This window comes from Thermobia domestica, chromosome 6, assembly GCF_964235325.1.
Source record: "Thermobia domestica chromosome 6, izTheDome1.hap1.1, whole genome shotgun sequence".
Lineage (NCBI taxonomy): Eukaryota > Metazoa > Arthropoda > Insecta > Zygentoma > Lepismatidae > Thermobia > Thermobia domestica.
The window spans coordinates 19052939-19125027 of record NC_137459.1 but is presented as its reverse complement, the minus strand read 5'-3'; the positions used below and the strand labels follow the sequence as shown (position 1 = coordinate 19125027).

The following is a 72089-nucleotide window of genomic DNA, read 5'->3' as shown; positions in this document are numbered from 1 at the left end:
CAAGAATCTCTAGTCAAGCTGCAGGAAAGCTTTCCAGGACGAATCATTTCACGTGGTACTAACTTCCCATACCTGTACCATCCCCCTGATCTTACACCACCTGATGTCTTCTTGTGAGGAATATTAAAGGAGAATGTGTTCAACTGTGAAGATTCACCAAGAACTGTGCCTGCATTACGTGAGCAAATCATCTCCTTTTGCAGAAGTCTGCAGCAACCTTTGATTCAGGATATGTTTGAGAATCTGCGTGAACGAGATGAACACCGTCTACAACAAGGCGGTGCATACTTTGAACACTTACATTACGCATACCGTGGTAAATCAACACGCTAATAGTGTATGTATGTATGTAGTGTGTATGTTAATTTCTTTTGAGGAGAAATAAACTCATAAATGACAATAATGTAATTTTGTTCATCTTTTCATTTCAGTACGTACTGTATATTTTGGCACATATTGTATTTACCATGTTCGTACACTTTCCGGAGGAGAAAAATCTCAAGACCTACTTGATGAATCATCATCAAATTAGTCAGGATGTTCATGAGGAAGGAATCAAATCTCTTCTTACACTTTCGTTGTTTAAGAATACAGAGGGCTAGTACTTACTTAAGTTGCTCTTGTCAATTTACTTAATAAAATGTGAAGTACGATATATAGTATTTAAACTGAAAAAGATAGTATCCTATTAGTTATATAACCTTACGTCAAAGAGTGTTAGAAACAACCAGGAAAACTAACATTGATATACAAATATTCAGATCATGTCTTGCCCCTCCACTTTTAACGTCCAATAGCCGCCACTGCCAGTGAACAACTGTCCTAGGTGGTTCTGAAGCCTTTACAACTCGTTCCACTTTGTGTGGTGCGTGGGAAGGGATGTATGTAAGAATATAACATGGTAATAGATTTTTCTGGAATCGTTAAGCATATTATTTCGAAGTAGTCCCGGAAATTACTAAACAGACTGTATATAGTGTACGTTAAGCAAAGATATGGACCTAAACGAAATACTTTCTTTAAGGCATGGGCATCTTGAAGTCTAATCCAACGGTTGTTGTAATGTAAAGAAAAATAAAACTGTAATGTCGCGTAGTACATTAGTTATGCTGTTCTTGTTAAGAGGCGATTTATTCGGAACTCAATACCAACTCATATAGAGTTTTCATAACGAATTGTTTAGAATATCCAAAATATCTCTCTGTATTCGCTAATAACAAGTAGCCATAAAGAGCAGTAAGAACTACGGGATCATTCCGTACCAACCTTCGCAAAATTTCAAGAACCGCAACGAAACGCAAAACCTAGAACAATGTATTATAAGTGCTATACCGATTACCGCAAAATAAAGCGCACATTTTGTGTTGCGTTAACGCACACTCATACAAAATGCAACTCCTAGTGATTATTTTATGCATTTAGAAATGATTACAACAGCTGAAAGCTGAAGAGGAATCAAAATGTAGATTTCTAGAAGTCGTGTGTATATATAGTCTCAGAAAAGCTCTGGTTGAAATCGGAAGCTGCTGCAACCGATTGCCTAATAGTTATCTATTGGACAGTCGGGAGCTTACGTAATTAAGGTAATTAGGAAATATCTCCTAAGCAAGAATGTACTTCAGAGTCAGGGTCATCGACTGCCGGGGTTAAGAGGCAAAGTACTTTCTGGGAGATATTCTCATTCACTGATGACTTTCTTTAATAATAATAATATGCAAATATAGTAGGGCTACCTGGGATTTTAAAGTGATTTGCATACGATGCCGTACCACAAACGATCTTTCTAATGGGGCGTTTACACTTGGTCGATTTAGTCGCACGGCTAAATCGACTCGTCGCATTTGCGACTAAATCGAAGCAACTAGGCCGAATCAGATCGATGGATGTGTTCAATTGTTCAATTGACCACATAAAATGGAACGTCTTTCAATTCAGTTGCCAGTCGATTAGTCGCCTTCGATCAACAAGCGATTAAGTTGAAGTCCCGTTTACACGGTCGATTAAGTTGAAAGTGATGTCAATTCAACTGAATCGAACGCAAATCGACTAAGTGTAAACGCCCCATAACAGACATATAAAGAACGGATTGAACGTTATCTGTTTCCAAAGCTAGTATTATATAAGATCTTTTTTCTTCTCATGCAGCTACTATATAAATATGAGCATACTATTTATTTATAATATTAGGGTTGCCAGACGTCCCGGTTTTCAATGAAGGAATTAACTGTCCTGGGGAAAGGCTTTCGGGACGCCCAGGGCCAGATTTAGCATTTTGGCGCCCCTAGGCCCAATAATTTTTTCCGCCCCCTAGTCTGGTTAAAGTTACTCTCCTAAAATCTTTATTAAAAATTATATCAGGCCTAGGCCCTATATGCTAATTGCTTAAACACCACTCCACGATGCAATTTTATCATTGCAAGTTTTTTGACGAATTTACTTGGTTCTGGGCTTAACAAAATACCGTTAATGTATTAACAAAAGATTGGTGAATAACTTTGGTTTTGTTCAATTTAGCCATTTGGTCAAATAAATAAAAAAAAAAACTCTGTAATACATTATAAAATCGTTTTAATCTCAGAAACACAGCTTACATGAAGTATTTTGATAACGTGACACAAAAACTATGTTTTAAAGTAAAACTAGATATTTTGTATGTACAAAGAGTAAATTGTACTAGTATAAAAAATGACATTTTTCCGTTCGATTAAAAGATTGCCTATCTAAAATTAAAAATAATACAAACAAGTATGTAAAAGCTATGAAAATGTATAATAGAAATAAAAATGGTACTTACGACATAAATTGAAATTAAGGAAAATGTATAACCCCTATTAATACTAAACATCGAGTGACTTACATGAAGTGTCTTTATAAGTTTAGCTTAATACTAGCGCAAATAGAAGAAGTAAATTGTTCCCATTATTTTAATCATATTCATATAAGCACTGCTGCACATTCCTTTTTTCTTATAGGGACTTCCTTCTTCCTTTTTGCCTATAGGGGCCTACCGGGCGGCCCTGGGGACGCCTGTTAGTCGCGGTTTTACTTCTTCAGACTGAAGAAATCAACCTGCAAGAACTAGTATGTCTCACTGAAAACGGAAGGCTTTCGGAAGATTTAGACCCCTATGTAGCTAAATAATTTTACTAAACAAACAAGCAGTTTGAAAATCACATCCATTCTTTCGTCCTATAGGGTTGTTTCGCTTTTAGAGAGAGAGAAAAAAATTATATATATTCTAGAGGAGCATATGGCAATAATTTCTCGAATATCACTTTTAATAGAAATGAACGTCTTTTTCTTGGTGACGGAATTTAACTACTAGTTATTTTATACTTCAAATGTATTTTTTCTTTCTTTTCTTTGTTTCTTTTTTTTTTTTTTTTTGGTTGCAATTGGCGCAATATATTGGACCCATTAAACACAACAATTCGGAATAAGGGATGCCTATGTTACCTTTTCACATTCTTTATACATCTCTTGTGGGGCTTCATTTATGTTAACTGTGTATAGAATAAAGTGGAAAATAGTGAGTATTAACCTGGAAGAGAGGGCACTTAATTGATTCTGACCAAATGAGTAGGTACCCTGACCTTAGGCCTATATATATAGCCTGAGATTGATGTCCCGGTTTTTCGTTTACTAAATCTGGTAACCCTATATATATATATATATATATATATATATATATATATATATATATATATATATATATACAGATGGTGATCAGAAAAATGAAAAAACCTGAACGAAATTACAAATTTACCAGATTAATATGGTGTCGGGCGACCTTTCGCCTTCAGAACAGCCTTGATGCGACGTGGGATGGAGGCATAGAGGTCGTGAATGGTAGCAAGTGGAATTTTACACCATTCCTCGTGCAGGGCATCGGCCAGTTCTGTGAGAGAGGATGGAGGTGGAAATCGTCGCCGGAGTCGTTTTTCCAAGACGGACCACAGATGTTCAATTATGTTGATATCTGGGGATTGGGCGGGCCAGGGGAGGTGTTGAACTTCATCCCGATGTTCCTCAAACCACGCTGCAACAACGCCAGCTGTATGAATGGGTGCATTATCATCCTGGAAGATGGCGTCATTGTCCGGGAACAACATCCGGACCATAGGATGCAAGTGGTCTCCTAAAATTGCGACATAATCGTTGGCAGTGATTCGTCCACTAAGTGTGACCACAGGACCCAATGAAAACCATGATATGGCGGCCCACAGCATCACCGAGCCGCCGCCATGTTTCACAGTTGGGCGGAGACACTGCAGATCATAAGCTTCTTTGGGCGTTCTCCACACATAAACACGGCCCGTGGTTGGGAATAGGGTGAAGGATGACTCATCCGACCATTTCACATGTTTCCAGTCCTCAACGGTCCAAGTTGCATGGTCGCGGCACCATTTGGGGCGTGCGAAAGCGTTATGGTTCCTGATGAGCGGTTTGGCCCGTGCAACACGACCCCGTAAGTTCATGTCATGTATTTCGCGGCGGACTGTGATTGTCGAAACAGGGTGGGGGAGGTGCTGATTGAGTTCCTCCGTCACTTGCTCCGCAGTGGCACGACGGTTCTGCGTGACAATGCGCTTTAATACCCGGCGTGACCTGTCACTCATGATTTTCTTCCGCCCACTGTCCCGCTTCCCCGATGTGGTTTTCCCGTGTGTTGTGTAGGCCGTCATCACCTTCCACACTGTCCCACGCGACACACCTAACACAGTAGCCACTGCCTTCACACTCACTCCACATAACCGCGCACCAACAATTTGCCCTCTTTGAAACTCTGAGAGGTCTCCCATTTTACACTGCCTCCGTCTGCTGCACCCACTGGACACTCCTGTTCCACTGCGCCTGACGTAGTATGGAGACCGACCTAACACACCACTACCAGCGGTCCGGCGCTGCGGGCACCAAGACACCACTGCCAACCCATACATCTGACGTGTTGCCAACTACAGGTGTTTCCATTTTTCTGATCACCATCTGTATATATACTAAACTTGAAAATCACTATGTTTGTGACTCTAAACTTAGGGGAAGGGGAGGGAGAAATATGTAAAAAAAATAACTAAAATGACTGCCTTTGTGACTTCATCACTCTTGAACCAATCTCAATCAAATTTTCAACATACATGAGTATAGGGACAGGGATTACTTTATTCTATTCAATTTGACGATGCAACGCAGGGAATGAGGAGGAGGAGGGAAGTTTAAAAATGATCAAAAATGACAGATATTAGTGTTGAATTCATAGTTTTCGGGGTCGATGAGAGAAATAGTGATACTTCTGATGCTGTTTCAATCCAAGTTCACCCTGATAGTTGGGGAGGGGGATGGTACAACGTAGGGGAGGTGGATAAACATTTAAAAATGATCGAAAATTACTAATATTAGTGTCGAATCTATAGTGTTAGGAGTACCTGAGATTAATAATGACAATTCTGATGGCGTGTGCCGCAGCACAGAGGAGAGGGAGGGGAGCTCTATATATAATAATAATCGAAAATGACGAATATTAGTGTCTAATCCATAGTTTTTGGGATCATTCAGATGAACAGTGACATTTTCGATCTGGTTTAAATCCAAAATCAGCCCCGCCACTTGGAGGGGGGGGGGAGAGATACATAAAAATGATCGAAAATTGCCACTATCAGTGTCGAATTTACAGTTTTCTGGGTCACTTAGGTGAACAGTGATACTTTCGATCCCGTTTAAATTCAAATTTAACCCCGCAACGTGGGGGAGGGGAGGAAAAGATAGGGTGGTTGTGCCAGTCTTCGACCACGCACTGGTTGCCGACCACTTTTCACTTTACAACCATGTATTAGGCTTATTTTCCGATAAAAAAAGCATGCTTTTCCGTTATAATTGAATAGCAGCTTATTCTGAACCAATCACAAAGATACTGTCAAAATATATTCCACATACATTCGGTAATAGCCAATCAAATGTATGCCTACGGAAGACGCACTGAGTTTTCGACAACTTTAATCTGTTGCAAATGGGAACGACAGCGCCCTGTTTGTCATACTTTTCCATAGTTTTATCTCACCAGGTAAGAAATGCACATATTAGTCTGTTGCATGGAACTGTCGACCACATTTTAGTAAATAAATTTTAGTGATAAATGTAAGGTTTGAGGAATAAATCGATAAAATGTAGTGGTCGGACACTGACTTATGAAATATTCTTTGTTAACTAGTGTTCGACCACAGGGTGGTCGAGCACTGAAAAATTGTAGAAATGTCAATAACGACTAACTTTCGATTCCTCTGCATGAAATTAGTTCCTAGTTACCAATTTTGAAGTTATAATGGAATACAAAAACATTTACTAGTGTTCGACTACTACTTTTCGTGATACATTTGTACTGGTCGAGGACTAACTTTTTTGTTTCCAATGTCTGACCATGATTTGTGTTTGTATTTTCTCGCAGAATTTCTTGATTCAAGTATTAATTCAGTGATCGATTTACATTTGTATAATCATCTGCTGAGTCTTACCGTTAGTACGTGAATATTTACAGAATGGCCGTGGCTCAGTTGTAATAGTGAAGAGGCAATCCATTGATGGTTCGAAACCCTCTCAAGAGCAAGGGCATTTTTAATTGTCCTCGATATTTCTGTGTTCGTGTCTCTGTCATGATTGGATTACCTCAAATTGGCGCGAGGAGCATTCACGCTCAATGTTTCTGTTGAGAAGAACTTTTAAAAAAATGGTAGAGCGTTGGCTTAGCATTCGGAAGGTCCTCGGTTCGATTCCAGCGGTCGATCATCCTGACTGAGTTCCTTTGGGTTTTTCCTTAGTCACACCAGGCAAATGCTGGGATGGTACCTACAAATAGTCCCTGGCCGTCTATTTTCCGACATCCTCTCCCACACCCTATCCCGACCGGAACCGTAGATGCCTAAAGGTCATAAAATTCAAATTCAAGTCAACTGAATATTCATGCAGTTTCCCAACATTTTCATGGAAAATTAACGGCACTGTTAGGGTATGACATTTCATTATAATAATAAATTTATTATATTTGGTCTAATTTGTTTAGTACTGAACTACACTATTCTCGCTTCGCCGTGGAACTGCATTCAAATATTGTTAGCGGAATAGCTATTATCAGCTTACGTCTGGAATACATTTGTTTTTCCTTGCATGTCCTTAAGAATTTTTGTTTCTTTCAGAGATTATGAGAGAGTAGGCCTAAGCTTAAACTGCCAGCTTATTCAAACGAGGATCTACAAAAAGCTCTAGAGGCTTGTCGCAAAGAGTGCTCCATACTAAAGGCATCAGTAATCTATGGAGTTCCTCGGGTAACGCTGATGGATAAATTTGATGGTCATAGTCCCAAAGAGCAAAAAATGGGTCCAGAACCATACCTAACACAGAAAGAAGAAGAGGGATTAGAAAACTGGCTCCTTAATATGAGTAAAAGGGCTTTCTACAGAAGAAACACGATCTTCTAAACAGTGTTAAAAAATTGTTGATTCAGAAAAATGTAAAACGCCGTTCAAAGACAATCGAGCTGGTGAAACCTGGTACTACACTTACTTGAGGAGACACTCACAAATCGTGTCCCGAAACTTTGAACAAGGCGCGATACGCTGTAACCGAGGGAAACATTCGCTTGTGATTTTAGGACCTCGAGAAATACTTGAAAGAAACGGGACAATCTGATATTCTAAATGATTCTGAGCGAATATTTAATGCTGATGAATCCACCTTTCAACTGTGTCCCAAATCAAGAAAAGCGTTGGGGACCAAAGCGTGGAAAAGTATGTACGAGGTGAAGGGCAACGAGAAAGAAACATTAACACTGCTTTGCACTTTTTCCGCAGCAGGAGAAATTGTATCCCCGATGGTCGTATACCTGTATGCAAGAAATCTTCCAAAGGACGTCATCAGTGGAGTTTCTTCAGAGTTTTTCATAGGCAGGTCAAGTCAGATAGTGGCTGGATGCGAAGTGAAACACTCTACGAATGGATAGCAAACCGCTTTCTAAAATGGGTGGAGGATGATCCCTCTATTAAAAAAAACAGACCTTCTGCTAATCGAAAGCCACAAGACTCACTTGGCAATGGAAGTCAGCGAATTTTACTCCAGCCATGTTATAGTACTGGTACTCTGTTGCTTTCCACCAAACAGCACACATATTCTTCAACCCTGCGACGTATCAGTGTTCAAATCGTTAAAAATGTTCAAATCCTTAAAAAGTGAATGGAAGAAGACAGTTCGAGAGTTCTACATGGAAACTGAGTAAAATGTTACACGTGTTACTTTTGCACCACTAATTAAAAAAGTGATATACAAGGTAGCAACACAATTAGTAATTAAAAACGAATTTAGAAGATGGAGTTTATACCCCTTCAACCCAGAGAAGACGAAGGCTGTTTGGTACTGCGAATGCTAAATGAATTTGGTGGTTCCTTTCTTGACACATCTATCACAAAATTACTTATTCTCAGCGACTATTGTGCGAAACTGCGAAGTGATACCTGAAAAACTAATGATGTAACATCTACAGATGCTATCAGTTTGGTAAAGTTATGCTTTAGCCTTCATACTGTAATTAAAAGCACATTAACCGAGTAGTGGCCGATGACTAAACAGTAGGCGGTCGAACATTAACGAAAAGTGGTCGAACACTAAAATAAATCAGTCATTGGTGTTTCTCCGACTAATATTACATAAATGGTATAAATTATCTAAGTTTTGGATAAAATATAGATAAAATATAGCTTTAGGAACACATGTGAGCTAGTTGTATCCTCCTAAGTTGTTCCACTCAGTGAACAGCGATTAAGGACCATACGAAAATGAGTTAGGTGGTCGAGGACTGGTACATTTACCCTATTTAAAAATGATCGAAAATGACTTATATTAGTGCTGATTATTATAATGGATTTACCATATCCTTCTAAAATTTTTGCCATACCACATTACACTAATATTTCATTAAAACTACACAACTCCACTTACTTATAATTTGCATTCCTATCTGGAGTAAAATCTGCATGTATGTAGGCACAATTCACACCTTAAAGTTAGAAATATTTTCACTCATATTATAACAGAGAGGACTTTATCTTCCATACTATTTTATATATTTACTTCACTTTCACTTTCACTATCGTTGTACACGTTCACTTCTGCTTACTCTTATCATGATCAACTTCCATTTTTTTCCTGTTTTATATTTATATAAATCTATTTACTGTATAATGTTACTGGTTGGATTTCCGTATTGCGACAGACTTAGGCGTACCGACTCGAGATTCAAGTCCCACTCGGAGCACTTAGTGCAGACCCTGGTCAGTTTTGTCCTTCTGCCTTGTACGCCCAGTCCGACAAGAAATGGGCATGAACATGTCATCCGGACATCCGAATCAAACCTAGTCTATTCGATAAACATAACAAAAATATGTTCATGCTCAAAAAATTAGGTGCCATGGACAACGCAGTAAGTTCTTGAGGGCCATTAACCTGTTATTTTAAAGAAAATCGTGGATTCGCAGTGAAATAGCTATTGCATGAACACTGTTCATTAGAAAGTCATGGCTTATAGTTCATTCTCTTCAGCATGACGCAGGCTTTCTAGAGGTGTTATGTATTGGCATCCATATCGTACCTGAGCAGAGAAAATCGGGATAATTTCAGGAAAATTTCATTCAAAAATCCATCCCATCATTTTGACCTCCCTCTGGAGTATCCCCGGGTAAAACCAGATAATGCAAATGTATCTCGAAACATACTATAGATGTTAGAAAATGGTGTACCAAGTTTCTTTTTGATAGATGGAATACGTATGAGGGGAAAGGTTGTATATACAAAACCGAACCTATGACCTGACCTATAAAGAGAACATAATATAAAAAATATAAATGCAGTACTATTTATCCTGATACAGTATCAAGCTTTGTGCCATATTCTCTTTGGAATGAAGCAAGCGTTTTAAACAGGAACTATGTTACAGTTTTACTGGGATAAACCCACGTTATCCACCAACACCCCTACCCATGCCCTTTTGTTCTCTATTCCGTTCTTACGGTGTCATACTATATCTTCTCCCTTTTTAAGGATATACCTTCTATCCGCATACCTCCTAGTATTTTTCAAGGTACATTTTAATTGAAGACTACAGGGCAAAAAGGAGGTAAGTCAAGATATGGTCGAAAATGAGTTAACAGCAGAATAATGTAGCCTGAAAGGTGTAGTTTGCATGCACTAAATCTCACGGTAAAAAGGAAATTAGTCACTAAGAAATTTAATGCTAAAGACTTCGCCTACAGGGGAAGAAGTAGGTAAGTCAGTGGAAAAAAGCTCAATTGTGTAAAATCATAAACAACTGACTTACCTCCCTTTTCCCCTGTAGTCTTCAATTGTGTTCTCTTACCAGTTCGCAACTTACCAGGGAGATGAGAGAGACTTCCCTCTCTGAAAAATTGGATGTCTCCCATAGGTTTTGAATTTCCCCATGTTAAATTTCTCGGATGTGCACTTTATCACTCCTGTAAAATGTCCTTTAATTCGCACACTGACTCCTATTGCAGGGTCGCTTTAGAGGAAGCACAACTTACAATAGAGCTATTTTAGAAGACATTTTGGCAACTTATCCCCAATTTCCCTCTCCATATATCAAGGAACAATATGCGTGATAACTATTGAAACGCTTGCTTGATTCTGCAGAGAATGTAGTACAATTCTTGATATCAGGATAAATAGTATTGCGTTTATTTTTTTATGTTATGCTCTCTTTATAGGTCAGGTCATAGGTTCGGTTTTGTATGTACAGAACGTATTGGTATACAACCCTTTCCTTCATATTTACTCCGTTTATCAAAAAGAAACTTGGTACACTCATTTCTTAACCCCTATAGTATTTCTCAAGATACATTTGGACTGTGGGTTTTTATCCGGGGCCACTCCAGAGTGGTCAAAGTTGATGCGAGGTAATTTGGAGGGAATGTTTCCCGACATTATCCCAATTTTCCATGTTCAAACACGTTATGAATGCCAATACATAGCACCTCTTTTTCCATGTTCAAACACAAAAGTAACGAACCAAATCCTCTCCCGATATATCCGGAGTTCGTATCCGGATTTACTCGGGAATATATTCTATATCAAGTCCAAACATACAGTTTCTTTCTGGGACAAACGAAATGCAGACGTTCCTAGAGGAGTCTTCCGGTCCAGAAAGATCCAGCCACTCTTCTGTTCATTCAGCTACACTCTTATAAATGTCATTCCTATTTCGATGTTTCTTCGTTTTGTTTATAATTTTAATCATTTGTCCTAGTATATTGTTCTCTTCTTAATTCTGATTAGTCCTTTGTTATTTTGCTTAATATCCTATATTCCTCCTCATTAGCTATAATTTCGTTTATTTCTTTCCTTTTTAGTTGATCTTTTCCCACTAGCCGTTCTTCCAATAATGGACACCAAAATATGTGATGTTGTATTGTGTCTATTTCTTCGCATTGACATCTTGGATGCTCTAGTTGTCCCATTTTACATAATGCGTGACTGTGCATAGTCCTGACTGGTAGGAATCAGCAGTAAGATGAAGTCTATAGTAAAGTTTGAAATAATGCAAGTCAACGTGATGCAGCCAAGGATCGGGTTCAGCGCAAGAGCTACTGTGTTTTACTAAATTAGTCTCACAACTGTTGCCTTAATGTTTGCTTTGCGCAGCTCCCAGGATTGGAGAAGGATGTGCTTTGAAGACCATGCGTGTGCTGATTTTGTCTGTTCGCGGTTTTCATCCATGCGCTGTTTTCTTTTACGCTGTATTCGCATGTCCTGTTTTTGTTTGTGCGCGGTTTTGTCCATGCCCTGTTTTTGTCCACACTTTATTGGCATGTCCTTTTTTGTTTGTGCGTGGTTTTTGTCCATGTCCTGTTTTTGTCCACGCTGTATTTGCATGCGCTGATTTTGTCCACCATGTATTTGCATGCGCTGTTTTTTCCCGCGCTGTATTTGCATGCGCTGTTTACCATTCTAGGAGGGGGTAGAGGGAGTTCAAAATTTCGTCCAAAAATACTGTAGCACACGAATCTCTTGCGCCAGATAGATGAAACTTGGTATAAGAACACTGCTGACACCTATGTACACATCTCCATAGGCACGCTGCAGTCTGCTGCCAATTGCAGAAGCAGATTGGCCCTCTTTAACAAAGAATTCAAACACAGCACGGTGTCGAAACGAAACATCGCTGCACGCCATTTTGGAAATCCTGCCTGTGGTTACGTTCTAGCAAAAAACAGCGTCAACGTCTGGAAAGAAAGAAAGAAATGTTTGTGGATTGAGATTATATACTTGGTTTTACTTACAACTAAAGATTACGGTTGTGAAAACATGTTGCTCATAGAGTAATTATATAGTATAAGAGGTTTCAGCTGCTCTTCCGCTGAAACTGTGGAGACCGTGGCACCACCACTCAAGGAAGTTGAGTACTACGGACTATTAAAAACAGGAACTATTGAAAACTCTTTATATCATTCATTGTCAAACGTTATGACATATCTGTTGTACGTATCAACAAATCAAAACAATTTTGCAGGACAATATAGTTTAAATTGCGCGGTCGGAACCAATTCAAAATAGAAAAGCAAAGAAAAACACTCATGGGTTTTAAGTTAAACTACGTATGGAACAAATTTGATCTAAAGTATCAGCAATAAGACATAAAAATTAAAATTTAAAAGTTATGAAATTATTGCCACTCTCCCGGGCTTCTTAACGGGTTACCTAACTTATGAAAACGTTTCAATAAAAATCACTTTTCACAATAACTGCACAAATAGTTGTTCAAGAATAGTACAAATAAAGTGAAGATAATAAATACAATAAATAACATGAACTGCAAGTTCTGTACATTCTTCCCAAAATATCATACTTGGACAAAATAAACTCACAATAAATGTTCAAAGGATCGTCCAGGACTTGCGATGCACATGCGAATGCGTACCGGGACATTGTTGACTGCTCTTAACACTTCATTTGGACTTAGTGCACGGCAGAAATTACGGATCCTCTCTATCGTGTCCTCTCTTGTAGTAGGACGCTCTTGGTAAACCAGCTCCTTGACACGTCCCCAAAAGAAAATATCGAGCGGATTCAGGTCCAGAGAACGAGCTGGCCAGGAAACCGGGCCTCCTCTTAAGATACACCTGTTTCTGGAAATAAACGTTCAACAGTTTGTCTGGCAACTCTTGCAAAATAAGCAGGGCAACCGTCTTGTTGTAGCCACATCTTTTTACGAGTTGCTAGTGAGACATCTTCCAAGAACTCACAAAGAACGTGTGACAAAAATTAGCGTACTCTACCTCTGTCAAAGTACCTTCGAAGAAATAGGGACCGATTATTTGGACTCCCACTACACCACACCAGACGTTAAGTATCCAGATATGTTGGTTGTCAACTTCAAGTACCAGGTGAGGATTCACGCTGAACCAGTAGTGAGCGTTGTGTATGTTGACATCTCCATTACTCTTGAAGGTTGCCTTATACGTCCAGAGAATGTTCTGGTGAAAACAGGGGTTCCTGGCGTTCATCCACTGACAAAACTCCAGACGGTTATGGAAATCTTGTTCTCGGAGTTCCTGATGCAGGTGAACATGGTAAGGATGCAACGAGTTATTATGCAGAATCCTCCTAAAAGTCATGTGGCTCATAGCAGCATCCGTGGCTAATTGTCTAGTCAATATTTGGGGATCCATATGGACTGCAGCAAGGATGTCGGGAGACCGATTATACTAAACACGGCGTTTGATCTGTTGACGTTTGTTGTGATGAGGTTGAACATGTCCAGTTCTCTGCAAACGAAGTGCCAAGTGCCGAAATATTTTTCTCTACTGCCGAACACAATCGGGAAACCGTTCATCATATTTTTTCTTTGATGTGTTTACGTGCACTACCAGCCGAGAAAAATGGGTGGGACGGGTGGTCTTGATAGCAGAAATTCAATCACAAATAACACTCGTAGATGCCAAACTAGCGAAGACGCGAACTAGATGCCAGACGCGAACTTTAGCGAAAATTCTTTCCTATAAAAGTTGTTTCTTTTTCAATAATACTTCCAAAGAAATTGAAATTGATACCACTTCATCACTCATGAAACACCCGACCGATCTCGATCAAATGTTCAACATAGATGAGTTTTTAGCCTGGGATGAATTTTATCATTTTACTTTGACAGTGCAACTGAGGGAGGAGGTCAAGGAGGAAAGACATTCATAAATAACCGATAATGACCGATATTAATCTCGAGTCTATAGTTTTCGGGATCACTGAAATGGACAGTGACATTTCCGATGCCGTTTAAATCCAACGGCATTAAGTGGATTAGACGGCATTAACGGGCGCGGTCGCTCAGTGGTAGAGCGTTCATCTCCGGTGGTTGGGGTCCCTGGTTCTATCCCAGCTCGCGCCGTGTGGACTTTGTAGTGGACAAACACCGTGCCCGTGGGTCCTCCCGTTTCCTCTCACTTTTTTCTTTCCACCATTTCACTCATCTCTCATCATCACCGTCTCCTTTTGTCTAACCGGCATAATCGTGGGACGTAAAACTTAAAGATTTCATTTTGTTTCATTTTTCAATTTATAAATTCTAAAACAAAAATTGCAGTAATGTTGTATAGTCTCGTGTCATGCATAATACATGAAAGAAGTGGTTGCGGCTTTACAAACCGTTGAGTGAAAATCATGAATTATTAAAGGCTGAAGTGATTTCTCTTAAACAAGAAAACTTCTAGTTACTTCAGTTGTTAGAGAAAAGCACCAATGGAACACATTCAACATATGCTAAAATAGTAAACAAGACACCTCTGAACCCAATTAAGGTGCCAGGGCAACAACCTCACAACAACAGCAATAGTGTGAAGGTCAGTGACCCAAAGGTCAGTTCCCCGAAGCAACATACAGACAATGAGTGGCAAGTTGTTTAAAAAAAATCAGAGGTTCGTAATACGAAGTATTTTGCAGGAGACAACAAAATGTTACGTGAAGCTAACAAAAGTAGGCCAACTCTTGTGCAAAGGAAAAAAGGCGAGTGATAAACCAAAATGAAACAAGAAAGTGCAAAACAAAAGTAGTTTTTGTCACAAGGCTTGATCCTACGGTTGCATGCGAAGAATGAACAAGTTTAATGAAAGACAGTGTCGACACTGAATACGAGTTGAATAAAATGTGTAAAATAGGAAACAAAACACAATAGCTTTTCTTCATTGTATCTCTCTTTCGAAATAAAAAAAATAATCTTGATGATTAATGTAATGATACTATATGGCCTTAACAAGTATTTTATTTAATGAGTTCTGTGGCAGACTTAGGGAGGATATTGTAAGTGTAAGCTCTGAATAAACAAAAATTAAGCAAATATAACGAGCAGCAAATTTGAGAAATCAATTTTAGTATATCATCAGAATGTAAATGGTTTAAATTGTAAAGAATCAGTTTCTACTGGCGAGCTCAATTGCACGGATTACGATGTATATCAGAAAGTTGGTTTAAATATGATAGACTTTATTTTCAACAGCTTACCGAACAATACAATACGTAAGAATAGAAATCCTAAACTCACAGAAAAGAAGTACAGATGAAGGATGTATTATGTTGACCAGAGATGGAGTGGGTCAGTGGGTCAAGTGGGTCAAGTTTTCTGAGTGGGTCAGTGGGTCGTGGGTAAACAGCATGTGACCCACTGTGACCCACCACCCACCATGACCCACTGTGACCCACCAACCACCGTGACCCACTGTGACCCACCACCCACCGTGACCCACTGCGACCCACCACCCACCATGACCCACTGCGACCCACCACCCACCATGACCCACTGCGACCCACCGACTCAGTATGATCTACCGACCCTCTCTGCTCACTGCATTGTAGAGAGTATCTTCTGAAGACTGGTAAATTTGTCTCCGTTTTACTTTCAAGACCTTCATTTCCCTTCCTTTTCCACTTGTTTCTGTCTACTTACCTGAGGTGAGTATATCTAACCAAGTGAAAAAAGAACTTCAGGATTTTTGGATATTGATATTTTTAATTGTAGACAAAGCAATAGGACTTCTACTACTACTTGGCTTTCGAGATCTGTGAGTTTTTAGAGGAGCTAACTACTGAAAAAAAAATACATTTTTGAATCACTGTAATATATAAATTATTATATAAATAATTGAATGTAACTATTTGTGCCTGATCATCACGGTCAAATTGCAAAGTCAAATGAAATTACTTTTGGTATATAGTTAGGCCTTAATCCAAACTGGGATGTTATATTGCTTTTATTATAATGCATACTATCCTAAGGAGATAGAGAGGATCCGAATTTTTGCGGGGAAAAAAAATGAGTACCTCGCAAACCGTTAAACTTACGGAGCTGAAATACAGTGTATTAACTCTTTATTGAAAACAAACAGAATGTGTCCTAGCATTTTTTTAAATTCTCGTTTATGTGTGTGTGGGGGAGGGGGCACATTCTATATATGGAAAATTGGTAGTGAGTTGGTTTGTAAAAATGATCGAAAACGATCGATGTTATTTAAGAAAAAAAATCAGAAACAAAAAATACAGTGCTTGGTTTCATATAATAGTTGCTGAAGCTTATGTTTATTATAAGGAGCGCTTACAGCACAGGACAATCAACCCATAAAGTTGTGAGAAAAGTACGCATAAAATTTGTACTGTAAGCCTAATTACACGGAAATTTTAAGTTTGGATTGTACGCATAATTATATGGAAAATTTTACACTTTTTTTCCCTTTACGTTGGTCTACTTACCTTGATTTGGAACTTTCAAATTTCATCCTTTTTTCCACTGAAAAGTATTGATAATTCAACAAGGAAATAATTATACTATGATAATTTAATTTAAATTCATAGTAATTTGGTACATGGCAAACAGCAATGTGGTAATTGAAGGGGAAGAAGGAGGGAAATTCCCATTCACCTCTGAACACTCCAGGAACCTTGTTCCCTTTCGCTTTCTAGACGGGGGAGGGAACTTGGTAATGGCATTAAACCTTCATGTCTAATTGCAAAAATTAAATTTATAAACAAACTAGCAGCGTTCACCCCGCTTCGCTGGGGTCACCCCGGAACGCAATAAACTTTGTTACTTAGATAATTTTTACTTTTTCGCTTTCAAGTGATATGATAAAAACCATAGAAGATTGCAGTAAATGTTAACATTATATCGCCTGTCATTTATGTTAACCCGCCGAGTGACACGGTCATGTGGGTTGCATATAAATACGGTTAGATTTAGCTATGATGAGCTAACAAAGGATTTCTACGTTATGGACACTTGAATGGTCAATTATCTCAAGACACTGGTAATTGAAAATTCAAGTGATATGATAAAAACCATGTAGGGTCCAAATCTTAATAACCCCCCAAAAATGAAAGAAATTGGTTCAGCCGTATTAGCGTGATGAGCTAACAAAGGATTTGTACGTTCTCTTTTATATATATAGATGAGAAATCATCAGTTTATCAGGTTTTAATTGATAATTTATTCACAAGATTCCCTATCGAAGGCGTGGTAGATGAAGTTTCTGTTCTCCATGAGTCGACATTGTCAACTGACATGGTCGATATGGAAAATATGTTGTATGGTGATAGAGAGATTATACTTCTTGCTGAATATTTCAAAACTGACTAAAGAAAAATCGTTATCAGACTTAAGTCTAACAAGCAGATTGTCGATGAGGAGTTGCAGAAATCGGGTAGAAGCAGGGCCGGATTTAGCATTTTGGCGCCCCTAGGCTCAATAATTTTTTCCGACCCCTAGTCTGGTTAAAGTTACTTTCCTAAAAACCTTTATTAAAAAATTATATCAGGCCTATATGTTAATTGCTTAAACAGCACTCCACGATGCAATTTTATAATTGCAAGTTTCTTGAGGAATTTACTTGATTCTGGGCTTAACAAAATACCGTTAATGTATTAACAAAAGATTGGTTTTGTTTTTGGTTTTGTTTGGTTTTGTTCGATTTAGCCATTTGGGCAAATATATATAAAAAAAACTGTAATACATTATAAAATAGTTTTAATCTCAGAAACACAGCTTACATGAAGTATTCTGATAACGTGACACAAAAACTGTTTTAAAGTAAAACTAGATATTTTGTATGTACAAATAGTAAATTGTATATACTAGTATAAAAAATGACATTTCTGAGATCGATGTTGTAACGAAGTTAATGCATAATGTTGAAAAATAGTTTAACTTTACCAACAATTATTTGTTCCAATGAACTTGAAAATCAAAATGCTTTATTAGCCTGATTTTTTTTAATCAATTCAAAAAATGTGTTAAGTTATGGCTATTTATTTTTATTTCTAGATATTTTTTAAATTTTTTTCTCTAGGCCGGGCGCCCCCTGGGAGCTTGCGTCCATAGGCCCGGGCCTACCGGGCCTATTGAGAAATCCGGCCCTGGGTAGAAGTATTATCAATTTCCACGACAGAGTGCGAATGGGGATTCCCCTTATGAATTTACAGATGACTGATATTAGGAATAGACTAAGTGCTCAAACATTGTCTAACTTGTTGTTCATCAATGTTAATGGCCCACCGCTAGACAAGCTCAAAGTACACGAGCTAGTTATTTCTTGGTTGAAGGATGGACATCATTCCGCTGCGGATGATTTACCACGAAAAAGTTACCAACAGGAAATAAATCCGATTTCAGATTTGTTTTAAGGTTGAAAATTACGAGTTATAGAAAATGTATACTTGTATTAGTAATGGCTTATTTGTGTTATTCAACTTTGTACCTATTTTTTAGTAAGTCGCTTCTATGCTTTAAGTAAACTACTTTGAATAAATATTCATAATAATTGCAATTATGCATATTTGTAACTTAAATTTAACGTGGTGTTTTAGTGATTACACAAATTACAATTATGAGCATACTTTATGGAGATGCTCTCACATAGGGTACCCAAGCACCTTTATAAATTATGAAAAACTGATTTTTTTAAGTTTTTTGTGAGAAAAATACTGTGAACTGAGAAACCATAACCTTTTCCATATTGTACAGGGGTATTTTCCTGCGAATAGAAGTTTCTTTTGGAATGCGTTCAAAAATTAACACTTGCAAGAATATTCTCTTAGTACAAGTATATTTTAGGCACACACTAATTTCCCCCCACCTCGAACTATTTCAATTTCCTCACTGACAAACACTTTACCATTTTATATCATAAAGGTCAGATCCACCGTTATTCTAACAGAGTGGTGCTTGAGCGATTGACTAGAAATTCAAACTCCGATTAGTGACAATTTCATAGTCTTGTTTTATTACAAGTGTAAACTCTTTAGTCAGTACAGAAAGGCCGTGGATCGTGTTCAGAGTTGATGACGATGGATTTTGGTTAGTCAGAATAGGTCACAGTGGATGAGAGTGGTTCATGGTGGGTGGTGGGTCACGGTGGGTCAGAGTGGGTCACGGTGGGTGGTGGGTCATGGTGGGTCACAGTGGGTCATGGTGGATGGTGGGTCAGAGTGGGTCGCGGTGGGTGGTGGGTCAGTGGGTCGTGGGTCAAGTTTTCATTGACCCACGCCAACTCTGATGTTGACTAAAGGAGTATTTGCATACAGCATAATATGAGTACCATTTCCGAACCTAGATGTCATTATTGTTAAATTAGTAATATTTAATAATACCCTAATATTATATCCTAGCTAACACACCACCCAAAGATTATCTATAAAGGTAGCCAAGAAAGTTATTTCGTTTTTTCATCCACCACTTTCGAACATCAATATGTCACCTAATACGTACCTGGAAGATCAAAAATACTCCCCATCAGCATCGACGACCATCTGAAAACGTTCTGGAAGGCATGGATTCCATCCCATTGCGGTAGAACTTGGTGGTCCGTGAACCGAAGAAGGTATCAAATGCATTTTGCACCTCTGCTAGAGATTTGAACTGGCGTCCGTTAAGGTGATTGTTCCAGAAATGGAACAGGTAATAATCGGACGGTGCAATGGCCGCGGAGTATGGTCAATGCAATAGTGTTTCCCATCCAAGGCGTAGAATGGTGCCACGGGTCACCCTAGTTACGTGGGTGTTAGCGTTGAACTGTAACAGGAGGACCTCTTTGCGATTCAGAAATGCTACCTCCAGAGTTTTGAGTTTTTATAGAACACTGTTTAACTGCTGACAGTACACAGCTGCATTGATGCTCTGACCAGCAGATGCACTATGCTGTAAGCAGTTCACTAAACACACAGGAGGACCTACTTCTGGTGCAATGCTGGTTTCAGCTGTTTTGGAACCGGTTCATGAGATGCTAACAAATGACGATGGCACCGTGGAGCTTCGTACAGGAACTACTATTCTTCACATGTAAACGCTCTGTCCCTCAGACAGGGCAGGAAAGAAACACAGATGTCTGCTCGCCTTGCTTTCTGGCCCGAAGTGAAATCATGTGGGATCCATCGACCCAACTTGTAGTGTTTCCCAAGTTGATGGAAGTTCTGCCGAATGGTTTCTCCACTCACACTGAATTGTAGTCCCAGTTCCTCACATGTCTGGCAGCTGTACACACGTTCCTCAATTGCTGCCTGAAGATCTTCATTTTGTACTTGTGTTGGTCTTCCGGCTCGTGGTGTGTCTTCGAGTGTTTTGTCGCCGTCCTTAAATTTGTTAAAATACAGTTGCACTGTCCACGTAGTCACGACACCCTTACCAAAGGCCTGGCATATTTTCCGCCCCGCTGTAGCGGCGTTTGACACCAGTTTGAGCTCGTACAGCATGCACGGCTTCATGACGCTCTCCCAAAACCAGATGGTATATTGAATAAACCTACACCAATAACTGACTTTTACCTTATAACTAACTTTCGCATTGAACTCACAGTGTGACGGTCAATAGAACACAGACCTCTACAAAAAGCGACCGAACTTTCTTGTTTAACTTTATCTGTACAGGGTGTTTCAAAACAACATCGACAACGTTTGGGAGGTGATTCCTGACACCAAAGTAAGACGAAAAGAATAGACCAACCGGGATGTACAAATGCTTCCTTTCGGAGTTATAGGCTGCCGAAAACATGAAAAATGAACTTTAAAGGTCCATAGCTCCAAAACTATGAGACCCACCGTAGTCGGATCCGGACTTTATTTAGGAACTAGTATGTGTCCTATTCAAATGTCCAAGTTTCAGAATCCTGCGTTACTTCCGCAATATTTTTATAGAGGTAGTTGGAGAGTACTTCGAATTACATGCCCCTAGCCAAACTGCCTCTGTAAAAATTGTTGCGTGAGTACCTTTGGATTCAGAAGCGTGCATTTTTGGATAGTGCACGTACTATTTCCTAAGTGAAGTCTTGACCCGACTACGATACGTCCCGTAGTTTTGGAGCTATGAACCTTTTAATTTAATTTTTTCATGTTTCGGCAGCCTATAACTCCGAAAGGAAGCAATTGTGCACCCAGGTTGGTCTGTGCTTTTTGTCTTGTTTTGGTGTCAGTAATTACCTCCAAAACGTTGTCGGTGTTGTTTTGAAACACCCTGTACATTAAAATGCTAGGTTTATATGTTTGTCTCCAATCCTTTCGACAATGAGATCTCGAAAACCACAAGTGCTAGAAACGTGCCGCTTTCCCTGGTCAATTCAAAATTTTGTGTAAATTGTTCAATTCTAATTGAATATTCAAAAACGTGGCCATTATTTCTTTATTACATTTTTAGAGGTACACTGGGAGTGTTGAAATTTCGAAAAAGTGAAGAATTATATTCTATGAGCTATACATTCCACCACAACATAATTGTATACAGGGGTTGCATATCTCTGAGGCGTTTGTTCATAGCCAAATAATAATGAAAAACGAAGGATACCCATTTCTCCAGGGTGAAATTAATCTTTATCATTTGGAGCGTTTTGCCCAATGGACACTATATATAACTGACATTATAATTCATTGTGTATGTAATGTATTTTCTTGTTACATACTGCATGAAAGAAGAAAGAAAACACTGATCATCTATGAATTAGAAACCCCAACCGGAAGTGGGCTACGGGCGTCGTTATCGGGGGTCTGGGGGGCGTCCCCCCAGATTTTCGTCAGATATATTTAAAAAACTATACTGCTTTGTATATATAACTTTTGTCGGAAAGAGGATTTTGATTTTGATTCGTCCGACCCCGCAGATTTAAAAAGCTAACGAAATCAGTGAGTAGGCCCAATCTTGCAAGCGGTACGACATATTGAAAAAATATCCGAAAAAAATCTCTACTTTATGGTATCCGTTGCCGACTTTTAATCTTTCACTTGTGTCTGTAAAGGGTCATGTACAGATGTTGTGAGGAATCACAAGGAGATTCATGTTCATATGTGAATAATGCGTTGTGTAGAGAACGCAGGTTCAGCTAGTATATATTAAAATGCTAGGTTTATGTTTGTCTCCAAAGAAAAGTTTATATGTTTGTCTCCAATTCTTTCGACAATGAGATCTCGAAAACTACAAGTGCTAGAAACGTGCCGTTTTGGCTAGTCGATTCCAATTTTTTTTCTAGATTGCTGGTTCTAATTGAATATTTTAAAAAACATGGCCGTTATTTCTTTATTACACTTTTTAGGGATACACTGGAAGTGTTGAAATTTTAGACAAAGTAAAGCATCATATCCTACGAGTTATACTCGTAGTTGTACACAAGGTTTGTGTATCGCTCTGTCGTTTCTCTCATGGTCAAATGAGAATGGAAAACGAAGGTTAACCATTTCTCCAGTCTGAGATGAATCTTTGTTGTTTGGATTGTTTTGCCAATGAACACCATATATCACTGACATAATAATTAATTGTGTGTGTTATGCAGAAGAGAAAACAGGCAAAATTACGCTGGCTACAAAATCCGAATGAAATAGCTACACAAAATTTTACAGATATCAGGCGGGAACTTCCAAAACTTTTAGAACAAAGAAACGCGAGTTTTTGAAAGCTAAAATTAAGGAACTTGAAGATAATAGTAAAAATAAAAATATTCGGGGCATGTATAAGGGGGATCAGCGAATTTAAGAAAGGCTATATAGGCAACTCTCTGACGAAACAGTTCTTACTGATTCGAATAGCATCTTAAATAGATGGAAATATTTCTTTGACGATTTGCTGAACACGTAGCCAAGAACTAATGTGCGTGGAGAAAAGGAGATACACACCGCAGAACAGTATATTCCAGAACCCAACCGAATAGAAGTAGAAACCGCTATAAAGAAATTAAAGAAACACAAATCTCCGGGTGTATATGAAATTCCGGATGAATTAATTTTAGCTGGAGGCGAAAAATTGTGGAACAAGATACACAAACTCATTCTCCTTATATGGAACAAGGAAGAACAAGAGTGGAAAGAATCAATCATTGTTCTAATTCACAAGAAAGGCGACAAAACTGTCTGTAATAATTATCGAGGCATTTCTCTTCTGTCAACATCCTATAAAATCCTTTCAAATATTCTATTAGCAAGATTGACCCCATACGCAGATGAAATTATTGGAGATTATCAGTGCGGATTTAGACGAAATCGATCAACTATCGACCAAATATTTACCATTCGCCAAATACTCGAAAAAAAGTGGGAGTACAATACCCCGGTACATCAACTATTTATTGATTTTAGAAAGGCGTACGAGTCGGTTAGGAGAGAAACATTATACAACGTTCTTACGGAACTTGGAATACCGAGAAAGCTAATTAGATTTACTAAGATATGTTTAAATGAATCCCAAAGTAAAGTCCGGGTAGGAAAATTTTTTGTCCACGAGCTTTCACGTCGAAAATGGCCTGAAACAAGGAGATGCGTTGTCGCCATTATTATTTAACTTTGTGCTGGAATACGCTATAAAGAAAATCAAAGATAGCAACCAGGGCCTACAGTTGAACGGTATTCACCAGGTTATGGCATATGCTGATGATGTAAATTTAATAGGGGATGATAGGAGAACAATAGAAAGAAATGCAGAGATCTTATTAAACGGTTGCAGGGACATGGGGTTAGAAGTAAATGCAGAGAAAACTTAATACATAGAAGTGCGTCGGGACCGTAATACAGCAAATTATGGATGCGTTAAAATATTAAATTATACTTTTGATAAATGGATACTTTCACGTATTTATGATCAATATTAACACACGAAAATCATATTCACGAGGAAATGAAATGTCGAGTAAAAGCAGGGAATTCGTGTTACTATTCGGTTCAAAATCTCTTGTCGTCGCGAATTCTGTCGAGGAATTTGAAGCTTAAAATATACAAAACGAAAATCATACCTGTTGTTGTGTATGGTTGCGAAATGTGGTCGCTTACTCTGAGGGAAGAACATAGACTGAAAGTATTTGAGAACAAGATCCTGAGACGAATATTCGGACCGAAGAGGAACGGGAATGGGGAATGGCGGAAACTTCATAACGAGGAACTACATAATTTATACGGTTTACCCAACATTGTTAGGGTCGTCAAGTCTAGGAGGCTTAGGTGGGCGGGTCATGTAGCTAGAATGGAAAAAAGTAGAAACGCTTTCAAAGTCTTGGCTGGAAGACCAGCCGGAAAACGACCATTAGGAAGACCTAGGCCCAGATAGAAGGATAATATTAAGATGGATCCCGCAGAAATAGGAATACAAAGTAGAAACTGGATCAAGTTGGCTAAGGATAAAAGGCAGTGGAGAGCTTTTATGAAAGCGGCATTGAACGTCTGGATTTCGTAGGCCATAGAGCTAGTTAGTTCAGCGAGGGTCCTCTTTCTTGCCCCTTACTTCATTTTTTCCTATTCCTTCACTCTTTCTATTTCTTTACTTTTTGTTTCTTTTTTCATCCAAGAAAGAGAAGCTTTCTCTCTCTTTTTCTCCTTTCTATTTCTTTTCTTTTTTCTCTAACAATGACGTAACCATATTCCTTGCAATGGCATATACCGCGGTGTCTCAGTGGTAGAGCGTTCACCTCTGGTGCTTGGGGTCCCTGGCTCTATCCGAGCTCGCTCCAAGTGAACTTTGTGGTGGACAAACACCGTCTGCGTGCATTTTCTCGGGGCTCCTCCGTTTCCTCTCACTTTCTTGATTCCACTATTGCATTCATTTCTCATCATCTCCTTTAGCCTATCCGGCATAACCGTGAGACGTAAAACTGAAAGATTTCATTTCAGTTTTAATTTGTAATGGCATATACTTCTAAAAGTTACAAACCTGCTACTTGTAATAAAACTATTGCGAGAGAATTGAGTGAAGCAATTATGTTCTTATATCGCTATTACGCAAGTTTCTTCTTTAGATAGACACAGTTTATCGTTTTAAGCAACATAATTTAGAAGTTCTTTTTTACGTTCAGTGATAAAAATAATTTCCTCTTTTTATGCAAGGACAGTTTTTTCTGTCGTAAGATGCTACCAATGGAACATTAATACGTAATCTTCTTTACGTTGCACACTGATAAAAATTTCCAGATGGTTTCTATATTCGTGTTATTTTTACAGAAGATACACTTTTCAACTGTAAGTATGTCAATACAGGATTGTAAAATGAGTGATGTAACATTTCAAAGTACTACGCAAGCAACATACGCGTAGTTTTATCTCCTGATAAATATATCTTTCTATATTCATCTATTAAGTCCGTCCTATGAGATGATCTACTCTGTTACTATACGAGTTTCTCAATCAATAGATTGCAGGTTCAAAGTTCGTTGGCATAATTTCGAGGATATTTTCCTTTCATGGATTCTCCCTGATCTGATTATTTTACGTGCGGAGAGATAATGCGTAAATTATCTAGGAGTTCAACGAGTTGCTAGGCAGCCAGGCGTAGGCTCCTCCTAGAACACTAATGTCTCTTAGAATACCGTTAAACGCAGGGGAGGCTTTAGTATTTTAATTTTGGGTAGGCCCGCTCCATCGCTTATGAATGTATATACACATTAGATTGATTGACAGTAGGAAATTACTTTTACAGTAGTGGTTGATGTTATTTGTTAAATAATTATCAACTATTAATAGAAATAGTAGAAAATATATTCACTCTTTGTTGTATCTTTCAGCGTTTAGATCTATATGTTTCTCAAAATTTTTGGGTAGACCCGTGCCTAGCTGGCCTACCCACTAAAGCTGCCACTTGTTAAACTACAGGTAGAGCAATGTTCTTCCAATTCCTAGAAGTAGGGGCCTAAGGGGCGAAGCAAACCTCTAACAAAATATCCTAGTTACGCGAATAAGTAGAGTAGAGCTGTTGTAACCTCAGAACGCAGTGGGACTAACCAAGTGAGAGGGAGGAAATAACCAGGATTACTCTTCATATACACATGTGTACACACATAAGATCTTATCAGCCTGTGACCTCAGCCCGATTTACCCGAAACCGTATGGTTTGGTCAGTGCAAAATCACCAGAGCTAAGTCGGAAACATAAAACGATGTACACCTGTACACTCGAAGAAATAGATATTCTCCATCTTAAAATACATTTGACAACAATACACGCGCCCAAGGGTAAGAGATTCTCAAAATATTGCAAGATAGGTGACGTATTGGCTGTGAATTTGTGTATTGGCTTTCCAGCTAGACTATATACAACGACCTGTGTGTGCCTTTTATGTTCTTTCTCTCTGCTCCTGGATGTGTTTGAGAAAATATGTTTTCTTTTATGTAGGTTATTGATAATTAGTTACTCAACCGCAGTTGCGGCTTTAGCGAGTAGGTCCGGGCCTACCTTAAAATTTTGATAAACATATAGGTTTAAACGCTAAAAGATACAATAAAGGGTAAATATATTTTCCATTACATTAATGGTAGATACCTACTGTCATTAATCAATCAAATGTGTATATGTACGAGGAAGGAACCAAAAGAAACCAGACTTTCTATCTAAAAAAAATAATTTATTACATTTTCTACAAAATTCTTTCAGTCTCCTTCAAAGTACTCTCCATTAAATGCAATTCATTTCTCCCATCTTCTTTCCCACTGTTTGAAACACCTCTAAAACTCTGGAACTTTTATATCGTCCAATGAACTCTGCGAAGTTCTTTTTACAGTCTCTACACCATCAAAACATTTTCCTTTTAGATTTTGTTTAATTCTCGGAAAATGTCGTCATGTTGGTCAAAAAGTCTGGATCACTTTCAATCTGATTTTTCAAGTCCTGGCTCAAATTCAGACGAATAATTTGATCCTGTGTGAGCAGGCGAGAAACAAACTTAGTGGCAACATGTCTCATAAGTTAGGAAGGCCAAGTAATTAAAAATTATTTTACAAATATCTAAATTGTGTTTTTGTATTAATAATAGAATTTTGTATTGAGATCTGGAGGGGCTATGAAACGTTTAGGAGGACCAGGCTCTCCAAGCCTGTATAGGGACAATACAGAACTTGTACATTGTGTGTTAGTAAGTGTAATCATTATGGCAAGCTATTTTAGGCAGCGGGTTGTAATTCTTTTGATGTCCATGAGTATGGGATCAAACCCCAATACTTCCACCTTCGTTTTTTTACTCTTTTCCAGTTACATCGGAACCTTAAATTTTGGTTCTTTATCAACTGTAAATGGCGTTTACATTCAAAATAACAGTAATTATGGTGGAATTTATTTCGATATAATTTTAAAGTAAAGAAAATACGTAAATAACAATACGTAAAGACAAAAGCAATTACCGGTACTAAACATTGTCAATAATAATTACTACGAAAGACTAAAACGAATAGGCCTATGTGCGCTCCTAACGAAGGGACTTTTGGCTAAGGTATGTTAAGAACCACTGTGTTCTAGTCCTTAACGGACTTGAACACATATCCAGGTGCACAAGACGTAAGTAAATATTTTGGTAACGCTGAACACAAGCTTGTGTTATTCGACAATAACATATGTAGTACTGGTCTCGACTTTTATGTATACATAAGATCCATCCAATCTCATGCCATACGGACTTTTTGGTGGATAAACTCCAAGTGTGTGGATTTTCTTGAAACGGAAGAGTAAATGGAACAACTGCCTAATCTTCAAACAATTTTCGTTAGATTGACTCCTCATATTGTAGGTATTATTCGTTGAAACGACAACTACACAGCGAAGATGAACATTCATTATTATTATTATTATTATTATTATTATTATTATTATTATTATTATTATTATAAGCGTACTTTTGAACTTGCACGGCGTAATTACTGCATAGTATGTTATTATTTCTGTAATTTTTCTGGATTGTATATTATTTCGTTTATTAGTGGGCACTAATTTGTCTCCAGGTCGTCGAATAAATGAATTTAGGCGTGCACTTTTGCATAAGTGAACTTACAGAAAGAAGCTGGTTCATTCCGAAAAGCAGAACTGAACTTAGTAAGATTTCCCCCTCCCCAACTATCATAGCTGAACTTGGATTCAAAACAGCATCAGAAGTGTCATTGTTTCTCTCGTCGACCCCGGAAACTATGGATTAAACACTAACATCAGTCATTTTTGATCATTTTGAAATTTCTCTCCCCCTCCCCTCCCATACGTTGCACTGTCAAACTGAATAGGCTAAAGCAATCCCTGTCCCTAAACTCATGTGTGTTGAAAATTTGATTGAGATCGGTCGGGTGGTTTAAGAGTGATGAAGTCACAAAGGCAGTCATTTTTATTTTATTTTTTTACATTTATATCTCCCCCTCCCCTCCGCTACGTTGGCTCGTCAAAGTGAAACGATAAAAAAAATTCCTAGGCCCGACCCTCATATATGTTGAAAATTTGATCGAGATTGGTTGGGTGGTTCAAAAGTTATTAGGTTTTACTAGTTTTTATTTATACGTCCCCCTCCCCTTCCCCTCCTTTAGGACCTACCGTTAAAGTGAAATTGCAAATATGTTTTCAGATCCGAACCTCGTGTATTTTGAAAATTTGATTGAGATGGGTCGGATAGTTCAAGAGTTATTAAGTTACAAAAATAGTCACTTTCAGTCTTATATAAATTGATTTTTATATATCTCCTCCCTCCCCCTCTCCTAGGTTGCACCGTAAAAGTGAAGTGACAGAATCATCCCAGGCCCGAACCCTATCTATGTTGAAAGTTTGATCAAGATCGGTCTGGTAGTTCAAGAGTTATTAAGTTTAATTTATTTTTATAGATTTCTCCCCTCCTCTCCCGCTCCCCTAACTTCTACCGTTCAAGTGATATGATAAAAACCACCTCAGGTCCGAACCTCATCTATGTTGATTTTTTAAAAGATCGGTCGGGTGGTTTAAGCGTGATAAAGTCACAAATACAGTCACTTTTATTTTTACTTTTTTTTTTTACATGTATCTTCCCCCTCCCCGTCCTCTTCGTTACACTGTAAAAGTGAAATGAAGAAAACATCCCACGTCCGAGATTTATCTATGTTGAAAATTTGGTTAAGATCGGTTGTGTGGTTTAAGCGTGATGAAGTCACGAAGACAGTCCCTTTTATTTTTACTTTTTTGACATATATATATATATCTCCTTCCCCCTCCCCTTTGGTGTACTGTAAAAGTGAAATGAAGAAAGCATCATAATCCCAAACCTTATCTATGTTGAAAATTAGATCGAGATCGGTAGGGTGGTTCAAGAGTTATTAAGTTTTATTCATTTTCATATATTTCCCCCTTCTGTAATGCCCCTCCCCTAAAATCTACTGTCAAAATGAAAACTTCCCGGGTTTGAACTTCATATATGTTGAAAATTTGATTGAGATCGATCGGGTGGTTCAAGAGTTATTAATTCACAAACATACTCACATTTATTTTTATATTTATTAATTTTTATATATTTCCCCCTCCACCACCTCCTCTATGTTGCTCCGTCAAAATGAAATGATAAAAGTCATCACAGTCACAAACCTCATCTACGTTGAAAATTTGATCAAGATCGGTCTGGTAGTTCAAGAGTTAAGTTTTTTATATTTTTTCTATATCCCCCTCCCCTAAGTTCTACTGTCAAAGTAAATAACTAAAAACATTCCCAAGGCAGAACCGCATCTATGTTGGAAATTTGATCGAGATCTGTTGGGTGGTTCAAGAGATTAAGAGTCACAAACATAGTCACTTTCAATTTTATAATATAGGCTAGCATATATTACCCACTTCGCTGGGTTGAAATAAATAATTTAAGTGCACATTGATATTGCTAAATTTCGATCATTTTAATGTATGTCACCCCTCCTCATCCGCAAGAACTATAGATTCAACACTAATATCGGCCAGTTTTGACCATATATATATATATAGTTCTCCCTCCCCCATGTTGCGGTCATGGCATCGAAAGTGTCACTGTTCATCTCAGCGACACCAAAAATGTGGATTCACCACTAATAACGATCATTTTCTATTATTTTAAATCTCTCTTCCTCCCCTCCCCCAAATTGTGGGTTGGAATTTGAATTTAAACCGGCTCGAAAGTATCACTGTTCATCTAAGGGACCCAGAAAACTATAAATTCGACACTGATAGTCGCCATTTTCGATCATTTTTATATATCTCTTTTCCCCCCTCCCCCAAGTGGCAGAGCTGATTTTGTATTTAAACTGGATCGGAAATGTCACTGTTCATCTGAATGATCCCCAAAACTATGGATATATACTAATATTGGTCATTTTGATCATTATTATATATAGGGCCCGACTCCCCCACGTCTGTGCTGCGGCAAACGGCATCAGAATCGTCGCAGTTAATCTCAGCTACTCCTAAAACTATGGATTCGACACTAATTTAGTCATTTTCAATCATTTTTAAATGTTCATCCCCACCCCTACGTTGTGCACTCCCCCTCCCCAACTATCTGGGCTGAACTTGGATTCAAAACAGCATCAGAAGTGTCACTGTTTCTCTCATCGACCCCGAAAACTATGGATTCAACACTAATATTGGTCATTTTTCATCATTTTTAAAATTTCTCTCCCCCTCCCCTAAGTTGCATTGTCAAAGTGAATAGCCTAAATTAATCCCTGCCCCAAAATTCATGTATGTTGAAACTTTGATTGAGATCGGTCAGGTGGTTCAAGAGTGATGAAGTCACGCAGACAATCATTTTTATTTTGATTTTTTACATATATCTCACCCCTCCCCCTCCTCTACGTTGGCTTGTCAAAGTAAAACGATAAAAAACACCCAAGGCCCGACCCTCATCTATGTTGAAAATTTGATTGAGATCGGTTGGGTGGTTCAAGAGTTATTAGGTTATATATATATGTCCCTTCTCCTCCCCCTCCTGTAAGGTCTACCGTCGAATTGATATGGTAAAAACCACCCGAGATCCGAACTTCATCCATATTGAATTTTTTTTTAAAGATCGGTCGGGTAGTTTAAGCGTGATGAAGTCACAAAGACGGTCACTTTTGTTTTTATTCTTTTTACATGTATATCTCCCCCTCCCCTAGGTTGCACCGTAAAAGTGAAATAACGAAAACATCCCAGGCCCGAACCTTATCCATGATTAAAGTTTGATCAAGATAGGTCTGGTAGCTCAAGAATTAAGATTCATTCATTTTTATATATTTATCCCCTCCCCTAAGTTCTACAGTTAAAGTGATATGATGGACCTCAGGTCCAAACTTCATCTATGTTGAAATGTGTTTAAAGATCCGTCGGGTGGTTTAAGCGCGATGAAGTCAAAAAGATAGTCACTTTTATTTTTTGCTTTTTTCACATATATCTCCCCCCTCCCCTTTCTTACACTGTAAAAATGAAATGAAGAGAACATCCCAGGCCCAAACCTTATCTATGTTGAAAGTTTGATCGAGATCGGTCGGGTGGTTCAAGAGTTATTAAATTTATTTATTTTTATAGATTTATCCCGTCCCCTCCCCTTCCCCTAAGTTCTACAGTTAAAGTGATACGATAAAAAAACACCTCATGTCTGAACCTCATCTATGTTGAAAATTTGGTTAAGATCGGTCGGGTGGTTTAAGCGTGATGAAGTTACAAAGGCAATCATTTTTTTTTTTTTACATATATCTCTCCCTCCCCTTTCCTAGGTTGGCTCGTCAAAGTGAAACGATAAAAAAAAAAAAAAAAAAAAAACACCCAAGGCCCGACCCTGATATATGTTGAAAATGTGATCGAGATTGGTTTGATGGTTCAAAAGTTATTAGGTTTTATTAGTCTTTATTTATTCGTCCCCTCCCGCTCCCTAGGATCTATCGTTAAAGTGAAACTACAAAAATGTTTCCAGATTCGAACCTCATTTATCTTGAAAATTTGATTGAGATCGTTCGGATAGTTCAAGTTATATTAAGTTACAAAAATAGTCACTTTCATCTTATATATAAAAGAGAACGTACAAATCCTTTGTTCCCTCATCACGCTAATACGGCTGAACCAATTTCTTTCATTTTTGGGGGGTTATTAGGATTTGGACCCTAGATGGTTTTTATCATATCACTTTAATTTTTAATTACCAGTGTCTTGAGATAATTGACCATTCAAGTGTCCATAACGTACAAATCCTTTGTTAGTTCATCATAGGTAAAAATAAACGTATTTATATGCAACCCGCATGACCGTGTCACTCGGCGGGTTAACATAAATGACAGGCGATATAATGTTAACATTAGTGCAATCTACTATGGTTTTTATCATATCACTTGAAAGCGAAAAAGTAAAAATTATCTAAGTAACAAAGTTTATTGCGTTCCGGGGTGACCGCAGCGAAGCGGGGCGGGTTAACATAAATGACAGGCGATATAATGTTAACATTTACTGCAATCTTCTATGGTTTTTATCATATCACTTGAAAGCGAAAAAGTAAAAATTATCTAAGTAACAAAGTTTATTGCGTTCCGGGGTGACCGCAGCGAAGCGGGGTGAACGCTGCTAGTCTTATATATAAAAGAGAACGCACAAATCCTTTGTTCCCTCATCACGCTAATACGGCTGAACCAATTTCTTTCATTTTTGGGGGGTTATTAGGATTTGGACCCTAGATGGTTTTTATCATATCACTTTAATTTTCAATTACCAGTGCCTTGAGATAATTGACCATTCAAGTGTCCATAACGTACAAATCCTTTGTTAGTTCATCATAGGTAAAAATAAACGTATTTATATGCAACCCGCATGACCGTGTCACTCGGAGGGTTAACATAAATGACAGGCGATATAATGTTAACATTTACTGCAATCTACTATGGTTTTTATCATATCACTTGAAAGCGAAAAAGTAAAAATTATCTAAGTAACAAAGTTTATTGCGTTCCGGGGTGACCCCAGCGAAGCGGGGTGAACGCTGCTAGTCTTATATAAATTGATTTTTTTATATCTCCCTCTCCTACGTTGCTCCGTCAAATTTAAATCATAAAAACGATCCCAGCCCTGAACCTCATCCATGTTGCAAATTTGATCGAGATCGGTTGGGCGGTTCAGGATATTTAGATTCACAAACATAGTGATTTTCAATTTTATATATATAGATTATAACAATTAAGTTTACAAGTAGCGTCCCATGTCTTTATCTTGCATGGAAGGCCTGCAAGTCTACTATGGAAATGGTGTCCCTAAGCCTATGTTTGTCTCTCCGTTTCTTGTGGATGTTTGTTGTTGTGCTGTTAGGCTTTGTATTAAACCTTTACATTATGTAACCTATTTTATTTTTTACGGTTTTTTTTTTTTTTTTTTTGAAGAAGGAAAGAAACTGCATTCCTCTGATATCTATTTCTTACCATTCATCTGGTTTGAACTGTCTAAGTAAGATTTTGTAAATTTTTATGTCATCCAATTCCCTCACAATAAGAAAACCGTCGTTCTTAACAATTTATTTTATTCTTATTTGCAGTTTGCCACACTGATATAGCCTATTTGTAACACAATTGAGGTTTGATCAAACGCCTTTCTAATTCTCAACCAACCCAAGGACCCAATTTTTTGTTTGCCTACTATTCCAGGAAAAGGAGAATTGCAGATGGTAATGCACTTTTGGAGTTGTCCATACATTATTAGTTATTAATAAAGATGTTCGTTGTATGATTTTATCACCTAACTTATGGCTTGCCCTTCTGAGGTCGGGGGTTTGTTGAAGGAGTAAATATAAAAGAGTTTTCTGTTATTTTTTCCTCACCCTCCAGGTTTCTTTAATCATACATTGCAGGACGTATCCAAACCATATTCATGCATCGCATCATTGAAGTATTTTGTATATTAAAATGTTCAAAAATATTTAACATATTCGCATTTGTTCACGTGATCTCAGGTTCAATTCTCGGTGGGAACATACATGAGAAAATTGAAAGCTAAAACAATATGAAAATAGCACTTAAAAGTCAGGAAATTGATATTAAATCTTAAGCTATCTGTTTGGACTGTAAGGCTGTAGCTAAATTAACCCACACGTTTCATGAAAATATACAGTATTATGTCATTATTTATTTTCTATAAGCTACCAGATAATCCTCAACAGATAAAAACAACATTGGGAAAGGAATGGAAGGTCTCCAGAGCTTTAGGTTAAGGCACTAACCTAGCATTTGCCCAGTATAACTGAGGAACAACTCTAGAAAATCCTCAGTTAGGATGGCCTGACTCCGAAATCGAACCTGGTATTGCCCAAGCCTAATATCGCTCCGTATTATTATTATTTAGCTAATAATTAACATAATATTCTAAAATTAGTGCAAATTAAACCCTACTTTCTTTATTGCTGATGTTATAGTTAAGAGGCCTGCATGAGATATCAGTTCCCCATTAACCCTTAACTAGTGTGGTACGGGTCAGATCGCTGTAAAGAGTGAGATTTTGGATGTATATTTTTTGTTCACACGAGATAGCTGCACCAAGCAGTAGCTGAATTCTTTAAATTGCTCTCTCAGAAACAGTTGTTGCTGAAAGCATGACTCATCCAGTTGAAAAAAAAAATGTTTTACATTGTTCGTCTTTTATATTTAGTATGTTTACCTTAGAAAAATGTTTGGGTCATTTTGACCCGTACCACACCAGTTGCGCAACTGGACAAAGAAGTCTTTCATCGTTTTTTCATATATATATTTAAAACATTGCTTTGTGATGAGAACGTTTCAGTTAGCGACGAACCTTTTCAGTGTTTCTCCCTGACTTATTAATATGCACAGTCTATATTCTACTCTTATTTGGAACTGAATTAAGTACTTTCTTTAATCGTTTATGGACATATTGCAGTAGATTAGAGCAGACCAGAGTAGACCGGGTGTTCAGGCGACCGAATGGCGCCAGTCACATCGCTTTTCCAGTTCGTTAACTGTTCTTTCTCACGCCCGAGTTATCGCAATGTCTGGAGCGTCGTGGCCAGTGGACTAAAATTAACATAAACTCTTTTCCGTATTCTGTTTGATTGTGCATACAGGTGATTTAACTGAGTGTTTTTTTAGAATGAACTGCCAACATTCTTCAGTGAACCATTACAGCTCGTATCTCGAACCTTTGTGCTCGAAGAGTTTGACCCCAGGTTTGGAAGCCGTAACTACGCACGTCGCGTCAAGCTTCAAGTATGACTTTGTGTTAAGGGGCACAAGCTATTAGCCGGTGAAAGACGTTTTCTTACGGCTAGCCCCAACTAGTGAAGTCCGAGGTTCACATACCTTGTGCGTATAAGTTATAAACGCGCCCTCCAACATTAGCATTCCACTTTGGAGACTGTAATTTTACCGAGGACCCGCGTCGATTCTTCAGGACTTATCTTTTCTTTGTTTATTTCATAGTTCTACATTTCTTTCATTTCTTCATCGTTTCGCGTCACACGCGGTAGTATCCAATGTTAGTTTTTTCCATTAAATTGTAAGCGTTCTAATTTTCGATGCAGGAGATCTAAGTTGCATTTCATATCAGAGTACCTGGAATTCAGTCCCACGTTAAACTTCTCTCATACAGCTTCGTTGCTAAGGAAAGACGTTATACACAAAACATTTGAGACAGGTTGTCATGTTTGAAAAAAATAAAAATCTTTTAAGAAGATACTTCTCATATTTAGCACCATCAGTGAAAATTTGATTGACAATTCGGCCATTTTATGTACGAAAAAAAAAATCATTTCAATTTCACTGAAGATGATAAACTCGAACAGCTGTAATGTGCAATTAAAAGAAACCACAGATATCAAAGATTCACTATTTATTCTTATAGCCATTTGATAAATTACATTCAATAATTTGTTATCTAAAATCTGAAAAAGGCATTAAATGATTTTAACAGAGAATTTAAGGTTTGCTATAATTTTATCATTGAAATTAAAATTATCATATTTTAGATCTTCAAGAATTTTCAATACAGAACAACAAGTTTAAAACAATTGTAACACAAAACCAATTTCGTAATTCGAAAAATTAGAGAGAGACTTAGATGAACTTATTCCGTATAAAGCTAAAAATTTACCTCACCATCAGTGGTTTCATAAAATGCTTATTTTAAATACAAACCCCCCATCTCAATCTTGCAGAAATAGGTAATAAGAGAAAACCAACACCAGATCTAGGTAACAGGTATTTTTTTTATTTTTAGAATCAGCTGCAAAACTGTATAGTTCGTGTGATTATTTCTTTCAAATCTCCAGTCCTTGCGTGAAGCAAGTTATACGTTATACATATATTACGACTTTGTAGCTCAAAAAAAAAGATAACTTTTTGCAGGTTACTCTATGAAAATGACAAGACTTATTTCTAATTTAGAACAAAAAGTTTCCACAAGTTTTTTTTTAAATATAAATATATGTATAAAACAGAATTTACAGTTATCAATGAAATAAGAACTTAACCCTACATTTTTTATGGTCTATAATTGTATTTGCCATCATCCAACAATTTCTCACAGTTGTCATTGTTGACGTATATCATACAACTCACATACATTAATTCACAAACGTATTGGACCCAAACTATAACTTGCGTACAATAAAAAAACAAAAAACAGAACTCCAACAGTATAATGAAAATACCATCATACAAATTGTACTGCGCGTTTCCATACCCTTCAATTGTCACAAATTCAACGTTTTTTCAATTTATTAACACAAAATAGAAAGAGTTCAACGACTTAAAATTAACATTGAAAGAATTAACAGTATGATTGTTTAAGATACGGGGTTCGAAATGCACTAATTTGTTCTAAGTTGATAGTCCCCATTCTGTGTTATGTACCTCACCCATGGTAGTGCTTGATATCCACTCTTCTCAATAATTTTCAAATAACGAACCTGAAAGACAAAAATAGAATGAATTATGCTTGATCACAAGATCGAAAGTGTGATGGGCAGCATCAATAAAAATTACTTAATTACACATGAACACCTTCACATTCTTCCTGTTTTTAGTATATATATATATATATTCGTCATAATGTCATATGTCATAATGAGTCTGATAAGGCAATGGCATATTGCCGAAATACAGATTAATAATAACACCCCCCACCACACACAAGTAAAAGTTCTGCGCGCCGTACCCCAGGGTATGGATTCGACGTATTTTGGTACACAGAATCCAAATTTCGAAACCCCAGGACGATCAATCGTGTCATTTTTTTTAAGGGCGAGAAACTTTAGCGATTTTAGATAGGGAGGATACATGTAACGCAGCCATACAAAAGACAAAAGTTCTGTGCGCCGTACCCCAGGGTATGGATTCGACGTATTTTGGTACACAGAATTCAAATTTCGAAACCCCAGGACGATTGACCGTGCCGATTTTGTTTTATGGGCGAAAAACGCATATGCTGTCTTATGTACCAAAATTCCCTGAAGTTTTTCTCTCATAAAAAGAAACTGACAAGGTCAATCGTCTTGAGGTTTTGAAATCTGGATTCTGTGTACCAAAATATATCGCACAATGCCCTGGTGTCCACTGCACAGTTTTTTTTTTTTTTTTTTTTTTTTTTTTGTATGGCTATCTTACGTGTATTGTCTTTTTGCAAAATCCCTCAAGTTTTTCGCCCATAAAAAAATTGACACGAACGATTGTCTTGGAGTTTTGAAATTTGGATTCTGCGTAACAAAAACATCGAATCTATAACCTGGAATCCGGTGCACAGAATTTCTATTTTTTTTTTTTTAATGTATGTATGTGTGTGTGTGTGTGTGGGGGGGGGGAAGACTGTGTAATGAGTGTTTGCTCTGATCAGATTTTAGGTTTACGTAGTTCCAAAGCGAGAATGGATGCTATTCAACGAAGAAACTAAATAAATGTAAAGTTACATTTGATAAAAGAATTTTGCTAAAGTACATTATAAAGTTATAAATTAATCACCGAATATGAAGTGGGAGCCTTAGCCACGCAAGGTATTTGTTAATATAACCAAAGGTGTATATTTGATCAGAAATATCTGACGTGTAACTTCTTTCTTTATTTTCAACGTAGCAGATTAACACATTTCAAATATTCTTAAGAACACTCCCACAAAGGGGCTTACCAATTAACGAATCCTATAAGCTAGCTCTCTTTTACTACATGAAACTCCCAATTGGAGACGTTTCTATCGTGTCTAGCTTCTACATTTTGTTCTACAATATCTTCAGTTCTACTGGGTGATCAAGTTTGTATGTAAGGACAACTCACAGGCTCTAAAATCAGATCGTAACTTGGTATTATGTCTAGTCATAGCTAAAAGTCTTGGAACCTTGAATGATAACACTGGCTGTTTTTTTAAGTTGAAAGTGATCAATTTCAATAGACTTTCTCTGAAATAAAGTTAAAATAATGGATAAAGTTCGAGTGAGAACTTACATTTTTCTTCTTTAGACGGTGATGATCAAAATGACGACTAGCACTCGAGCGAAAAAGATAGATAGTTTTTAGACGTTAGCTACAGTTTAAATGCAAAGTAAAAGTTCAGATAGGAATTGACTTCTCGTTTCTTCTTATTTACTGTCTGAATGGTGAGATGACAAGCTCGAAGGAAGGCTTACAAAATAGATACTAGTTAGAAATGGTTGCAATGATGACAAAGTTCAAATGGAACTAAATTTAGCTTTCTAAAAAAAAAAAACTCAGGAGCTTCCTAACGATGGAAGAAAAAAAATCGAATAAGAATTTAGAAATTTCTTGTTTTCATTATTACAATTCTGCTTTGATTTTGAGTTTAGCGTCCCATTCAGCAACAAGGTTATATAAGACATGCACCTACAGTTTAACGTGGGATCCGAACCACATGAGCTCCCGCCGGGAATTGAACCAGGGTCTCCCACATCAGAGGCGCGTACGCTAACCGCTTAGCCACAAGGAAGCTCATTATCTTCATTGCTAGGAATCCGAATTAAAGTAATTATGATTTTTAAATGAATCTTTACATATTTATTTTATTTACATATAGACAGACTTCATGAGTCTGAGTTGTTTGCTATAGCCTTCCATCTACTCGTTCATTGGATACCTTCGTCCGTACGAGTTAGATATTATGTGGCAATAAACAGTTATATTATTTTAATTCGTTCAATGGATAAATATATGGTACTAGTAATAAGAAAGACAGTATTAAATTACGGGGGGTTAACACAAGAAACCCGTAGAAATAATTTCAATTATTATACTTTTTTTTTTTTTTTTTTTGAATAACCAGGAAAGTAGCGAACGCTAATGTAAGTTCGACCTTTATAGTTGTGTCAAGGAAAATGAAATGAAATCTTTCAGTTTAACGCTTATGTCCTTTAGGCTAAAGGAGACGATGATTACGGCAAGTGAATCATAATGGAAGACTTGGTGGAATAATAATGTGGAAGGAAACGAGAGTACTGTGAGAAAACCAACGGGGACGATGTTGTCCACCACAAAGTCTATGTCAAGGAAAACGTGAAATAAAAATAACCTAAAGATCTAATTTGAAATAGATTGGAAACACTGAACCCAATATTAATTTTGGTTATCCACTTCCTTCCTTACCTGGATGCCTGACGTAGTGAAGTATGGAATTTCAAATCTAACTTGGATCGGAGGCTTCCCTTCTGTATCTTCACCTTCAACACTGGGTAATCCAAAGTGAGCTCGCATCAAATACTCCTTTCCTCCCTGGAACATGGTATTAGATCAACTAAGTGCATCATATATACAGCATCGTCTCTTAAAATACAATACAAAGACATAAGTAAAAAGACATCTTATAATAAGCAATGGAATGTAATCATTTGAAGGTCATTAATGACTGCTATTTGTTTATTATTCCAGCTATGGATAGGGTGAAGGTTCCACAACAAAACCAACAATGCCGTGATCCAAAGAGTTGAGTGATTTCTAACATGGCCGGATAGTGGGACAATACGACCTCGGTACAACCCAAAGACAAACTTACCGAAACTCAGATTTTATTGTCCAACATCAATCGGATTATTACCCAGTTTAAAACACATCAAAAAGAAAGTGACAGTCCACGTTCTGGAAAACGGAACACCAGTTGAAATGTGTGGAAAAAATTCCCAAGTGCAAGGCTGTAGAACATCTGAAAGTGAGCCAGATTACAGTTGTCAGATAACTGAATCAACTAAACTGTCATGGAAGAGCTGCAAGACGTCGAAAACAATGGGCAAGAAACATGGCGCATCATGATGCTAACTTCTGCCGCTAGGTAATTTTCTCTGATGAATCTACATTGTAGTGTCTTGTAAGAATTTAATTTCAATTGTAAAAAAGAACAAGAATTTTAGGAATGATCGAACAAAAGTCATCAAATGATTGTGATCTAGGCCAATAATTAGTTTTTCGATCAGGGGTCACAAAATTTTTGAACGGCCCCTAAATCGAATTTTCGTAATTTTTGCGGAATAAGCACATCATACTGAGTTAAGTGATAGTTTGGGTCTGGCTTCACTATATATAGTTCTCCAGACATAAGGCCTAAAAGAAAATTTTTGCCTGAAATATATTGAATCTTCTGATAATAATAATAATAATAATAAAAAGAAAAAAAGTAACTGAATTAGCGATGACATATTTCAGTTGGATACACTATAAGTTACGTGAATAATCCAACCAACTAGTTGGAGAAGTGTATAGGGAAAAGTAGGACGCTCGTGTTATTGTAGTAGTTAGTGTACCTAATAAGAACAAAATATACTCATTAAACATACTCTAAACTATATTAATTTGACGTGTGCATTAACATAACAATCCGTTCATGCGAACTGTCATAACGCGCGATCGGGAGGGAGAGTGGGATGTATATATTGTAGATATCTTTTATGGAGTCAGATTTGTGAAGACATTATCATATCCTATCGATAAAACTGAAGGCACGGAACAATGCAATATTTTCTCAATTTTCATTCAGCGGACAACCCCTTTAAGAATTCCACTTTGGACTGCTTATAAGCAACAGTCAAACACGGAGTGCTTTTACTGATGGTGTGGGAAGCCATTTGCAGCTCTGGACGTTCCGAGTTGCTGGAATGTATTGGCACGCTCAACAGCACTGGATACATTCACATTTTGCAAAAGGGTATGCTATCGATATTTCCCACGACATTACTTCTAAAAACACTCAAAACTGGCAGACAGAAAATGACATCCAAAATATGTAATTACAAAATTCTCACAGGATTGGCATAACAGCACATCCTAGCAACCTTTCACTCACTCACTCACTCTCTCTCTCTCTCTCTCACACACACACACACACACACAAAACAAATCGACTCCACCATATTGCAGCTTACAAAATCACTATTTGATGTTTAACCGGTATACTTGACAACATGTTTTCCAGTGAGCTCTTTCTTTGGTAAGTCCGTTCCATTTTATTCCTTGATGCTTTCTTTTTCTTTTTCTACCTGTTTTTATCCTCCGTGAAAAAGACTCCAGGGGAGAGTCGAGGGCTCGCAAGTAAAATAATATTGAGGAATTATAAGAGAAATCTGTACGCAGAATGATAGTTGGAATTTCTGTGCGTGGTTTTACATTGTCTGAACTGTATTACTCCGTCATTCTCGCTCAAATCTAATCGCTATCGCCTTCAAAGAAAGTACAACTTTTCTTTTGCTCCTGAAAATTGGAATGAAAATGCAATCTGTGAATTTTACATCCCACAATTATGTCGTGTAGGCTAAAGGAGACGGTGATGATGAGTAATGAATGAAATGAATAAAGTGGGAGGAAACGGGAGAACCCCGAGAATACCCAGGCACACTGTGTTTGTCCAGTACAAAACCCACTTGGCGCGAGCTGGGATTGAACCAGGGACTCCAAGCACCAGAGGTGAACGCTCTACCACTGAGCCACCGCGGTTCCCTCCTGAAAATTGGAGTACTTGGACTTAATCTTTCCACGTGATGATTCAACTGAACTCAATAACTCCTACATGAAAACAAAGTGTTTACTGATGATAGAAGCTTCTCAATTTGCTATTACAATGAAATTTTAATAAATTAATATAAAATAACTACTATTACGAATACTCACGGGAAATGACTTAATAGTCCATATGATGGCATTCTGCTCAGGAGCATATTTTACACTTCCTATTGTTGTTTTGAATTTCGGCGAGTCAGCGTCTGCAGGAACTGGAATCACTATCTCTACATTGTTTGCTGTTGACCTTCTCTTAAACTGTGACTTCGCTTTAATCATGTATTCAACTCTACTGTGAGCATGGCGCTCTATTACGGATTCAATCCAAATAAGAGGTTTCACCTGAGGAAAAAGAAAAGTAAACACTCAGTCACATACAAATTCCTTCATACATTATACATAGTTGCTTACGCTTAACTAAATTTCAGGAGGTAATAATGGAATCTTCTCTGTGGCTATAATAATAATTATTATTATCTAAGCTTTTAACCATAAACAAATACCACACATGCTCAAGTAATTTGCGCCACCGTGTATTTTGTGCACCTTCTAATTATGGTATGAATTTTTCATCCGTAAATATATGTCTATTGTACATTTACTGTGATAAAACAAAGGGTATGATATGGTTATTCAAGAAATTATTTAAAACATGCTTATATAACAAGGTTATGTATACGGTCATACCAGCAGTGACTAGAGCTCCCACATTTCTAGACTAAAGAACTGGGTTATCATGAATAACTGGGAATAGGGACATTATGGACGAGCAAGGATGCAGATGCGATTTTTCTTATTCGCGCAGATCTCTAACAATAGACTGGCATGTAATTACGTAAATTTTAAACTTTATAAAACATTTATCATGCCTGAATTTATTATCTTTCAGAGACAATGAAAGGAAACGAACAGACCATAATAGGAAATTGTGGGGCTACAACTAAAGAGACCAGAAACAAACGTAAGATAAAGAAACTGCAACTGAAGACTTACGTCACAGAAAGGACATAATAATTAGCTAGTTTCCGCACACTCAACTGTTTGTAATGGTGTCAAGTGAGTCTAGTACGTGACAGAAAAAAACTGTCTCTGGAAATATTACCAAACAAACGAACAACACTATCGCACAAACCCAATAGACCTATGTCCGAATTTAATAACGCCATGCTTTTGTCTTAGCACAAAAAAGTTATTATTGAGAAGCACATTTTGCGTTTTGTTGTTAGTTTTCTTTAACATCTAACATTACTAATTTCAGGCATGTCTTTAAGGTGGTTGGAATCGCATAGCAGAGTAAACAAACTATTGTACTCAGCGTTTACATGGTAAGAACCTCCAAATTTTCACATGCAGTTGAAGGGTACCAAGTGAGCACTGGTTACGATTGTTATTACTGTGTTTCCTAATCCCAAAATACAGTTAACTTTTAGTTTTATCTTTAATTTCTTATCAGAGACACGAAGAATCTATGGTGTTATATCTTTCTTCTTGTGGTAAGAGTATAACGGACCTTCTAAGATTTTATTATAGCTAGAACAATTACGTCGATTTAACGTCCTATAGTATAAAGACACTCAATTGTTTTAATAAAGATCACATTTTAAAATTACACTGTACATATAAAATAAGTACGGATTTCAGACTGAAAAAAGAAAAAGGAATTTATAGAAGTAATGATATCGTAAGTAAATGCTAATAATTATGGAAAATAGAAATAAGAACTTACATGTGTATTTAGCCGATAAGACATTAATTCAAACTCTCCATCAGGAGGTATGAAAGATATAGTTCGATCATTTTCAAACCTGTGAAAATAATTAAAACAATGGATTTTAACGAATCTGTTGAACAAAAGTACATATCTTCCTTTAGTTGTAATTCAACATGCTTCTTGTTAATTAAGTCTATATCAAAACTACATATTTCTCTTAAATATCAAAATCGGTATATACACTGAATTACCACAAAAATGGTGCAAACAATCACAACAGAAAACAAAGTATATTTTTTTTATAAACACTTTCGCTAAAACGCTTCACATAGCTAAGGAGAGGAAAAATAAGGAGAAAGGAAACAAAAGAAGAGAGAAAAAGCTGAGAATCGTCCGAGTCATTTTCCCCATCGTTACGTGCTATGTTTTATTCTCTTCGTTTGCTATTCCTTCGCGCTCCTTCCAACCTACTCGTCCGATTAGTTTTATTTTCTCCCACTAAACCTCACCTATATACAGCTTTTAACTATCACGGATTACGTAATCCTTCACTCTAAAATGGTACCCACCTGTTCAATTCTCGGCCTTTCTCTGTTCTTTCCGTTTTTCATTATTTCTTTTCGACCTATCTGATCATCTAGCGAAGCATTTAACGAAAAAGCTCATAGTTCACTTTTTTAGTGATTGTTTTCAATGTTTTCCAATAACTATACATTTTTCATTCCCGCTTCGGGATTCATATACAATAATAAATAAATAAATAACTGCTCTTTCATTTGGTGTGAACAGGCCGCTGCAGCGAGTCAAGTTGTGTTCACTTTGGCTTCCTTTGTCCTAAACCAAGCCAGGCATGCGAATAATCCTTAGAACTATTATAAGCACTATGAATTACGGCTGCAAAAATTCAGAGATGTAACAAAGGGTGTGGTTCTTCAATGGATTGACGACGCGGCATCTAATGGACCAGAGAAATACTGTAGATAAGACGGAATTTTTCTTCGAGATGCGTCTCCCAAGGGAAGACAATGCGCTCTGAATGATTTTTCACGGTTTGTCAGATCTCAGAAACAATTAGGCATAGATCCTTAAAATTTTGTACAAATGTGCTTGTGCTTTAAGTTGGAGATGATACGGAATTTTTCGAAATACGACCACTAAGGAGAGGGGGGGGGGGGAGTAAGGGTGTCTAAATAATTATATACTTGAACCCCTCTCGTCCGCGCTCGGCTGGTCCGCCACTCCGGTTGATTTAACCGTTCTCGAGCCAAACTTGTCCCGACTTATCTGTGACTCACGAACCCCAATGTCGTTTACTGCCGTCGCAGCATTGTTGTGTACTTGCTGTTACTCCTTGTTCACTTTGGTGCCCCGTCATCTCTTGTATTGTTTCTTTCGTAGTGCGTGTTTTCTGTACTGTATTGTGCAGTTTTAAGTCCTTACTGTTCGTTTGTTTTTACTGTAAAGAACAATACAATCATTTTTGAGTTCAGAGATTGTTTATTTTACTGTAAATCCATATGTTTCTGTATTTTCCAATAATCCGACCTCTTATGCGTTCCGATCATAACTCCAGTCCCAAAGGTGACGGATTAAAGGGGTTCTACTGTACTGTTCACCAGATCCCTGAAATAATTAGGCGTAGAATCTTGAAATTTTGTATAAATGTTCCCCTTGTACTCTGGACAAGGATTTTTTTTTTTTTTTTTTTTTTTTTTAATACAGATTCTAAGGAGGTATACTGTGGTTTCAATGACTTTTTGCCGTTCGCCAGGTATCCGACACTACTAGGTATAGAATTTTGAAATGGAATTTTATTAGATCTTCGAAACCTTTCAATATAAGAACTTGAAATTTTGTAAATGTACTCTTTGATTCTTAGGACAACGGTGATGCAGGGTAATACGAAATATCACTTCTACAAGGAAGAAGGGGTTCTTAAACCATTTCTTCAACTTCTATCATATCTTCGGAACTTTTGGGTATAGAACTTTAAATAGTGTAGAATTTACTCACTGAATCTTGACTAAGGTTACGAAATGTGAACCAAAGGGGACAAGCGAGCTTGGACTGTATTTTGTTGTGCAATAGATCTCCAAAACAGTTTAGCGTAGGTAATTGAAATTTTCTTAAAATGCTTTGCTTAGACTCTATACTAAGAACAAAAATAGAAATTTCTGAAATTCAAGATCTAAGAGGATAGAAAGGGGGGTTGAATCTATTCTGTCTAGAAGCTTGAAATTTTCTAAGAGGAGTTTCGAGTAATTCTACTTCGAGAGGTGCATAGCTTTGTTGAAATGTTACATCATTATTACGAATTTCTTTTGAAGTGTTCACCATAGAGCCATGAAATTTCGTATACTACATATATTAACATACACAACATTGGATATCTCATACAAGAAGACGATTTGGCTATCGAAATTGCAGAAAGACTTAAGATTGATTTTTGGAAAATTCAGTTTGAGGGATGTACATTTTGAGTAAGAACATCCATGAAACGAAGAAAATATTCCAATTTTAGGTGGAAAAAAAATTTAAGTTGGTTACAATTTTGACAAAATATATTTATAGGTGCCTCTAAAAACATATATTTCGGGGAGACAGGGATTGACTACAAATTTACGTAACAATTTGTATGGATTGGAGTGAATCCACTGTTTTCAGATACGAAAAAAACGTTTTGACTCAGTCTTGACGTAGCGAAAAGTTATTTAACGAATAATTTAGGGAGCAACTGTTACTGTAACTTCAGCGAAATTCAACTTGCATTGAAAAGAATTTTGAAACAAGAATAATGTTTATATTTTTAAACTATTTTCCATAAACCTCATTCTCCCCGTGCGAAGAACGGATATTCTGCCAATACATGTATAATACGTCAACAGTTTTTCATTTTCTCCTAGTTTGACACTATGTTGTAAAACTAATCCTGCCTTCCTTCTACTGCAAGATTTTAAATTTCTCTTATTAATACTATCTCTGAATGAATCTACCAATTAGTGTGTTTTCCTATTTAACATAAAATTACATAATCTTTAATTTTACAGGAAACTACTGTAATCGCCGCTTCTGTTCCTGAGTTAACTGACGTTACAAATTGTATTGACTTATCAGGTAATCTAAGAAGTAGTGAGGCTTTTGCGCACGAGATGGCGTTAGTGTTCCAAATCTTCGCAGCGGGTCAGGCCTAACGTCAATCGACAGCTGACAATGGAAGTAGTACACGTGCAAAAAAATGTTGGCATTCTTGTAATCAGACGTAAGGTATTGTGTCGTGAAGATGAGTGATGTTTTCATAACACTGTGCTGCATTTTACAATTTTATTTCAGTAAAGACGCAAATGATATGTAGGCCCGTGAAGAAATTTGTGCTGTTTATGTGCAAAATACAACAACCTGAAGATGACTCTGGATGTATCGATGTCCAAGATGCTCCTTACAGTGGGTGAACAATCACATTGAATGACATTCTGGTAAAAGTCGAACAAGACCTGCACCGCCAAGGACCCAAATATCCATCACCAAACAGTGCTGAACCATTTGGAGATAGATGGCTACAAAGAGATGCTCGATGCTTGGGCGTCACATGATCTGATTCAAAAACTTTACTGATCGAATATCTATCAGTGAATGTCCACTAATATGTAACAAACTCGAGTCATTTCTAAAGCGGGTGATCATGAGTAAGGAAAAGTGGACAACCTACAACAAAACTGTGCGAAAATGATCATGGTCGAAGCGAGAAGCTCCACAGTCTGAAAAATAACCCATACTAACTTCCAGGAAGTTTATGTTATACGTTTGGTGAAATTGGGAAGGGCACCATGTATAATGAAGTGCTGCTACCGGGCAGAATGATACACTCGGACCCATATTATCGACATTTAGTGCCAGTGCACCTAGAAATTTAAAACAAACGGCCGGAGCTGGCCAACAGAAAGTGTTTCGTATACCACACTGACAATGCCAGACCACATACATCTTTAACGATCCGTCAGAAATTGAGAGAATTTGGGTGGGAAATTTTAATACATCCACCATATAGCCCGGATTGGCCGTGTGAGAGTATTATCTGTTTAGATCTCTTTAGAACCCCCTGAATGACATTTCACAATATATGTATTATCAATTTTGATCTTTCAGACAACCTGATATATATTTCTGCACCCAACTGTACACAGTAAGCGAGCACCAAAATCCGTCATTACTTAGTTTAATATTGACACTGTTTGCTTATTCGACTTTAAATCATTTAGTATTTTTAATTGCTAATACGAGCAGCACAATGTAATATTTTGATGGAACAAAAGAGCACAAACAAAACGGATAACTTTCTTATTACATTATTGTACGAATGCCACACACATACACAAACATGTAGTAAAAATGAAGTGAAATCCTTAAGTTTTACGTCCCACGGTTATGCCAGCTAGGCTAAAGGAGACGGCGATGAGAAATGAATGAAGAAAGTTGGGGGAAAACGGAAGACCCCCGAAAAAACCCACCACAAAGCTCACTTGGCGCAACATGGGAACGAACCAAGGACCCCATGCACCAGAGGAAAACGCTCTACCATAGAGCCACCGCCCCCCCCCCACACACACATACAGTAAAAAACATTCACTTATTATTATAATTATTTGTCAATACATCTTTGGGAACACGATGGCTGAGAGAGCATTCATGTCTAGTACGAGGATCCCTACCCTATCCGTGAATATTCTCACGCTTCACCAATTTTTCCCTAACCATTCACTTATGGTCAACTTTAGTTTGAAGGGTATAACAATGGGACGATAAACAAAATATTTCATTTTGCCAATAAATTAGGAAAGGATGGATTAAAGTTTCCTTTTCCGAAAGAATGAAATTCCCTATAAGATACTGAAAACTAAACTAAAATTAATCAAAAGTTAACGACAAAAGAGTATATGTAGATCGTATTACTAGGAACAGTACATTGACTAGGAAGTGGACATTTCTAGACTTCACATTAAAATATAACACCACAAAAAAACACTGAAAAAAATTCATTTTAAGAACATAACGTTTACAAAAAGTATTTACCTGGATAATCTAACACACTGATGGAATTTCACGTCTTCCAGTTCAACAGACTTGGATTTACCACGACCTGTGCTTTCAAACAATACTTTATCGTTTAGACCTAGTCTCAGTTCTGGCATCCCAGACAAATACACACGCATCTTTATAGCACCAACTATCTCACTCCGAAGGACATTTCCATTTGCATTGGCCTGAAAACAATTGACAGAGATTGATCAGTTAAAAACATTCAATTTTCAGTGGTAATGTTAAAGTACACTCTATTTAAAACAAGTATGGGACTTTGGCACTTGTCCGTATTGTTAATAGTTAGGAACTTCACTGCCCACAACTAACGAGTTGACGATTACAACTTAGAACGTCAGCCATATCATTATTTGTAAATCCTATTTAGTCTTTTAATGACCATATGTATAACTACGAAATTTTGGAGATTTTTTAAATACATATAAAATTCAAAATTTTCCTCATGTGACAATAGCTTGTAGTGGTAACTGGTGAATTTGCCAGCCTATTATGCAAATACACTGTACATTAGCGGGCATGTGATAAACACAAGTGATATATTTGTTGTACCGTCTGATTTAACATCAGAATACGTACATTAGATTTCTGTAGAACTGACCAACCGCGAATTTTGAGTTGAGATGAAACATGTTTAATTTGGCAGTTCCAAATCGTGGTTATATAGATAAAATATGTCATCTACGTATTAGTATTAGCGTAGTGTATTTACTTCTTGCGAGTTAAGCACTTTCAAATATATAAAACCAGTGAGTCAGTTCTCTTTTAATTATTAATGATTTTATTGTCTTATTTCTAACCTTGTGACCAAGGTTCCAGGAGAAATTTGAAATCTAGGAAGTGCAAGGTTTCTGTAAAAATCAAATTTATATCAGTAAAACTTCTAAGCATGTCATACCGAGTAAGATGATTGTTTTGGCTGAAAGAACATCTTGTTGCTTAAGCAAATCATTGACTTCCCTCGTTTCACACAGCTGGTCTTATACATTCCTCTACAATTCTTCCCTTTCCAAGAAATACCTAGTTATAACGCAAAAAATTATCGAACACATCGAAACGTTCGACCATAACTTTTTGTAATCGATTCTTACCAGGAGATTCACAGATTCTATGACGTCCAGAAACACTTCATTCTTCCTATACTTTATTCCCTCTGATCGCCAAGATACGGCATTTGTAACTGCCATGGGTGGACGGGGCTGAATTTCCAACTTGTGTCCTTCTTGGGTTATATACCTAAAATTCAAAAATTCACTGTAAAATAGGATACTAGCTGGTAAATAATATAACTAAAGCTACGATAATGCGTAGTATATAACTCGTCTAACTGGTTAACATCACGTTTCTGTAATTTTTACAAAGTATAACAATTTATTGCATCCAAATTATTTTAATTATACTAAACTACTTCAACAAGCTTGTTTCCTTCATCAGTAGCTCTGGGGAACTCAAATAAACATAGTTTCACTTGTCAGAATTGTCGCAGTTCCAGTACGCGAGCGAAACATACTTTACAATTTTCAATTTCAGTATTATCAGTAAGCCAGCGGTCACACATGAATAAACAAACACATTAAGTTTCTCTTAACCTTTAACTGTAGATAGATCCATGAGGGTAGCAAGTACTTTGAACACTGGCGTCTCTGGCATGTAAAATTTGGGGGAAACATCAAAGAAAGTGATTTAAATGGTACTACCTAGCCCAACCTGTTTATTAACTTCGATTCTATTTGTTACTTTTCTGCTTACCAACCGGACCCCCTAAAGTATATCAAGAACTCGATTACAATCGTTTCACAGCCTGAATATTATATTCCAAATAAATATAATTATTATTATTTATATGATATTCTGTCGTTAGTAAATAAATTAAATCAGAATTAAATATTGAATATTTTGTACTTCAAAATATAGGGGGGACGCGTCCCCCTCGTCAGAGACGCCCGTGACTTTTGAATAATTGAGACAATTAAGCTAAGACAGTTTATTTGTAAAAATCAAGTTTAAAAGAAGTAAAGTTACAGTTGAAGTCCATCGGTGAATTTTGAATTACAAACGCCGAAAGAAGGTTGACCTACGGACTTCCTTGTGTCACACGAAGAACGTCTACTAAATTACATCAGTTCTTCAATATATTAAATGAAAAAAAAAAAAAAAAAAAAAAATCCATGTACAGCCTGTGAGGCAAATTCACATTTAACAACAACAGAAAAGATACTTGTGTTCAAACGAATACAAATATATTTAAAGATACCATTTTCTCATTCCCGTGGTGAAATTGACGAAAAATTCTACAGAAACTAGTTAGAGTGTTCGGCCACTAAACTTGAACCCCGATAGGGAAGCATGGATGCTAACCATTAACCAATGCTTGCGCGGATCCTCATTTAAATTAAGATTTTGAACAAAGAAGAAGAGAAAGAAAGAGAACAGAAAGAAGACGTCTGCCATTTCCCAGACAAAGAGAGCGATAAAAAAATCCTTCCCCCCCCCCCCCCCCCCAAAAGCCATTCTATTTGATCCTTTGTATTTGTTTCTATGACAGCAGCAGTGACCAAGATTTCGTACCGTTACCAAGATTCTAAACACTGTTCTTTTTTATTTTTTTTTTTGGGGGGGGGGGGAATGTCCCGAGTATCATGGTTCTGACGCTCTCGCCTTTGGTGTGAACAGTTGTGGGTTCGATTCTTGGTGGGGACACTCAGTCGAAAAAGTGTCAAAGCCTTTTCAGGCCAGCCTTCATGAGTGCGGTTTTCCTTGTACACACCACGCAAATGACGGGATAGTATGTAACATAATGGTTCCAGGACGCTTCCTTTCTTCCCGATTACATTCTTCCTCCCCAGTTTCCCGAGCAGTGTGATCGTCGAGGGACATCATTTCTGATACGTGAAGGACTAACATGGCCATTGACGCCAAAAGCCCAGAAATATATTTCTAACCTGATCCATTTAAGATTTGATCCTTTACCAGTATGAAGTATTTATTAATGAAATGATGCTGTTTTGTTGTAATACATTCTACACACTGTACTGATAAACATGAGACTGGTCCACACGGTTGTTTTGACATATCGCTGTCTATTCTAAATCTTATAAATACAGTATAGTTACGTGCAATTTTCCAGATGACAAAAGGTAATTGCTATTCATAATGACTAATTAATATAGAATAAAAACATAACTTACTCTTGAAGAATTTTGCTGTCTGTCGTTTGTGGATATCCGAAATCTATGAGTTCATCCAGTAATTCATATATAACGACAAAATTGTCTCGGATGCTTTCTTCTTCTAGTTCTTTGAAGTATTCTATCATTACCTACAAATACAATTATTATCCTTCTTATAATGAATAAATGCAAATTATAAATCTATACTATTATATACAAAGAGTAGAAGTGACTAACTCATCAACGGTCAGGCCATACCACTATAGCTAGAAATGTTAAATTTGGACGGGTAACTCATTTTGTCAAGGAAGCACGGGATAAGAACAGATTTCTTTATATATATATAAAAAAGTATTCTAATGGATAATTTTTTAAAGCAACAATAGAGTATCTAATGAACTGCTAAAGTTAGAGTTATGAAATTCGGTTTATACATAGCTTGAACATTGTTTCAAAGGTTTCGAAAGTTTCGTTTTTAAAGGGATAATTTCTATATTTGAATATCCGTTTTTTATTTATTTTTTTAAATTCAGAAAATGTCTAACGTGAGAATTCACTTAATTTGAAGGTGTGAAATTCAGTATATGAACTCATAATAAAAAAATAAAGGAATGTGTTCCAATTTCTGAAAACCTCGTTCCTAAAGAGGAAATTTTTTTATGGTATACAAAGTTTCGATTATTGCACTCGTTTCTACAGGATGAAAGACAGCAATTTAAATAATACTGGGTCATTCTATTTCAAATTAACCAATGAAAATTCATGGTCTCAGATTTTGATAATATTTTGTACATTGAAAGACACGTTTGCGGATACTTATTTTCCAAAATAAAACTTTTCCAGCCCTTACAGTTAATTACTAATTAATTACGCAATTAGCTTCAAGGTCACGACTCAAAAACGTCTGGGGCCGCGGTGGCTCAGTGTAAGAGCGTTCACCTCTGGTGCTTGGGGTCCCGGGTTCGATCCCAGGCCCCGCCAAGTGAACTTTGTGGTGGACAAACACCGTGTGCGTGGGTTTTCTCGGGGTTCTCCCGTTTCCTCCTACTTTCTTCATTCCACCATTTCATTCATTACTCATCATCACCGTCTCCTTTAGCCTAACCGGCATAACCGTGGGACGTAAAACTCAAAGATTTCATTTCATTTCATTTTCAAAAACGTCTGATTTTGTATTTCATTATTTTAATAACCATAAGAGCAATGGAGCTAAAAATTTGCATCCGCATGTAATTTTGCCTGTAGATTTCAAATATGGAATCAAAACTAATGAATATTGTATACGTGAAGAGTTATAGCAGCATTTGTAGTATCAAGTTCGAGCCCCGGAATGAGCATGTGGTGAAAATTGTACGTGTGTGAACCAAATTTGGTTCTGGGTATTTGAGTCTAAGGGTCAAAATATAACTTCTAGTATGGGCGAGTGGACAAAAGACAACTGCGAACCAAATGAAGAAATGCACAGCAGTTTTGTAAATGGGCTGTGGATAATATCACATCCACTAAATATTTTTTGTATCAAATGAATATGTTCAGCAGCATTGCACGACTCAAGAAAATAGGTTTATCTCTGTGAAAACAATACCTGGAACAAGAAATAAACATGCTCTCATTCCTGATAGTGAAATAAGTTTAAAAATTGGACTAATTTCCTCTACATCAATGGAAAACCTACATAGAGTTTGGGTAGATACAACAGCACAAACAGAAGACATCAGAAGTAAAAGTCTTGGACCCATGAAAATTTATAGCGTATGTCTATCACTGCAAATGGTGGATTGGGATGGTGCTGGAATATTCTGAGGGATATCAGGACTACAACACAAAGTTCTTACACCCTGCAGGGCCCGATTCTACTTTTCACTGGTCTCGAACCGACGATATCGTACGGATGCCAGCTGGTCACATTCTTATTGATGCAATAGATCACATTTCTATCACAGCTAGTGGAACATCACATAGTGTGTCACATGATACTGTTAAAATTAACGAGTTATTCAAGAATTCCAGTAAACATTGATGCATTGTACAGTACATACAATGCTGATAGATAGTAGATGAGTCAACTGTTATTTTTGCTATAATTGTAGGCTACTGTGTGGAATAATTGTAATAAAAGTTATACAGTATCAAATAGCCTATATCATTACTTCAGAAACTCATTATGAGGCAAAAGACACATTCAGAATTTTTGGGGGGCCTTAGGTTCAAATACCCAAAACAAAATTTGGTTCACACGAAATATAGGTATTTCTTAACCATGTGCTAAAATTTTACCCATGTACAACTTTCCCCACAGGCTCATTGTGTAAAAGCTTGCAAAATAGTATACGCAATTAAATTTAGTGAACAAGTTATTAATCAGAATTACTTATACAGTAAAACCTGCCTTCAACGGACCCTTCGCTAAACGGAAAACTATCTTAAACGGAAAAATTGCACGGTCCCATGAATTTTGGAGTGAAAAACATGTAAAAATCCCTTCATTAAGCGGAAACTGTGTTATGCGGGCAACGGAAAGCAAAATGAACCTTTAACGAAAAATTCTGAGTTCCGGACTACAGCGTTTAGAAAATGTTAGACATTCCGTGGGAGAGTAAATATATACATTACACTGTCTGCGACAAAGTCTTCGTTCTTTTGTTAAATCTTTCTGGGCAGTGTTGAACTCCCCCAATCACTACTCATTCTCTCCCACAATTTGTTCTTAATCTCCCCCTTAATCAAGAATTATCGACGAATACGAGGTGGAAAGAGTAGAGGAGTACGGTACCGAGTTCGAGAAAGAGTGTAGAATAGAGACGTATCAAGATGCTCTCACAAGTTCAAAGGAATTACAACAATTTGCCTTATGGAAAATTTACTTAGTGTAGTTTCTCAGGCTAAAATGTGTGTGTAAAGTCGAGCATCCAAGCAGTAATGTACACAGAAAACCTTGCTTGATTATTGGAGAACATAAAGAAAACGCGTGCATAGCATATTTTGTATTCAATTTAAATTTGTTTGTGTATTAACTCGTAGAACAAAGAAATACTGTAATTGAATAAGGTAGGCCTACGTACAGCAATATATTTTCTCAGTAAGTCCATTATGAACACTTTAAAAAAAAAAAAGTCCTCCATTAAACGGAAACCTGACTTTAACGGGAATTTTTGCGAGTCCTGCTCGATTGAGCTAAAGAAAGGTTTCACTGTATTTATATACTTACTGGGGGTGACAAAGGAAGCTATTACAGTTACTTTATTTTCGTATTAAAATTTCAGAATATAAGTGGTTTAGCTTTCCATATGTTGTAGTTTATTTAGGGGAACGAAAAAATAAAATTTCATTTGACCAATGGGACACTCAAAGGAAACGGCTGTGAGTCGATTTTTGTAAATGAAAGTATACTGAATACATTTTACGTTACATGCTCAAATGAATATTCAAAAGGCAAACATATAGAGATTACTGCATGATAAGCACTTACCCAATAATACGCAGTTTCCTTTGGTGTATTATTTATAAAAGAAGTGAAAGCGTAGTATGTGACAGAAATGAAGATTCTGCTAGACACACTAAAGTTTTTCTTTTCTCTTCTTTCTTTTTTTTAAATACAGATCATGCATCCATGAATAATGTAAATGCTACATGCGGTGAAGAAGACAACTTTCAAAGCAGCACAAAGTAGATGCTGAATGCAAAAGCAAGGATTAGAACAAAAATATATTGTTTTCCCTTAAGAGAATGATCATTGTTACCTGAACAATTTTATGCAGAAAAACAAAAACCAAAGCTATATTGGCATTCTTCTTAGTTATGGACACAATATAGAGATTATTGTATTTAATATATGCGAAGGTACATTCTGTGGTTTGCAAAATAGGAGTCAACATTCCTTCCTCTTCCTTCTCCATTAGCAAAGGCATAAACTTTTCTATCACACCGAGGTCTATGTCCCCTCGATAGTTTCGGGAAATAAGGACCTGAAAGAGAAACAAAAAAGTACATTTTCATTACTATGAAATACGAAGCAACAACAGATCTATCGTATGTGGATTGCTATACATTTTAACACTTTGAAGATATTGTTCGCTATAGGATTTGATGCATAATACATTTAGACTTCAACTAACTATGGTTTTTCTTGTCCAATATTTTCTTTCAGCGCGAGGCCGCGGTGGCTCAGTGATAGAGCGTTCACCTCTGGTGCATAGGGTCCTTGGTTCGATCTAGCTCGCGCTAAGTGAGCCTTGTGCTGGACGAACACCTTGTGCGTGTTTTTTTCCGTTTCCTCCCACTTTATTCATTCATTTCCCATCATTACCGTCTCATTTAGCCTAGCCGGCATAACAGTGAGACGTAAAATTTAAATATTCCATTTCATTTTCTCTTCCAGCGCCCACACACTAAGAAAAACAAGCATGAAAACTGTCTGCTTGTTTTTTCGGGATAAGAATTACCATTCATCTTTTAGTCTATGAAAACAAATAACGAATGAAAAACCTACAGACTATCTCTCTCCATGACTGCAGCAAATATATTTGCTGCAACATCTCTCGACACAGCCCCATGACAAAACACCTTACTAATATTTCTAACTACAAAATACAAAGATATTTAAACAAATTAACTTTACGAAGTTTTCTCTAAATTAGGTCATATCGACTAAATAAATAAGTTGTGAATACTAGCTAAAAATATTTCAGGTATTCACTACCATGAGCAATTACAGTGATTAGCTACGTGGATGAACTTCAGGATTCATTGCCTGTGATGGTTTCCAGTTTTATCGAGAATACGCCATTTTCTCGATTATTTTCCACAATAAAATTAATTTGTATCAAGGTTCTGAAGCACATCAGATAAACATTGTTCGACAATACGATTGTTGAAGCGCTTATTGTTTTACAACCTTCACTTTTGTTTGCCTGGAAATAAAACTTTCAGCATTTTAGTGTCCATAACAAAAGGACACACAGTCTTTCCCCTTAAAATGCCCTATTTTTTGGCCCATAACAGGAAATAAAAAGAATGAAAGTGAATTATTTTGGCTTAATTAACGTCTTTAGTTGAAGCCAAAATAGTAAATTGCTCTACTTGTGGTTGTAAGAATATGAACTTTTTTTTAGACGAAGGTGGCCAGGTCTCTTTACCAAGATTTATATTATTGCCTTATCAATATTTGTTACTGGCAAAAGTTTTTGAACATGCTCTTTACGTGAATGAGGGTAGAATAATATAACAGCAAATGAACGATAATTAGATAGGAAGTAACTACAGAAAGCAAACACCCACGTAAAGTGTTCCACCACTTAGTTACACATTCACTATTGTTGCAAAACAGTATTAGGTATTATTATACTCCATTTTCGTACTACTACTAAATCAAACTAATACATGGTTAGCATAAATGATTCATTTGTTTTGAAAAGGCTATATTTTCAAAAGTATTACAAGTACACACATGAAAGATGCGTATATGAAAATAACCACGAACTTAGCAAGTTTACATTGTGTGGCACCACGAGTTCATTATCTTTCCGATCGGGTGTGGCAGTACGAGGTTAGCACCTGCTTGAATCTGCCAAATGTTCGTCTGTTATAGCTGTGCAACGCGCTTTCAGAAGAGAGTATGGAAAAGAACCGCCATGCAAACAAAACATTTTGCGGTGGTATCGGAAATTCAAGGACACTGCTTGCTTCTGTCAAGGAAAAGGCACTTGGCCTCCCAGATCTCATGATTTAACGCCCTGCGACTTCTTCCTGTGGGGATACGTTAAGGACCTTGTTTACGTACCCTCACTACCGCAATCCTTAGCCTAGCTCAAAGAACGCATCAGTGCTGCAGTTCAGACAATTGACAGGACTATGCTACAAAATGAACGGAATGAACTCGAGTATCGTCTGGACGTGTGTCATGTCACCAAAGGGGCACATATTGAACATTTGTAAAGGGTGTATAAACTTTGTGAGTTTGTGGTTCTTTTCATATAACTTTCATGCATGTACAATGCGCGGCAAAAAACCTGCAACATGAGCATATAAGTTTATTGTGAAATGACGAAGTCTTTTGTTCCAAAATAAGTGTGCACGGGAGGAGACGAGGTTTATGCTGGCGTGATTCGTTCCACTTAGACGTTATGTTCATTCCCTGTGCTGTTAGGCGTAGTTTCACAATAAACTTACATCCTCATGTTGCAGGTTTTTTGCCGCGGATTGTACATGTAATACTTTTGAAAATACAGTATTTTCAAAATGCATGAATCATTTATTCTAGCCCTGTATTTTAAGTATATTCTCTAAAAAAATCTATCCTTGGAGAAAAATATTATAAACATAATAAAAGTATCATAAACCCTATTTGATCACAATGAATCCCTTCACGGGCTTGTGATTAACTCGTGTGCTTTCGAATTTAACCTCCAGTCAAGTCACAAAGAGTCGAAAGACAAATGAAAAGAGTAGTGGTAAAGATCCCACTTTCAGCAGTACGTACCGTCTAATACACCCTCGATACTAAAATAGGACGTTATATATTAACTACTCAATCAATCAAATACAATTCCATTTATAGCAAATCCATTCAATGATCTACATTAATGTAAATGCTACTGACATTTTAGCCTACTCATTTTAGCTCATTACGCTTCATATTTTTGAGTGTGAAGCACTATGACACAAGAGAAATGCACGTTAAAGTCATATCACATATCACATGGACAAGCTGCCAAGCATTAATATCGATTCACTATACATGCATGCAATCCGTCTCAACTTTTAAATGGAAGTCAGACATCGTTTATATTCTGAAATTCGCATGCTCATAAAAAGATTTGGAAATTCAAGGGTCCAATATCATACAATGAAGGTTCATGCTACGATTCCACTATGCTTTATCTTCATTCGAGACGAAACACCAAGCAAAATGCACGCTTATTAAAGAACAATTAACACCACTTATATGATCTTACCTTCCCTTTGACATCGAGAATGTAAATTGCTGATGATGACATTGCAACGTACTAACAATCATCTGCACTTCTTCAACCTCAAGTAGTAGCTGAAAGAAAAAATCAAGTTATAAACTCTGTCATCAAGAATACTTACACTAGAACGAATGCTGATAATAATATGATGATGTTAGAGGTAATTAGCAATGAAACGCTGCTACTCACGTACGCAGTTCTATAACCCATCAGTGAAACTCAGGATCTAGACAAAGTGTTGATACAAACTTCAAGCCATCGTAAATAGCCATTTGGAAGCTCCCAAAACGAGACATGTAAGTGTAGGTAACATGGAGTATGTTGGCTTGACATTGAGATCACAATGTTTTAACCGCCGTTATTTGTTCCACATGGAGTGTAGTACAAACAAAGATATGAAACGATATGCGTCTGCATAAATCAAGTAAGACCGTGAGATACTCAATCCTCCACAGAACTCTCTAGGTGGCGTACACAAAGCCCGAGTGGCGTCACAATACAGACTGGTAACGCTGCTCGACGAGCCTACGAAGCAGCTTTAACCTACAAGCAGCAGGAGCGACTCGTTCACTTTGAACTCGACAACAGAAGGAGCAACTAGTGAGTTCTCAACGTTAAGAAATAAGGAGAAACATGTTTCACCAGTTAACGTAACTATGACTAGCGTTATTTTGAACAAACAACGGGCGAATATTTAATCAATCTTTATACTGTAATAGAGTTTGAACGTATAAATGAGTATTGGGCCTCAGCCTAACAAATATTGTGTTTTAAAGTTCAATGGTTTTGACTCATCCACCTAGTTTAGTGCCCCATTTCGTTAGTTGTTACCTTTCCTTGCAGGTGGCTTATCTATGTTTCTGAGCAAGTTACGAGGAAGCGCATTCCTGCTATTTGCTACATTGGTCGACAATAGGTCAAATTTTCACTTGTTATGAGGGTTTGTTGGTCCTCTGTTCATTTAATTTCGGATGTTACTTTATGATCCTTTTAATTAAATGAGCCAGCGCCCATATTCTCAGGATTACCCGTGTGTTCGTCTATCAGATCATAAAGAGATCAGCAGACGTCCACTACCATGAATTACAGAAGCTAAAACCTTTCAAAACATTTCGTTATGCAATCTACAACTAACAATATCTAGGCTGTTCTATAACAAAAATAAATAATTCAGGAACCTGAGTTGATTAAGGCTCTTTATTAACTTCACTTTCCATTTGTTAATATTTTAGTAAATAACTTAAAGAAAATGAAAAGTATAAAATAAGTAGGAAGTGAGTAAGGTAGTACCTACAAAATGATATTAAATAAACTAATCACTGTTTTCAAACCGTGTTTTATACCCCAGAAATTTGGGTGCGCGGTTTATGACGTCATAAATGTTGAGCATCCAAATTTATACACTACGTAAATTTATACATTACACATTGCAGATACTATTTACCTTGCTCCTTAAATATTCACGTTGACTAGCTATTCTAAACAAAGCTTTTCTGCAGTATTTTACGTCTGCCTGTTAATGCTATATACCTACTGCTAATTTTCTTAAAAATTGCGTTTATGATACCATACTTATTTTAGAAGGTTTGTGGCATCTTGTAAAAATAAATGCATCGTAAATTTCCTTGAAATTTTAACTATTTCTAATTAAAAGGCCAATCTATTCCAAGCTCCATTAACAATTTTGCCGGTATAAATTCTGAATGACATGTCACAATGGAAAATCCGTATCTATGCAAATAGAAGTCTTTGGTTTTTAACAAAGAAAAAAAAAAAATACTCGCTAAAGCACCAATATTGCAATTCAACACACATGCATTTCAACGATCAATCGTTGTCTTCCTCAGTTCACGTTTCTTAAGAAATTCACTGGGATATTTGTATTGGCTCTTCATATCAAGTGGAGTCACGTCTACAGTGTGCTGGGCATACGTATATAAGTTATACGCTTCCATTAAACCGACAGAGCTTTTCTGCAGTATTTTACGTCTGCCTGTTAATGCTATATACCTACTGCTACACACACAGTCTTATTCAGAGACGCTTTCATGTTTCATTAGCACCCTACTAAGACTTTAAAAATGTTTTGACTACTGCGTCATGCTAACTTCCGTATTTAGAAACAGACTGCTTAGGCCTATGTTACCCATGATTCATATCGAAAAAGACCAGCCACAACTTTTCTGCAGGTTTATCCAAACACATCAGGAGAAATGAAAACAAGTATTATATATTCCCTTCTTCCATCCAATAGGCTATGTTAATTAAAGATTCAACGAAAACAAATCTATAAAATTACATAATTGAAGTCACTGAAAATATACCGTTTACAGACACATTGATATCATCCACAGAATTCGATGAATAAGTTGTAAATACTTACATACATACATTTCAACACGACATCACTTCTTAATTCTTGCCCTCTTTAGTATTTTTATCTCCCTGCAACAGGTGTCGGTGTTCTTGAACAATGCACTGGACAAGTCATGAACATCTACTTATCATTACCTTATTACTAATCTTTATAGGAAGACAATTAATTACTAGAATAAAATGTTTTAAGCATCACTCTGTCAAAAACACGTAAAATCTGACAGTCGCATAGCCTGGTTCGTAAGAAACTGAAGTTAGTAGTGTTTCCTGATTCTTGTCTAATTGGGTCCATAGTTCTGACTTTTTAAAGGACGTCGTTTCGACGGAACAGCTTTGAGAATACAATCGGTGAGATAACTGAGGCACCGTTCCTGAAGCACCATTGGAGTGAATATAAACTGTGTAGCAAAAGTCAAAATAACACGAAAGTAATGTTAAATAGGTAAAGCGTGCATAATATATAAATCATATCTTGTACAAAAAACGAAAGTCGTCTGTTATTTCTTTCTTGTCTATAGCGCTGGTGTTAAAACATCAGTGAGGTAAATAGCTGACTGATTTGTGTACAGAGTTTGGTACTGATATTGAAAGTACGACCTGTAGGAGTTGTGAACTTTGTGGGTGGGTGTTTCCGGCGAACCTTAGTGATTGGCATCCACACTTTGTCATTCGTACATAGTTTAAAAGAGGTTCTTGGGCCATGGAAATGGAAAAAGTGATCAAAAAGATCGTTATTTTCCTGACTGGTGTCTTCAATTCCTCAATCTACCATTTCTGTCATAAATACAGGCTACGGTATCATTAGGTGCAAATTATAACATGCTATGTTCTGGAAGTACTGCAATTAGTACATTCATCTCATTGTGAGTATTCATAAAATCTAATTTGTGTTTTCGTCAAAAGTACAAATCTATGATATAGTCTGGTATTAATAATTCTTTCACAAATAGCAAATTTCGAATTTCTTGCTGTTTGACTGCACTTCTGATAAAACATAGATAAATTGTATGCCTGAGATACTATATCAACACAAAACTTGCACATTTGTTCAGTTTTTAAAATCGTGAATTTCACATCACTGCAACAACTTATAACTCAGAAACTACTCAAGTCTCAGTAATGCAATTTTACTCACTTGTTACTACATAACTATCGTCTATTTTGTACAAATTTGGGATTTTTCACTTCCGTCCTCCCTGAGAAATTTGATGGTGAAAATACACGAATTTCCAAAAAATCAAGTATAACGTTCTCAGATCTGAAACTTGTATGGGATGTTGTTTACAAACTAGTCTCTATGTGGACAAATTGAAGGTCAGTCTCATTTATTTCGTTTCAAAATGTACATTCTAAAATTGCAATTTCAAGGTTTCCACCCTCAAGGTTCAGAGCTTCTTTTTTCAACGTTCTAAAGTACATCTCAAAGTGCACAGAACACATAATATTGTCCGTTCCATTATCTTTCATATGGTTTCGGTTTGAACTCATTATCTTTAAAACCTAAAAAGTTACAGCGTTTAACGGAATCCTTTGAAAAGTGCAAAATACGCTCAGGCGCCTATAAAAATGGCCGCCACAAACAAACCTGCGCGGCTAAAAAATGAATGAATACCCGTTTTTAACTACCTAAATGTGGTACGATCTTAGGAAAAAATTCAAAAATAAATTTTGTCGCCAACCTTTGACCTGGAAATTATTCGATTTCATTTGGATTGACCCAACAACAAATGTCCCTACTTGAAGCCGTGGTTCTGTACGATCAATAGATTCATCAGCACCAAAGTGGGTTTCAGAAACCTTGAACTGGAAGCAATGTTTAACTTCAGAAAACGAATTTGCCTTATAACACACTACATATGGTGATACTGCTTCAACACACTGGGCTGGCTGTGTGTCTGGAATTGCCTTGATGTCCTCCAAGCAGATACCAAATTCTTCTTTCTTATTTAGCAATTTTTCCCTCGGAGAAATTTCAACACACCTAGTGTCGAAACCTCAGTATTATTGAACTGTGATTAGTTCTGGGGTTGAGACTCCTCCGGACCAGATCTCTACATCCTCGTGACAGAACTGAGCACTCCACTGCCGAGGAATGGTACAATATTTCTCTGGAAACCTTCCATGACGAATCAAATCTGTTCTGCAGGCTAACGGTCCTCCCACGCCGTACTTAGGTAAATTGCAATCTTTGTCTTGCTATATTCACCCTAACAAGACAAAATCGTCTCATGTCCAAATCAGCTTCTTTTCATTTTAACTCTTTCCTAACATTCTGATGATCGTAAAGAGTTTCGAGCGATACTAAGCGGACAAACATTAAGTATAGCGGTTTTGTACTCCGAAAGTGCAGTGGCGGGTGATATCTGCTGTCCCCAGCGACTTATAGTAGAATAAATGAATTTTAGGTATAGTTTATGGTTACTTTGATGTTGGTAAGTAATATATAGTCACTTCTCTCATGCAAGTGTAAGTTTAATCTGACGCTAAGGAATGACCCATCGCTACACTAAATCCACCCCGCAATTTGTACTTGATTCTTTTTAGAAAAGAAATAAATAACTAACCGCCCTTACTCTTGTGCATTCACAAAGTTGAGCCCACAGAGAAGTAGGGAAATAATTCGCTGATGAAAAATAGTTTCGGGTTAAGTGCCAGAAAACGGGACCAGAAATATAAAAAAAACTTAAAATTTACAGAAAAAAATTTTTAGATTGGTTATTTTGGTGAAATTCACACTAACAAAACAAGTTTAATGTGGTATTTTGAAGTGAGAAAAGGTGGGTGTTGTTAATACTATTTTAAGTGAAGGCACGCTAACGTCAAACATTAGGATGCAATGAGGAAATTAGTTTCCCATATTCAAAGATGACAGTTCCAAGTAACGGGTGGCGAAGAAGAAGAGTTACTACGTTTCGTGTAGCGGTATGGATTATTGAAATTGAGCACAAAATATGGCAAATTTAGGAAAGCATTGAAAATAAACAAATAGAGGATTCAAATGTGAACATCGTGTTGATGGAGTGAAAAAAAAAAAAAAAAAAAAAAAGTGAGCACATGGAATGTTATTCATCAGTACCAGAGTACGTATTTAAGTCCTATAACACAAACCGTAAAGGTAAGTAATAGCAGTGAATGTGTTAAGAGAGGAACTAACGTAACGTAATGTTTTCAGTAACATCCTCGTTTACGCGCATACATAAGATCGCTGACGCATCTGCTCCTTATGGACGCACCCCATCGCTCCAGCTTGGTCTGCTTGCTGTGCTCCTCCTCTGACTCGGTTCGACAGCATTCGTGCTTTTTAGTGGTCGCCTACCACAGATTGGTTTGTGATTTCTACACGTAGTTTTTGTGGCATAGTCCTGACACAGTGCAAAAGGATGAAACCCTTTCAAAGTGAATGTGCACAGATGAATTCTTGAGAAAGACTTTCTAAAGCAATGACAGTGAATATCCTGATAAATGACAAAATCTTAATATTTTTAAGCCTGAAAAAGATAACTCTTTCACCTTTAGGCAAGGCGGTGATATCCTGTCACTGTTAGTATTATTCACAGTTTCCTTGCTCTTCCCAATTCACATGGATGTAGTTTTTACATTTTCTCACAAGATGATGTTGCTGTTCCTCACCCACATAGTATTGCCGAGCGAGCATTAGTGAGTGAAGGCTGGTTAGAGCCCAGTAGGACACGTTGTTTTCTGTCTTTCGTTCTTGAGAACTGGAACTGCGCCTGTCACTGCTTTTGTCCTGAGAAATACTGGACCACTTTGCGGTACAAAGACCAGTTTCTGATACTCTTCTTATAAGTAACAAATTTAAACCGTAAAAGTGTCACGATTCTCACGATAGCTCATCAATTTTCACTTACATTCTTTGAAAATCAACTAACTTGTACCCTAGTCGACCGGCAGTTTTACCGGTAAAGCAATGACCTTAAAATTTACATCGTACAATGTAGGGACTATTGGGTTACAGACGAAGATCAATGCAAATTTGACTATAGCCTACAAAAGTAAACGTTAAGCAAAATCCTGATATCATTTACACTTTTACCTTCATTAAGTACTGTGCAATCATTAATCTCTTCAGCTGTCTACGAAATTTGCTCTAGCAGAAGATATCAATAAAACCGTCTAGTTCAAAATCTTCATCACTAAAATTTATGTAATTATTAAACTTACGAAAGACATTTTCTAGATACTTTTACATAATAATATATAAAAATAACTTATCTATTGACCTAATTGATAAATAAACAGAGCGAATAGAAAGGTACAGTTACGAAAAGCTTACCTGGACACTAAAATCTTAAGAACAACATATTCTTCACGAGAATGTTCCGCCTACCATTACAAAATCTTTTATAAAACAAATATGAAATATAACACGAATCACACTGTTAATTCAAGATTTATGTTTCACTCCTACTCTTCACACCACAACATTGAAACAACACCTGCAATCAACCCCTCCCACAGATCCGTTCATACGACAGGTAATCTGTGAGAAACCTATGAGAAATTCAGCAGCTCCCCAACTTACGTCATTTATCACCAATGGGCATATTCCATAACAGTTTGCGTCAACAAAATTTAAGCATACTGATTTACTTCACGATAATACAGCAATTAGGCCTATAATGATATTTTGCACATTTTTGGGTTGTGTTGATGTAGGTAGAATTTTGTGAAGACATAGTAATAACTCTCAAATCCATAAGGGCCTTATGCAGAGTCGTTTTGTAACGTGATTAGTGCCATACTAAAGAGTTCGACTAACATATGTTTCCTGTAGTAGTCAGGTTTTTAGTAGGATGCTAATCATTGGTCAAAACGACTCTGCATAAGGCGGTAAATGTCCAACACTTTAATCTCAGGTTTTATGGGCGATATTCTGTATCAGACCGCTAAATTTTCGAATCCCAACGCAACTCAAAATAAGCGTTATGAACATTTAGTGATGCGTCTGTGAAAATAATAGGAAAGAAATAATAATTAATAAACGTAACATTTGCGTCACTAGTGTCATATTGCAAGATCAATATGATATACAGGGTGGCCTAAAAGTAGGTAGGCTATACACCCTGCATTGATTAAGTATAACATTCTAGCTTATGGGTTTATTTGCTTCAGCTGTTTCTGGCTGAAGGTATAAGTAAAAAGACATTAAGAACAAGTAGCAAAGAAGCTAGGTCTATCTGTTTGATAACAATAAGAAATTATATGAAATACAGTGAGCAGATCAGTACGTGACAGTACACCTATCGGAAAGATTGTCCATCGACATAAGAATTTCATACTAGCTAAATACCCATTCTTCGCATGAGGGCTGTATTTGGGAGTCAACGAATGTGGAAGTATCACCATTCATCTCAGCGACCACGAAAACTATGGATTTGAAACTAATATCGATAATTTTGGATTATTTTTACATGTCTTGGTATCCCCAAGGCGACCCCCTCCCCAGGTTCGAAATAAAAAAAAAACGCTTCATCTTGGTCTGGAACCTGGACCAAGGTACCCGCGACCCATATTTGGTAACTCTGGGTCCACTCATCCGGTCCTCAGGCCGCACACAGACAGACACACAAGACGCACAGACAAACAAACTCTTTATTTTCTATATATTAGATTAGTATACAATTTATTTTAAAATGCATGTGTTGCTTAAACTCATTCGAGGAGGGCAATTGCACCTTATCTCCCGAAATGACGCCCCTGGTTATACTCCTTCACTCCACAATTTCCATTTTTCTGTACCTTAGTACTACATCATAACATCTATTTTGAAATTTTAGCACAAAAGATATATTACGCGCTGTTTATTTATTGCCTTTATGAATTAAGAAGTTCCAAACTCAAGTCTAGAAATTCAGAGACAGTGGTGTTCGGATTCGATGCACTGAGTACTCATAACAACTTGTAGCCTACGGCCCCGTTTCCGTCATTTGTGACTTTAGCACTAGGAAAGTCGCTCAACATTTTCTATTATTATTGATAATCGTATGAGAAATTTCGAGAAATTTTCAAATTTATTCTAATTGTTTGTTTATTATTAGACTAAAATTAATATCATTAGAACGAACATCTCGATCTTCCATTTTTCTGAAACTTAAATCAAAAGACACCAGAAGAGATTTTATCACACTCGTGTATTCCATGTTTAGTGAGAATTTCAAATTTTGCTGCTTCAGAAACTGAATCTATTTCTTTATAACAAAGAAGCAAAACAAATGAACTAAGAAAACTGTTGTTATGCAAGAAACAGGTTTACAAACTGTTAAAACGAACATATGTAATAGATTCGGAAATTAATGTTAACAAATATTTATTTTTTCTTACTAGGTGCTGAGTAAATATCTGTTGAGCCAAATTGAATCAACTGGTTGTTACCAATTGCTCAAGATTTTATTCTTATCGTATAAATTTGAATATATGTATATAAATCTTGAATGCGTGCAGATTAAGAATAGGAACACAGCAAGATATTCAAGTTCTTATCAATTTCACAAACTTGACGTCTGCTTCGAAAGTACTACGTTCTATCCACCTTATGCAGAGTCATTTGGACGTATGATTAGCGTGATACTAAAGGCCTGACTACTGCAGGAAACATATGTTACTCGAACTCTTTAGTATGGCACTAATCACTCGACAGAATGACTCTGCATAACGCCCTTTATGCTTAAATCAAACGAACCTTCCAGCTTTGCGTCCTATGTTATGCCCTTCCGGCTAAAGGAAATGATGTGCGTAAATAATTGTAAAATAATTAGTGGAATAAGAATGTGGGAGGAAATTGCATGTGGATGAGGATGGAACCAGGTACTCCTCACACCAGAAGTGAGCTCTCTACTAGTGCCTTACTGTGCCTATTACTAATGCTCTCCATACTAGTATTTACTCAAGGTGTCTCAGTGGTAGAACGCTTATCTCTGGTGTATGGGGTCCTTGTTTCAATTCCTGGCCAAGTAAGTTTGTGGTGGACAACATCGTGTAGGTAGGTTTTCTCGAGGAACTCCTGCTTCTTCCCACATCCTCATTCCACCCATTCTTTCATTATCGTTCACTTGCCTTAATCATCCGTCTCCCTTAGTAGGGATGGACACGAGTGAATTCGAGCGAGTATTCTTTGAAACTCGACTCGACTTGAAACAGACATCTTTGAGCTTGACTCGAGAACTCGACTCGAAAAATTTCCTCCAACTCGACTCGAATTCGGGTCGACTCGAGCCAAATCGAGCTAAGCCGTGTGAAGTTTCTAGTACTCTCTTCAAGTATCCTACATAGACAATATAATTATTACCAATGATACTACTACTACTACTACTAATTATTATTATTATCATTATTATTATTATTGATATTATTATTATTATTATTATTATTATTATTATTATTATTATTATTATTATTATTATTATTATTATTATTATTATTATTATTACAACATGTATAACTATGAAAGATAGGCGGCTTCTATCTGAATACTGAAAATTACTTGACTGCCGATATCGGTCGTCCAGAAGTCTTCAGAAGGCAAGAGTAGTAATCGCGTCACTTTAGGACACTTTTTGGCCCCTGGGTCCCTGCCTCAGGACCCATGGTCCCTGGCTGGGGTCAATGACCTAGGGGTACATAGGACCACCCCCTCTAAATTTTGGCAGGGGTACCATGGCCCACCCCCTAAATTTTGGCAGGGGTACATAGGACCACCCCCTTAAATTTTGGAAATTGCCAAATCTAAAAATTTGGTATGGTAGCCTAGGACCATAGTATGTACCTCTATCAGTATTGGGTGTCTATGTCGTTCCCTTTTATGGGTAAAAAATTGCCAAAAAGTCAGATTTCGGTGGTTTTTGACCTAATTTATCCCCTTTGATGAGGTGTTATTACCCTATATGGTTATATGGGCGTATACAGGGGTCCATTCCCTTTCATAAAACATGGGTATATTAATGCACCCCTTGAAAAATTTGGGAGGGGTACCTTGGCCCACCCCTTAAATTTTGGAAATTGACCAATTTAAACATTGGGTATTATAGTATAGGACCCTAATATGTATTATGATAAATTTGGGTGGTCCACCTCGTTCCCTTTTAGGGGTACAAAATTGCCAAAATATAAACGTAAGCAATAAGTAGTACCACGTGTTTGGTTTTTGGTCGATTTTATCCCCTTTGATGAGGTGTTATTACCCTATATGGTTATATGGGCGTATACAGGGGTCCATTACCTTTCATAAGACATGGGTATATTAATGCACCCCTTGAAAAATTTGGGAGGGGTACCTTGGCCCACCCCTTAAATTTTGGAAATTGACCAATTTAAACATTGGGTATTATAGTACAGGACCCTAATATGCATTATGATAAATTTGGGTGGTCCACCTCGTTCCCTTTTAGGGGTACAAAATTGCCAAAATATAAACGTAAGCAATACGTAGTACCACGTGTTTGGTTTTTGGTCGATTTTATCCCCTTTGATGAGGTGTTATTATCCTATATAGTTATATGGTCATGTATAGGGGTCCATTACCTTTCATAAGATATGGGTATATTTGTGCACTCCTTTAAAAATTTGGGAGGGGTACTTTGGCCCACCCCTTAAATTTTGGAAATTGCTCATTTTATATATTTGGTATTATAGTATTGGACCCTAACATGTATTATAATAAATTTGGGTGGTCCACCTCGTTCCCTTCTAGGGCTACAAAATTGCCAAAATATAAACGTAAGCAATACGTTGTACCACGTGTTTGTTCTTTTGGCCCAATTTATCCTCTTGGATGAGGTTCTATTACCTTATATGGTTATGTATAGGGGTCTATTCCCTATCATAAGACATAGGTACATTTGTGCACTCCTTTAAAAATTTGTGAGGGGTACTTTGGCCCACCCCTTAAATTTTAGAAATTGCTCATTTTATATATGTGGTATTATAGTACTGGACCCTAACATGTATTATGATAAATTTGGGTGGTCTACCTCGTTCCCTTTTAGGGGTACAAAATTGCCAAAATATAAACGTAAGCAATACGTTGTACCACGTGTTTGTTCTTTTGGCCCAATTTATCCTCTTGGATGAGGTTCTATTACCTTATATGGTTATGTATAGGGGTCTATTCCCTATCATAAGACATAGGTACATTTGTGCACTCCTTTAAAAATTTGTGAGGGGTACTTTGGCCCACCCCTTAAATTTTAGAAATTGCTCATTTTATATATGTGGTATTATAGTACTGGACCCTAACATGTATTATGATAAATTTGGGTGGTCCACCTCGTTCCCTTTTAGGGGTACAAAATTGCCAAAATATAAACGTAAGCAATACGTTGTACCACGTGTTTGGTTTTGACCTAAGTTATCCCCTTGGATGAGGTCCTATTACCTTATATGGTTATATGGTTATGTATAGGGGTCTATTCCCTATCATAAGACATAGGTACATTTGTGCACTCCTTTAAAAATTTGTGAGGGGTACCTTGGCCCACCGCTTAAATTTTAGAAATTGCTCATTTTATATATTTGGTATTATAGTACTGGACCCTAACATCTATTATGATAAATTTGGGTGGTCCACCTCGTTCCCTTTTAGGGGTACAAAATTGTCAAAATATAAACGTAAGCAATACGTTGTACCACGTGTTTGTTTTGGCTCAATTTATCCCCTTGGATGAGGTTCTATTACCTTATATGATCATATGGTTATGTATATTGGTCCATTCCCTATTATAAGACATGGGTATATTGATGCACCCTTTAAAAATTTGGGAGGGGTACCTTGGCCCACCTCTTTATTTTGGAAATTGCCCAATTTAAACATTTGGTATAATAGTATAAGACCCTAATATATATATATATATATATATATATATATATATATATATATATATATATATTACTATAAATTTGGGTGGTCCATCTCGTTCCCTTTCATGGGTACGAAATTGCCAAATTTTAGTACAACCACGTGTTTCGTTTTTGACCTAATTTATTCCCTTGGATGATGTCCTATTACCTAATATGATTATATGGTCATGTATAGGGTCCATTTTCTATCATAAGACATAGGTACATTGATGCACCCCGGGAGGGGTACCATAGCCAATCCCTTAAATTTTGGAAATTTTTCAATTTAAGCATTCGCTATCATAGTACATGACCTCAATATGTATCATGATAAATTTGGGTGGTCCACCTTGTTCCCTTTCATGAGTAAAAAAAAAAAATGCCAAAATATAAACATAAGCAATATGTTGTATCACGTGTTTGGTTTTTGGCCCAATTTATCCCGTTTGATGCGGTCTTATACCGTATATGGTCATATGGTCATGTATATAGGTTCATTTCATATCATAAGACATGAGTACATTGATGCACCCTTTAAAAATTTGGGAGGGGTATCTTGACTCATCCACTCAGTTTTAGAAATTGTTTAATATAAGCATTTGGTATCTTCGTACAGGTCTTCAATATGTACCACTATAAATTTGGATGGTCCACATCGTTCCCTTTCATGGGTAAAGAACTACCAAAAATCAAATTTCGGAGG

At 37.0% G+C, this 72089-nt stretch overlaps 1 protein-coding gene across 1 annotated transcript; it reads right to left on the bottom strand.

Annotated features, from left to right (window-relative positions):
* Nucleotides 1–36051: 36051 nt before the first annotated feature.
* AP-1mu (adaptor protein complex 1, mu subunit) lies at nucleotides 36052–66032 on the bottom strand. Its single transcript, XM_081761366.1, has 10 exons — nucleotides 65829–66032; nucleotides 59144–59232; nucleotides 55931–56155; nucleotides 52209–52339; nucleotides 50112–50256; nucleotides 48997–49187; nucleotides 43945–44023; nucleotides 42330–42560; nucleotides 39822–39947; nucleotides 36052–37144 (listed from the first exon to the last, which is right to left on the bottom strand). The coding sequence occupies exons 2-10, from the start codon at nucleotides 59183–59185 to the stop codon at nucleotides 37046–37048; spliced, it is 1269 nt and encodes a 422-aa protein (XP_081617492.1). The 5' UTR covers nucleotides 59186–59232; nucleotides 65829–66032; the 3' UTR covers nucleotides 36052–37045.
* Between the last annotated feature and the right edge of the window lie 6057 nt (nucleotides 66033–72089).

Excerpts from the sequence above, each read along its gene's own strand:
- AP-1mu (XM_081761366.1), bottom strand. The coding sequence starts at position 59,185 with ATGTCATCATCAGCAATTTACATTCTCGATGTCAAAGGGAAG. Across the intron at positions 49,188-50,111 it reads TAGAATCTGTGAATCTCCTG|GCCAATGCAAATGGAAATGT; the intron begins GTAAGAATCGAT and ends AATTGTTTTCAG. Across the intron at positions 42,561-43,944 it reads CTTATCGGCTAAATACACAT|GTGAAACCTCTTATTTGGAT; the intron begins GTAAGTTCTTAT and ends CTTTTTCCTCAG.